Consider the following 72,089-nt stretch of genomic DNA (forward strand, 5'->3'; position numbering starts at 1 on the left):
ATTTAGCTCTTTGTTAAATATCAGGAGGGCAGTGCACCCTAGGTACGAAAAAACACTCATACCGTAATAGTACGAGATTTGTTCGGAAAGTAAGGAACGATGGGCCGCGAAATGGAGACCACAGTGAAAATGAAAACTGTTTTCTTTGCACATTTAGCTACACCTTCCAGGTAGTTCTCTACATCATCGCCGCTCCGACTTAGACATTTTTCGGAGCGTTATACCAAATTTCAAACACCATCGTCATAGAAGGCAGCCGCCTGTGCTTTCCGACAATTCTCTACGCTGGTCTACAGCGCGTAGCCTATGTCCAGGTATTGTCTTCGTATCCAGCGTTTCATGTGAACAGAGATGATACTCAGGACGATCCAATTAGGGCTGTGTTGTGGGTGATCGAACACTTCACATCGAAAAGGCTGCAGGAGCATCTTCACCGCCCCTGCACAGTGCGGCTGAGAATTGCCACGAAGAAGGAAGTGCGTGGCAGTTGTGTTAGGTGGGCTGTTTTCATTAAGGCGAAGCCTGTCAGCAGGCCGTCCTACTTGGCAGGAGACATTGTCGTTCTAGGCACCTTTACTCCCTAACAGTGCGCTCACAGCTGAAATGAGCGTCTTGATGCTATCGACTGGCATACTAGAGAAGCTGCCCAAAACGTCTGTGAAAAACCTCGTCGGATTTTCACAGTGGTTTTCATTTCGCGACCGATCGTTCCTCACTTTCCGAATAGCCATCGTACGTCCACAGTATTTCAGTATTCGGGCTATACATGATGGCAAATAAAGTTTTCAACGTATTCGACAAACCCAAACCTATCCGTCGGTTTGCCACAGGGTGCAACGTGATGCGTTACTCCAAATCAGTCGTTTACCGTCATCCACCGACCAGTGGGGTCGCTCGCTACATCACCCCAAGCGATACTCAGCACAGACTGCACAAGTGTGTGCGTGCGTCGTGAAGAGCTGGTGGACCAGTGTGTCTCATTCTTTGTCATTCCCTGCGCAGAGTCACTGTGCCACCTGGACTGCTGGTAGCACTTCTGAACTCTTGAGTGGTTCGTTCCGCTGGTTTCGTGCGATTTTTATGACAACCCTCTGCAATGTCCAGCAGTCCCTGTCTGTCAGAACATGAGTACTGCCTGATTCTGATTTACTTGTGGCTGTTCCTTGGCAATTCCACTTGACAGTCACATCACCAGGAGTCGTCTTGGACGGTTGTAGAAGGGTTTGAATGTTCCTGACGGATTTCTATTACTCATATCAATGACTAGTCAACGATCGGAGACACAGAACCGTCCTGATCAACCCATTCTGCTGTTTCTTCTTTTCCTACTGACAACACAATACTCCAGGTCTCCTTTTATGCTTGTGGCTCCACTTCTCGTGACGTCAGGTGCTCAATCCCGCATTACATAGAGGTCTCAGAATACTTCTGTTCATATAGCGTGTTTACTCGTTGTGCATGAATTTGAGATTGCCTCTCTTAGTTATCTCTTTGTCGTACGCTTTGCGATGGCCTCAGAGCAGCAGATATAGAAGTGTATGTCTACCGATAGTGAGAAAAGTGGCTTTTGAGTGAAAATGTTCTGCACCAAACCTTGGATATACTACCACGGATTTAAATTTTTTGCAATCACTCTGTACTCTGAACGACACCGTGCTTCCTCATGGACTTCACCGTTCCCCTCGTTCGTGAAACTTCTGGGTCTTGTCCCGCTGTCTGTGGGCGGTCACGCCTATCACAAAAATCTCTCTGCTTACGTCTTTGTGACGAGCACATCCCACAACAAGGTAGCAACATTCACGATTTGTGTCAAATAACTACTACGCAACTACCAAGTACAAGATACGCTTTATAAGTAATGCTGCACTTTTTTCTCGGCCAATGTCGCTAGAAAAAATGCTGCCCCTCTTCAGGAACCACACGTTTGTGTGGCCTGTCAACAGACACCCCTCCCTTGTGGTTGCACCTACGTTACGGCTACCTTTATCGCTGAGGCACGCAAGCCTCCCCACCAACGGCAAGGTCCATGGTTCACGTTGTTCATGGGGGGAGGGGGGGGGGGGGGAGCAATGTGCAACCCTCAGGAAGTTAAAGAAACTCCTTCAGTGTATCCGTCGTCACAAAAACGCAAACTAATTTCTCCTGCTCCATGACAACGCAAGGCCTTACACAAGTCTGTACACCCGTGACGATACGTCGTTGGACTGTTGTTCCTCATCCATCCGGATCTCGCAGCTTTCGACTCCCATCTGTTTGGCCCAATGAAGGATGCACTCCGAGGGATGCGGTACGTGGACGGCGGGGAGGTTACTGACCCAGCACGGCACTGGCTCCGAAGTCGGCCAGTGAAGTGCTACCATTCGTGCAAACGGGCCCTCCAAGTAAGTTGGAGTATGGCCGCCGCCGCCGCACTGAACGAAGATTATGTTGAAAAATAGTTTTGTAGCCGAAGGAGAGGGGAGTAATACGGTTTACTGCAATCCAGAGCCGGCCGAAGTGGCCGTGCGGTTAAAGGCGCTGCAGCCTGGAACCGCAAGACCGCTACGGTCGCAGGTTCGAATCCTGCCTCGGGCATGGATGTTTGTGATGTCCTTAGGTTAGTTAGGTTTAACTAGTTCTAAGTTCTAGGGGACTAATGACCTCAGCAGTTGAGTCCCATAGTGCTCAGAGCCATTTTGCAATCCAGAATAAAACCAGAATAAAAGCAGAAAAACGTGTTGCATTACTTATTGAAAGTCCCTCGTATTTTGGTATTTTGTGTTTCTCAATTCGTAGACCCAAAGCCATTCCCAATATTTACTTTTCGACAAATTCCACAACTCTTCTCGAAAGAGTGTAATGCACAGCCCACATTGCACGTTGTACACCTATTTCGTGTACGCTCTTTTAAACATGTGAACACGCTAATATGTGCTGTAGCCATCAGCGGGGTAAAAGTACAGCAATTTTCAACTACGTATAATGAAATGACACGCAGGGACATATCAGATTTGCCAGTGATTTGTACTGATTACAAATATTGAGAAATTAATATATCTATAATGTAAAATTCTTTGAAATTCTGAGGGTAACAGGGATACAATACAAGAAGTGAACAGCTATCTATGAGTTCGACAGAAACCATACTGGTCCTCTAAGAGTAGCAGTATTTGCGAGGGGAGTGAAAAAGGACTATAGCGTATCTCCCATTTTATTCCATCTGTATACTGAGCGAGGCCCAAAGGAAACTAGGGAGAAATTTGAAAATAGAATTAAAATTCAGGCAGATGAAATAAAAAAATTGAGATTTCCAGACGGTATTATATACATGGCAGAGATAGCAAAGTACTATCCATTCGGTTAGTTTGTTAGGAAAAGGTTATAAATAAGATAATACCAACAAAATTAAAACAAGGGTAACGGAATGTAGTCCAATTAAATCTAGTTTCATAAGGTGGAGAACGAAACACAAAAGCTAGTAGGTGTGTTTTACCATTTGCGTTTATTTATCGATCGTATTTTTTTTAGTTCACTGTTGCTATTTCAACGTCTTTTTGTCATTTGGAGATAGTGGATGGAGCTGTGGACGCTAGAAAATAGAGTCCTTAGTGGAGAAATAGGAACACTTCCGGCTTGTTCCTCTGTCCGAGTTCAGTAGAGGGGTGACGGCAGCGCTGGCAGCCAGAATCATTTGCGCCGTGTATGGGGATGATGCTATTCGACAGAGTGCGGTCAGAAAATGGTTTCCTCGTTTTGAGCAGAATCATTTGACATTAGTGACTGTCAACGTTCAGGTACCTTCGCAGTTTGATGGACATCGTTTAAACGCATTAATCCACAATGATCCACTTAAGTCTACTCGACAACTGGCAGATGTGAGGAACTACACTACTGGCCATTAAAATTGCAACACCACGAAGATGACGTGTCACAGACGCGAAATTTAACCGACAGGAAGAAGATACTGTGATATGCAAATGATTAGCTTTACAGAGCATTCACACAAGGTTGGCGCCGGTCGCGAAACCTACAACGTGCTCATATGAGGAAAGTTTCCAACCGATTTCTCATACACAAACAGCAGTTGACCGGCGTTGCCTGGTGAAACGTTTTTGTGATGCCTCGTGTAAGGAGGAGAAATGCGTACCATCACGTTTCCGACTTTGATAAAGGTCGGATTGTAGCCTATCGCGATTGCGGTTTATCGTATCGCGACATTGCTGCTCGTGTTGGTCGAGATCCAATGACTGTTAGCAGAATATGGAATTGGTGGTTTCAGGAGGGTACTACGGAACGCCGTGCTGGATCCCAACGGCCTCGCATCACTAGCAGTCGAGATGACAGTCATCTTATCCGCATGGCTGTAACTGATCGTGCAACCACGTCTCGATCCTTGAGTCAACAGATGGGGACGTTTGCAAGACAACAATCATCTGCACGAACAGTTCGACGATGTTTGCAGCAGCATGGACTATCAGCTCGGACACCATGGCTGCGGTTACCCTTGACGCGGCATCACAGACAGGAGCGCCTGCGATGGTGTACTGAACGACGAACCTGGGTGCACGAATGGCAAAACGTCATTTTTCGGATGAATCCAGGTTCTGTTTGCAGCATCATGATTGTCGCATTCGTGTTTGGCGACATCGCGGTGAACGCACATTGGAAGCCTGTATTCGTCATCGTCATACTGGCGTATCTCTCGGCGTGATGTTATGGGATGCCATTGGTTACGCATCTCTGTCACCTCTTGTTCGCATTGACGGCACTTTGAACAGTGGACGTTACATTTCAGATGTGTTACGACCCATGGCTCTAGCCTTCATTCAATCCCTACGAAGCCCTACATATCAGCAGGATAATGCACGACCGCAAGTTGCAGGTCCTGTACAGGCCTTTCTGGATACAGAAAATGTTCGATTGCTGCCCTGGCAAGCACATTCTCCTGATCTCCCACCAATTGAAAACGTCTGGCCGATCAACTGGCTCGTCACAATACGCCAGTGACTACTCTTGATGAACTGTGGTATCGTGTTGAAGCTGCATGGACAGCTGTACCTGTACACGCCATCCAAGCTCTGTTTGACTCAATGCCCAGGCGTATCAAGTCCGTTATTATGGCCAGAGGTGGTTGTTCTGGGTACTGATTTCTCAGGATCTATGCACCCAAATTGCGTGAAAATGTAATCACATGTCAGTTCTAGTATAATATATTTGTCCAATGAATACCCGTTTAACATCTGCATTTCTTCTTGGTGTAGCAATGTTAAAGGCCAGTAGTGTATGACCATTCCACCACCGTGCGCCGTTTGCATGCAATGGCGAAGGTTCAAAAATTGGGTGTACGTATATAGCCTGCTCTAAGCCAAAGTCACAAAACTCTGCAAGTGGCCATATATGCATGTCTGATGGCTCGTCATTAGCTGCCTCGAGGATAACACCTATCATTCCTATCCCATTCGTTACTGGTGACGAGAAGTGCTGTCTTTTTTACCAACATAATGAAAATACAAGAATGGTTAAACCCAAACAACTCCCCGTATAAAGACCGGCGCGCATCCACAAAAGATAGTAATATGCATCTGGTGCAACAGCGGCAGTGTAGTGCGTATCCAAAGCGATCTGTGAGGTGTAGCCATCACTGCTGACTTTTATTGCCAACAACAGACACGTCTTGCAAACGCAGCCGAAGAACAACAACCACGAAGACTGCGTGAAGTGATGCCACTCCACGATCATGCACGCCTACATTCTGCTACACTAACAACAAAACCATACAGGAGTTAGGTGGGAAGTTATTCCGCAGCCACCTTTCTCACCTGATCTTGCGCCCTCACATTTTCACATTTTCCTCTCTCTAACAAAAAACCTTAAAGGAACTTCCTTTCCGGATGAAAATGGACTCCGAACGTATCTCGACGAGTTATTCGGCTCAGAACCACGTGATTTCTACAGTCGCGAAATTTTAAATTTACCCCAGATTTCCGGATTGTTTTAAATAGTGAATGAGAAGACACACACATAAAAAAAAAAGTTTTCCATCACCTCGGTTCCGAGAGGTTCGGAACCTGTGCAGAAAATTGTAATAGAGATCAACATAAACATCATTTCCGCCCTTTTTATTGCTCTTGAAAACCACACATTGCATGTTGTAACACCATACAGCGAGACCTTCAAAGGTGGTGATCCAGATTACTGTACACACCGGTACCTCTAATACCCAGTAGCACGTCCTCTTGGAGTGATGCATGCCTTCCTTGAAGACGAATGCCTCGCCAATATGCTGCCGTTATGGTTGGACTATCGGTCGGAGGATGGCATTCACGTATCGTACCGTCGTCACGATGCCTTCCATGACTACCAGCTACGTACGTCGACCCCACATAATGCCACCTCAAAACAGCAGGGAACCTTCACCTTGTTGCACTCACTGGACAATGTGTTTAAAGCGTTCAGCCTGACCGGGTTGCCTCCAAACACGTCTCCGACGATTGATTGGTTGAAAGCATATGCGACATTAATCGATGAAGAGACGTGATGCCAATCCTGAGTGGTCCTTTTGGCATTTTGCCGAGCCCATTTGTCCACGTTGCATTGTGTCGTGGTTGCAAAGATGGACCTCGTCATGGACGTCGGGAGTGAGGTTGCGCATCATGCAGCCTATTGCGCACAGTTTGAGTCGTAACACGACGTCCTGTGGCCTTAACATGATGACCTTGCTGTCAGGGTTCCTCCGAGCCATAATCCGTAGGTACCGGTCATCCACTGTTGTAGTAGCCCTTGGGCGGCCTGAGTGAGGCATGTCATCGACAGTTCCTGTCTCTCTGTATCTCCTCCATATCCGTAGAACATCGGCTTGGTTCACTCCGAGACGCCTGGACACATCCCTTGTTGGGAGCCCTTCCTGGCAGAAAGTAACAATGCGGACGCGATCGAACCGCGGTATTCACAATCTAGACATGGTTCAACTACAGACAACACGAGCCGTGTACCTCCTTCCTGGTGGAATGACTGGAACTGATCGGGTGTTGGACCCCTCCGTCTAATAGGCGCTGCTCATGCATGGTTGTTTACACCTTTGGGCGGGTTTAGTGACATCCCTGAACAGTCAAAGGAACTGTCTCTGTGATACAATATCCACGGTCAACGTCTATCTTCAGGAGTTCTGGGAACCGGGCTGATTCAAAACTTTTTTTGATGTGTGTATTACTGATACCTAAAGTCTCTGTTATGTGTGTCGTTTGTGTTTATGAAACTTATGGAAAAACTACGAACTTTGCACCAACGTAGTAAAATAAACGCGTAAATCATTCACATAAATTATTTCGATGTACTGAATAATGTGAATCTATAAAGAAAATAATTATAATAATGATACGGATGGGCATCTACACACGAAAGGATGAAGAATCGTTTGACTTTTACGAAGTTCTTCAAGAAACAGTGGATAAATTCGATGAAATAACACGTGGCTGATGAACTACCTGTTAAAACAGCAAAGGGTTTCTTTTCATAGCTCAAAGTTTTAGCAGGAAAGACGTTTAGTTGCACGTCAAGCTCTGTGATATTTTGTCACTCACGTAAATGTTAAAATTACGGATACCTTCTACAGAGAGAAGAATATTCATAAATATAATTGTAGAGAGTGAAGAGTTGACAGTAAATCATACCAGGATAAACAGGGAATTAAAACTGAATGTGAGAAACAAGACTGTGTAGATTGTGCACTAGCAGATATTGTTCACGTTAATTAAATGTATTAAACTCATAAAGTAGATTTTCACACGAATTTAGAGATTACCAAATCAAAACATTTAAACAAATCAACCAGCCGCGGCACTGAACCTGGGAAGTAAAACACACAAAAAACGATAACGTACGAGATAATAGGAAGAACGTGAGTGTATCGCAGTGAGAAATGGATCTTCAAAGCTTGGTCACCAGAGACAGGAGCCACAACAGCAGAAAATTAAGAGCAAGAGACAAAGCCCCCTTCTTGACCCACGCATCAAGTGGCATCGTCACTTATAAAGGAAAAAATATTTCTATATAGAGCCTGGTCAGGAATGACCATCAATAAAGCAGGGATCGCTGCTCGTGCAGTGAATACCAAAAGATAGCTCAGAAGTCGTAACAACCTCAAACAGGCATTATGTTGAATAAACCATTATACAGATGTTCAATACGATGAAATATTTATAAGAAAAGTGATAATGTAAGAAAAACAAGAACTGAAAACGTGACCGGAAGCCGCAAAACGCCAGGTAGTGCTGAACTTACGCCATGTTAATGTTAAGAAATACTTCTTTACGCTTGATGGCTGATCTTTTATATGTGCTGGAAGCATAAAAAATATTGGATGAAAGCTAAATCGTTGTAAAAGATAGAGAACAGTAACAAAACTTGGTGTTATATTTGCTCGTCAATAAAGAGGATATGTTTTAAATGGCCACAAGTGAGAAACTATATTCGGGAAGTATCTATGAGAAATATTACTCATACATCACGTCATCAATTGAAAATGTCTATCCACTGCATCAACATTAACCGATGGAAAACTATGAATCAGAAAAACTAGTAAAGAGAGCAATGAAACAAGGTAGAAATATCTTAACTAAATTTTCAAAAGTATGAAGTAAGATAGAAATATATTAGTTAAATTTTCTATCTTTATAGGTTTTTATTTTTGTGTAGTATATAAGTTTAGGCGTTTTGGATTAAGCTATCATCATAATCACTGATCATCAGCGCTAAAATACTTTTATTGATATCAAATTGAGTTTAGATAGGAGGAGAAGTGAAATGGACTTGATAATACATCTACTCAAAAATTGAAAAAATTAAATTCATAAACAAAAGCGATTCTTCTTCTTCTTCTGCTTTTACGGCCTCATTGGACCACTTCAGTCAATCATTTCTGGTCCTCTTCTTTGGTATTTTCCCCTTCCGAGTGGCCCAGCATCTCTTCATTCTTTCCGATGCTTTTCGTCGTTCCTCATCTGTAAATACCCTTTTCATTGTATGTCGTTTGTCAATTTTTGGTTTGAATCTTATTTCTGTGTCCCTCAACTTCTTTAAATTTGGCGTTTTGTTCTGCAAATCATCCAGAGTTATTTCCAGTTCTTCCATATCCTCTCTTATTTCCTTAAGCCATCCTCCTTGTTGTTTCAAATTCCAGAGTTTCTCAATAATTTTCCTTGATAATCTGGTTTCTGGTGTCCTCAGAATGTGACCACAAAAAGAGATCCTTTTCTTTCGTATAGTATCGGTGATGGGCTCCAGTTCTCTGTATACCACTTCATTTGGAACTATCCGCCATTGCCCAGCTTTTTGATATTTCTTATTTATGCATATTCTAGCAATTCTTCTCTCTACTTTTAAAATTTTGTCAATTCTGTTTTTCTGGGTGACTTTAAAAAGAGTTTCACTTCCGTATGTAACCTCTGGTTGAACCACCGTCTTGTAATGTTTTAATTTTGTTTTAATTGATAGACATTTTTTATTGTACGTAGACCATGTTAGTTTTTGAGCTTTTATCATCTTATTAGTTCTTGCTCGCCAAGCAGGTTTCTCGTCCAATTTATGTGTTATAATTTCACCCAGGTATTTAAATTGTTTCACTATTTTAATTTCCCTATTGTTCACTGTGATGTGATCTATTACAAGTGGATCCGTTACCATTATTTCAGTCTTTTCAAATGATATCTGGAGTCCTAATTTTTGTGCTATATTTTGTAAGCTTGTTATTTGTTTCGTGGCTTCCTGAATATTATTAGCTATTAATGCTAGGTCATCAGCAAATCCCAAGCAATTTAGGTTTATTTTATCTTTCTTAGTTCCAATTTTAATATTCATAGGATTTTCCTTGTACCATTCTCTCATTACATATTCAAGAGCACAATTGAATAGCAATGGTGATAAACAATCTCCCTGTCTCAACCCTGTTTTAATCGTAAATGGTTCAGATATTTCTACTCTAAATTTTACTTTGGATTTGGTGTTTGTTAAGGTTAACTGTATCATTTTTATTAATTTAGGATGAATTCCAAAATTCCTTAATATTTTCATCATTGAAGATCTATGGATGCAATCATACGCCTTTTTGAAATCTACAAAGGTTATGATTAGTTGTTTTTGCCTTCTTTTGTAGACATCCATAACTAACTTCAAGGTGATTATCTGTTCTGGGCAGCTTATCCAGGATCTAAATCCTCCTTGATATTCTCCCAGTTCCAGTTCTAGTTGATCTTTACAGCGGTTGTATAGTATTCTCAACATGATCTTATACTTGCAGTCCAAAAGGGAAATTCCTCTATAGTTGTCTGGATTTGATTTTTCTCCTTTCTTATGTAATGGATGTATTATAGCAGTAGTCCAATTTTCTGGTAATTTCTCTTCATTCCAGATTTTTACTATGCATTGGTGTAATGCTATCTTTACTGGTTCTGCTGCATATTTCCAAAGTTCAGCAAACGTTTGATCTTCTCCACTTGCTTTGTAGTTTTTGAGTTCTTTCAAAGCTCTGTAGACCTCATTAATTGTAGGTGAATTTATATTTTCTGCTGGTGTTTTAATTGGGGTTTCTGTGTTTATCTGAAGAAGTTCTGGGGGATCTTCACAATTTAGTAACTTGTTGAATGTTTTTGCTAGAATATCTGTATTTTTACTATTGCTATGGGCTAGGCTATTATCTTTATCTTTTAACATTAATGTTGGAGGATTATTAGACCAAAACTTTAACAAAATTAAAATTCTTGCTATCATAAAAAAAACCATTTACATTTATGGATAAAAGTCACAACGAAACAGCTGATCACTCCATGAAGAAGTGCGTTGTGGGAGGTCATTTCCAAATAATGCCAGTCCTATAAGATTTATAAATGTTCTTATCATGAGTGCAGCCGCGCACGGCAGAGTCTCTTCAGCACAAAAACTCAGACTTGGCAGTGATACAGCCATAAGTACCTCGACGCCGTATTTGATGCAGTAAACATCAGGCCAGATCCATAATGAGACGGAGATACGCGTTCCAGGAGGAATGGCTGATATTCAGGGATATGACAGCAAAGATCTTTCGGAGAGAAAAAGTCCAGAAAACATTGGCTTTAAAATGAATACCTTAAGAGCTATGAGCATTTCTTCGTCTCCGACATCTACATCTACATCTACATCCATACTCCGCAAGCCACCTGACGATGTGTGGCGGACGGTACTTTGAGTACCTCTATCGGTTCTCCCTTCTATTCCAGTCTCGTATTGTTCGTGGAAAGAAGGATTGTCGGCATGCCTATGCGTGGGCTCTAATCTCTCTGATTTTATCCTCATGGTCTCTTCGCGAGACATACGTAGGAGGGAGCAAAATACTGCTTGACTCCTCGGTGAAGGTATGTTCTCGAAACTTCAACAAAAGCCCGTACCGAGCTACTGAGCGTCTCTCTTGCAGAGTCTTCCACTGGAGTTTATCTATCATGTCCACAACGCTTTCGCGATTACTAAATGATCCTGTAACGAAGCGCGCTGCTCTTCGTTGGATCTTTATCTCTTCTCTCAACCCTATCTGGTACGGATCCCACACTGGTGAGCAATATTGAAGCAGTGGGCGAACACGTGTACTGTAACCTACTTCCTTTGTTTTCGGGTTGCACCTCCTTAGGATTCTTCCAATGAATCTCAGTCTGGGATCTGCTTTACCGATGATCAACTTTGTATGATCATTCCATTTTAAATCACTCCTAATGCCTACTCCCATATAATTTATGGAATTAACTGCTTCCAGTTTCTGACCTGCTATATCGTAGCTAAATGATAAAGGATCTTCCTTTCTGTGTATTCGCAGAACATTACACTTGTCTACATTGAGATTCAATTGCCATTCCCTGCACCATGCGTCAATTCGTTGCAGCTCCTCCTGCATTTCAATACAATTTTCCACTGCGAAAGGAATCTCTTCTATTGCAAGCCCTTTACCTTCCATACTTTGAGAGGCGGTAGTCTGGACTAAAAAAAAAATTAAGTGAACTTATCCACGTTTACTATACGTTTTTGTTTCGAAAGATCGTTGCTGTCATACACCAGAATACTGGCCATTTCTCCAGAGACACGCAGTATAGGATAAATATTTTTAAATTCTGTAAATTGCGTTTCGTATCAAACTCACCGACCTGATCAAAACTATAAACAACTTCAATGCACAAAATGAAATAGTTTCTAGGGAATAGTCTGTAGAAGATTACTTCACCTGCAAGTACTGTTACTTTACTGTATTCTGTCAATTTACATTAGTATGATGTGACTGCATAATTACTGACAGTGCCTTATATGCAAACATGAAATCCTACTGCTAGAGCAGCATATCTCCGATTTGTTACGGCAACAGTGTAATTAATTTCTGTACAAACCCTATCAGATATACCTATATGGATAATCTAGCCTAAAACCTTCTAAATATCGGTTTTAAAGTAGGTAAGTTTAAGGGAAACCAGGGAGAGACGTAACGAATTTAGAACGGATTCAGGAAGACACCACAATGTAAAAAAAAAAAAGCAGACTTGGTGGGAAAAAGAAGTAATAAAAGCTAATAAGCTCCTCGAAAAGGATAACGAGGAAGCTATTTCAGCACCGGCTCCGAGTAATGTAGGGAAACGGCTCACATTGCAGTAGCCCTCCCAGGGCTGTTGTGAATGGCCGTCCTCATTCCATTACAAGGTTTTTGTTCACCAGTCAGAACACTTATCTACTCGTAGATAATTACCTCCATTTACTACTGGAAAATGAACATTTCGGAGACTCATCTCCAGACGTTAAAACCCACCTCAACTGCACTACTGATCTCTCTTCATTCGCTACTGTGTCACAATTACATGTTGTCTGTCAAATCACTGACGGTGGTGTTACGTGAGAAAAGGTAAACAGCACGAGCGTCTCTATTAACTTGTACTCCAGTAGTGTACCGGTAAGTACGGGTGCGTAATCGTCACTAATAAACACGACATTGAACAAGAGTCAGTGTAGTGCAGCAATATTAGGAGGAGCCCTTCAAACATTCTTGTAGGTATATTGTAACAAATAAGCCCTCGGTCACAAATATTAAGTTTCGACGCTACTATGAGCGTCATCTTCAGAATTAGACTAACTGTACTAAACATTAGGTATATAGTACATTAATAAAATTAAAGTTTGTACTGTCTCGAAGAGATGCAGTACTTACAAGTTACATATCAAAAAAGATCTCAGCCGGAAAGGTGACGTCATGAACACTTGTGCGATGGCGAGCCGCTAAGGGCTGCTCGTACTGTGGACAAGGGTTGCAACAAGACTGAGGTGCCCACTTTAGAAAGTGTGGGCCAGTAAACATGGTGTTGCTACGAGCGCCATCTAGTAGCCGCAGAAACAACTAGGCTACTGTACATTCAAAATTAGACACATGAAATTGTGATGCAGCTGATTCAGGCATAACGTAAGCATTAATAATAACAGGATGAAGTTACATATTTATTTAAATAGAGATACATTTTGTAAGGTAAAAACGTTAGTTATGACATACAAGAAAACAGCAAAGATGTGACAGGAAAACAACATTTCAGTAAACTGCATGAGGAAATCTGAATCAAAGATCAAGCAATGGCTTTATAGAGTCAAAAAAGTTTTTATTCGCAGCTGCAGCTGTTCGTTGAGAATGAGGCCATCAGGACGAGTGAGATGTTTGAAAATCTCCAATTCCTCTAAGACATCTAACCTACGCCCCTTCTTTTCGGTATGCATAATATTGTTATCGCCTATGGCTTTAGGCACGTGTCCAGTAATTAAGAGATGATCGGCAAAGGATGAATTTAGGGGACTGGTGCCGTTCTTTCTCCAAAGATGTTCTTTATATCTGACGGTGAAAGCACGTCCGGTTTGCCCTATATAATAGGAGGAGCAGGTATCACAGATGATCTTATAAACGCCACAGCTTTCTGTAGGGGAGCGAATGGATTTCAAATTATGAATAAAATTTCTCTTTAGATTATTATTAGTAGGGAAGGCAACATTGCAGTTGTATTTGTTGCGAAGCATGCGCTGAATCTGATAGGAAATGGGTCCTACGAAAGGAATAGAAAAACGTTTTTTTTGGGTTAATTTCAGTGCATGAGGTGTTGAGCTAGGTAGTTCTTGCAGTTTTCTTTTTTAGGATATCGTCCACTATGTTAGGCGTATATTCATTATTGACTGCTATGGTTTTAAGTAAATTAATCTCCTCATTAAACTTTTCTGTTGAAAGTGGTATGGAGGTGGCACGGTGGACGGCAGAGTGAAAAAAGGCCATGTTTTGCGACTGTGGATGAAAAGAGGAAGCAGGCTTGATTAGGTCAGTATACGTTTCTTTTCGAAAAATATTGAAAGTGATGTTATTGTCTTCTATTGTAAGCGTCAAGTCTAAATAATTTAATTGGCGGTTATCATTTTCGAGTTCAACAGTGAAAGAAATTTTGTCATGGAGGTCGTTAAAAAGTTTAAATATATGAGCAATTCTATCGGCGGGTCCGTTATAGATGACTAGAATATCATCAACGTAGGAAAGGATACCTAGTGAAGCGGCTGAGGCACGGTTAAATAGCATTTTTTCCAAGGAATTGATAAAGACGTCGGCGAGGATGCCGGCTAAAGGGTTGCCCATAGAGAGTCCATCAGACTGCTGGTAGGTCATTCACTTTGGGTAGTGACAAACATTCATTTATGCAAGGTGATGCGGCTGCACAACATTTGTGAGTCGACAGTATGTGCTGTATCGACGTAAGGATAGCTGGAGCACAGTATAAACATCATAGCTCTTCGTGTGTTCTGTTCTCCAGAGATAATTTCTAAGTATGCCGGAGGGCGGGGGGGGGGGGGGGGGGGGTCTAACCAGAATCGTTGCCCGCATCGGACACTGGTGTCACTACCTGCGCTATCGCAGTACGCAGCGTCTCAACGTCAGCGAGCTGTTTGTAGAATGACACTTTACTGGCATATCGATTATTGGGCGGTTGCATAGCTCATGGGATACTGGCATTTCTCGCAAAGGGTTCGGGTTCTACTCCCGATGGAGCGCACAGTATCAGTATAGGGTGATTCCGGTGCGAGATGGAAGGAAGATTAATTTCCGACACATCTTGTTGTGGTACACGCAGCGCCACACAGTAGATTGCTCCGCAGCCGCTATTCAATTTTAGGTGAGTCAAATTATCGTCACTAGTGGACAAAGCACTACACTGACAGACACGTGTCCGTTTGTGCGTTTCTGTGTCTGGTTAAGTGCGTTGTATAACATTACTTCACATTCACTTAAGGTCTACGCTTTAGAAAAATTATATCGTTTACTTATTATTGACAGCACAGAGCGAGGTGGCGCAGTGCTTAACACACTGGACTCGCATTCGGGAGGACGACGGTTCAAACCGGCCGTTCTGATTTAGGTTTTCCGTGATTATATTGTGAGGCTTACTGTCGCAAAGCAGGTTTTTTTTGTGAAATAGTTGAAATATGTACACGCAAACGGTGTACAAAATTCTCTTAATCATTTGACTACCAATGGTTTCTGGTTGACATCACCATTTTATAATTTTTTTAGTAACTCTGTCTTTCTCATGAAACCACCGATGCTCTTGCAAGACAGAGACATCTAGCGGTAAACTGAGCTACTTCTACGAATGTAATGCATAGTAGCTGTCGTAGTGCTCAAAGCAACAGCCGGCCAGAAGGTTGTTCTGTGTGATCGTAGCAGACTGTTACATGCGTTGGTTTTTTTTTTTCTTAATGTAACAATACTATTGAGTGCGTCATTGACAGTGAACGTAGCTGTATCTGAATTTACTGTAACGTGAACTTCAGTTTGTGAGTGGCTTCTAAATGAGCGGTATGTACTTTTGCTGTAAATTTATTAAATTTGAAGTCAATTTTTACTTGTTATTTAGGAATATAATTTGTTTTAGGCATTATGAGTTCGTGAAAGTTTCGAGATGTGGAATTGTGTCCAGCAGAAACACAGATTGTTTTCAAGTATATCTCATGAAATGATTGGTGGTTCAAAATTGTATGTCCCATCGTTGCAATGTGAAACCACAACTTTAAAACAATTGACTGTTTACTTCTTGTCAATTTTTTTCTTGTATTCGTTGCCTACTGCAATAATAAACGGTAATCTTGCGTAAAATCTTAATTTTTTTGAAAAATTTTATAATAAATTGTCCTTATATCGTTGGGACTCTAAGGGTTAACAAACAGGATTGAAAGTAAAAACGTCAGATTCCTAGAAAGGTGGAAGTGCATATGGGTAAGAATAGCGCAAGACATCAGCCGTACTCTTTTTCTAAGAGCCGTTCCGGCGTTGGCCGGTGACGGGTTAAAGAAAGCGTGGGAATTGTGAATTGGAATCGCCTGAAATGAGTGGCGAGCATCTGAAACCTGCTGCCACCTTGTGCGAGTCCAGAGAGAGGTGGCCCAGTGGGGGAGGAGTATTAGGAAATGAGTTTGCAAATCAAGCTCTGTAGGCAAAAATAGGTACTCGAATGCGTCACAGAGTAACTCTTCAACTGAAGGGCTCGTAGAGGCGCTCAAAGTGTAAACGTACTAAACGTGTCGTTTATGTTACCTCGGCGGGCCACGATTCATATCGTATCGAACCGCATACGCTGTGGTAGCTACGCGAACCGGTAGTGGAGATTGTTTATGCAATCCACAAGTGACAGATGGTCATGACTAGAGTTGCAAAACTACCATAAGCCACCGTAGACTGTACTAAGCAAGTGAAGACTGTGGTAGTTTTCCACGTAGCTTTAGTCAGTAAAGATGTAACCGCATTTCCTCTACGTTAGGTTGTTGAATACCTATCGGTGAGCACTTCATTTGGATCCCCTAGAAACCGGAAGCAGTGAACCGTTTACAGACTGAGTATGGATATACAAAGGGCCGCGGAACCTATGGAACATTTTCGTTATACATAGTTATCCTCCTGTCTGTTATTTAAAAATAGTATTTGTATCAGAATCGAAACTGTCATTGATTAATTTAGGTTTTATTGGAAAATTATTGATTTGTAACGTCAAATGGAGGGATGTTGTAGTAAAAAAAAAACATGATTGTCACACAGTGCTATAAAACGCCATTTCCTAAAAAAGGTAAGCATTTAAAAAGTTCAAAACAAAAATATATTGAAACATCGTTGCAATACTTCGTCGAGCTTGTATAAAACGTGTTTCTGTTTTTTCCAAACAACTTTTGCACCTATTAATTATAATAGGAAAATCTTGCCTTTGAACATGATGAAGAACGTTCTGTTGACTACAAAATTACAACAATAATTGTAAAGGTTTTTTGTGTTTGTGGATGTAAACTGTATTTGCATGAAACGTAATTGATTTGGCTACATAAAAGCGCAAAAGTTACGCGAGCAGCTACCATTTTTATTTAAAAAATACAATTTATATTTTTAAAGATATAAAATACACAGCTGACTAACACTGAAAGACGTGCGGTTCTAATTACGTGCAAAGAAAACCAAAAACAAAGAAAAGTCATCGGCTCCCAGTTGCTCTCTCACACAATCGTCTGTGTTTCTTTCCCTTTCAATGTTACCAACACTCCCGGTAATCCTACCATTTACTACGTCATTTACGTACTGTACCAAAACTACCGAACAGAGTAGTTTTGGCAGAGCGCAGCTCTTGCCGTGGCTTATGCATCAGTAGTGTGGGAACGCGGAAGAAATAGGCTCAGTTGTTCTTGAACAACGACAGAAAGTAGGGAGTCCCGTATACGAATTGGCACATAGACGATGCACTAAGGGTGGCAATATTTTCTTGTTGTTAATAACAGGATTAGCGCGACTCTGGTTCAAAATGGCTCTGAGCACTATGGGACTTAACTGCTGAGGCCATCAGTCCCCTAGAACTTAGAACTACTTAAACCTAACTAACCTAAGGACATCACACACATCCATGCCCGAGGCAGGATTCGAACCTGCGACCGTAGCGGTCACGCGGTTCCAGATTGTAGCGCCTAGAACCGCTCGGCCACCCCGGCCGGCGACTGTGGTTCCTTCAGTCACTGGGTAGAGAGGGTGTTTGCTCCCTCTGGCGGGAACAGTTATACCTCGTGGCCTCGGATGGTGGACGGTGGGCTTTGTTGTGAGCCGAGAGGAATGCCCTGTCGACTGCGCAGTGCAAAGCCCAGCAGTGGGGGCAGCGCCTTCTCCTATCGGTCGAGGCACACAATTGGCGTCTGGAATGTGTGGCGCCTGGTGTTGTGTGGGCAGCCGAGGATTTAACTTGTGACGTACTGGACAACCTACCTTACTGCGAGTACCGAAAGCAAATGTGTTTTGCGTGTGACTAGAGAGGCAGTACTTCGATCGTCTGTAAGCTGATATTCTGATAACTCTGGCCCCTCTTAGCTTCAGTGATTACACTTTTGGTTCCATAGAAACAGATGTAATTTGCTTTTGACGTACTGCTTAGGTTACATGCCACAGGTTGCATCGCATGTTTAGTGCACGAAACCTTTCAGAATCAGTTATTAGTCAAATCTCCACTGAAGCGCCAATGCAATTGGTATAGGCATGAGAATTCAAATACAGAGATATGTAAACAGGCAGAATACAGCGCTGCGGTCGGCAACGCCTGTATAAAACAACAAGTGTCTGGCGCAGTTGTTAGGTCGGTTACTGCTGCTACGATGGGGGAGGTCATCTGGATTTAAGAGAGTTTGACCGTGGTGTTATAATCAGAGCACGAGCGATGGGACACAGCATCTCCGAGGTAGCGATGAAGTGGGAATTTTCCCGTACGAACATTTCACGAGTGTACCATGAATATCAGGAATCCGGTAAAACATCAAATTTCCGACATCGCTGCGGTCGGAAAAAAGATCCTGCAAGAACGGGACCAACGACGACTGAAGAGAATCGTTCAACGTGACAGAAGTGCAACTCTTCCTCAAATTGCTGCATATTTCAATGCTGGGCCATCAACAAGTGTCAGCGTGCGAACCATTCAACGAAATTTCATCGATATGGGCTCTGGGAGCCGAAGGCCCACTCGTGTACCCTTGATTACTGCGCAGCACAAACGTTTACGCCTTGTCTGGGCCCGTCAACACCGACATTGGGCTGTTTATGACTGGAAACATGTTGCCTGGTCGGACGAGTCTCGTTTCAAATTGTATCGAGCCGATGAACAACCTCGTGAATCCATGGACTCTGCATGTCAGCAGGGGACAGTTCAAGCCGCGGGAGGAGCTTAAGTTAACGTGCACTAGAAGTAGGACAGATGCGTTATGCTATAGTGGGCTGCCACCTGCCGATCGTAAGTGTTCGCTGAACAGACGGGAATGAAGCTACTCCTGCTATTAGGTGAGGGTGTGCCGGCGGAAGAAAGAACCCCAACAAATTAAAAAGGTAAAGCCACCGAGAAGAGACATCATCAAAGATAAGAAATTACTCTGAAAATAGCCTTGTGATCGATATCGTTCTGTCAACAATTAATGAGGGCATTTTTTGTAATCAATACCCATTTCAAGGTCTTCAAGTGGATTCAGTGGCTTTCTTTAGGAACTTAATGACAAAAATCAAGATGCTGATCCATAAATTTTCCTCATTTTTTAATGAGAACCGAAAGATACTTTAATATTGCTTATTCAACAATGCATTTTGCGAAGTTTTTCTCTTTACTAATGTTCACGTACAAGTGCAGAGGTGCTTTGCGTTCAGGAACTTTGAAAGTCTTTGTCACTTTTCTATTCTGTTCGCTGGTGTGAAAAAATAATAGAAATGAGCAACCATTTTCTCCACCATTTTGTCTCTATTCTTCGCCTTGACTGGTATAAGTCAGTCAAATGAAAATGAGAGAAATGGAGAAAAAAATTATCGAAAGTGTTTATTATTTCAAAAGTAATCGTCATAAGTGTTAAAAAATTTATCTCACTGCGACACAAGAGGGTCAGTGCCTTGATATAACAACGTTTGCAGCTGTCTGCAGGACCAAGTTAGTGTCCAGGCGTACACCTCTTCGTCTGAAGCAAATCGGCGGCCGTGAATGTCTTTCCTCAAGCCTCCAAAAATATGGAAATCGCGTGGGGAGAGATCGGGACTATAAGCAGGAAGTGCCTACGTGGAGACTTCGCGAAAACTGAAGCTCTCCATCAAGTCCTAACACGCAGACATGGTTGGCCGTTGATTTACTACGGACGAAGAGGTGCACCCCTGTGTTCAATCATCGTTCGGTAGGCAACCGCAAACGTTTTTCCATGAAGGCATCGACCGTCTTGTCTCAGAGTGGGATAAATGTATTAACAGTTACGGCGATTACTTTTGTGATAACAAACAGTTTACTCCCTTTTTTCCTTCTGTTTCGCTTTCATTCAACTGTCCCTTATAAATGTGAGAAGGTAGTGCTATTGTGTTCAGCTTAAGGCAATACATGAGATACTTAGTTGAAATATATACAAGAGTGTTGATAATTTAAATAAAGCCTTTGTTCATTAATATTCGTCTGCAATTTAATACATAATTTACATTATTCTGAAAGAGAAGTAAGCAAGAATGGAATACTACAGTGTATGATGCATTTAAGTTTCTATCTGGCAGGTTTACTACTTGAGACGTTATACGCTCTCTTATGTTACGCCACGAGTTCGAATCTGCAACTTTGTGATAATTTTCCGATAGCAAAATCAATTTATGTTTACTATAAAGTTAAAGTGCTTTATGTCGCACATAGAACAAGGAAATATATTACTATTTAGTGTGGTTCGTAATTGAGTTAGACATTATGTAAGCGTATTGTCATATCGCTGGTTTAGTTGTGGAGTATCTTTGCGGGCAGCCGCCTCTGGAGAGAGTCGAGCGCGGGACACGGAACTGTTGCGTTGTGTTGTGTGTAGCTCTGCATGTGAGAGGCATTGTTAGCATGGAAGTTGAAGTGTTGCTGCAAGTGTTATTACAGTAAAGTGATAAAATATGAGGATTGTTTTTTAAGTAAGGGCCGTTCGCGCGTATAGTCCCGTAGTTCGCGGGGACGCCGCAACAAGCTACCGCGCCACTTGCCGGCATCCTTCACGTTCACACTGATGCAAGTTGCAGCTCTGTAGCTGACGTGTACGCATCGCTGTGCTACTTTATAATGTTTACGATTATTGAATCGCCCGCCGCGTGTGAGATACGGTCAGTGATACGTTTCTCGACCCGAGAAGCCAATCAGCTGCAGAAATTAATCGTCAGTTAACAGAAGTTTATGGCTTGAAAGCAATGAGTGAAGGTAAAGTGCGTCAATGGGTTAGAGAGTTTAAAAATGGCCGTCAAAACGTCCATGACGAAGAACGCTCAGGCCGGCCCTCTGTGATCACTGATGATTTTGTGGCTGCAGTCGAAACAAAGATTCGTGAGGACAGAAGATTCACAATTTCCACTCTTTCTTTGGAATTTCCACAAGTTTCAAGATCGGTTTTGTTATAAATTGTGTCTGAAAACGTAAACTTTAAGAAACTGTGTTCTCGGTGGGTACCCAGACTCCTCATAGAGGACCACAAAGGGAAGAGATTTGCCACTTCATTGGACCTTTTGATTCGATACGAGGAAGAAGGGGATGACAAAAATGGTTCAAATGGCTCTGAGCACTATGGGACTCAACTGCTGAGGTCATTAGTCCCCTAGAACTTAGAACTAGTTAAACCTAACTAACCTAAGCACATCACACACATCCATGCCCGAGGCAGGATTCGAACCTGCGACCGTAGCGGTCTCGCGGTTCCAGACTGCAGCGCCAGAACCACGCGGCCACTTCGGCCGGCAGGGGATGACATGCTGAGTCAAATTGTCACTGGAGATGAAACATGGGTATCCCATATCACTCCCGAAATCAAGCGACAATCGATGGAATGGCGACACACAACCTCACCCGTCAAGGTCAAAGCCAAACAGACGCTGTCAAAGCGCAAGATTATGGCAGCTGTCTTCTGCGACCGGCGCGGTGTTTTGCTAGTGGACTTTATGCCACGAGGAACGACAATCAACTCAGATGTCTACTGCGCAACTCTAAAGAAGCTCCGCAGAGCAATTCAAAACAAAAGGAGTTTTGCTCCTGCACGATAACGCTAGGCCTGACACCTCTCAGAAGACTCGGGATTTGATTGATTCTTTTGGCTGGGGAGTTTTGGAGCATGTACCATACAGCCCCGACCTTGCACCTAGCGATTTTCACCTTTTCCGGTACCTGAAACACCACCTTGGCGGGCAACGCTTCAATGACGACGATGAAGTGAAAGCGACCGTGAACTCTTGGCTGTCGGAGCAGGCGGCCGAATTCTTTGAAGAGGGAATTAAAAACTTAGTTGTACGGTATGACAAGTGCTTAAATAAACAAGGCAACTATGTAGAAAAATAGGTAAAAGTGTGAAGAATCAGAAAGTAAAAGCTTTTTTTTCCAAAAGTATTTGTATCTTTTTTTAAAAAGTATAAACGGCCCTTACTTAAAAACAACCCTCTTAAGTAAATGATTCAGAGGAAAGTGCGTGAAGAAGTAATTTAAAAATGAGCAGTGCTGCTGATAACGTATTTGTGTATCCTCTCGTTGCGTGTCGAACCGTACAGTATCAATCATCCGCGCCGTGTTCGGTCTCCAGGAATGAACTAAAGTGAATCAGTAATACTATTTTTTACAAAAGAGTGCAGTCAAGTGCCAGTGTCCTGTAGCGAGCGTGAGAACGTGCGTTCGATCATCGCGTTCCGCATCATCAACAATCATCCGCGACGTTACGCGCACGCTCGTACAAGTGAGCACTAAGAAACTGAAAAATTAACTTTACGAACAGTGTTATATAATTACTAGTGTCAGGGAGGACTATTACCAGAGATCTGCATGTGTGACGAGCGTAAGAACTTTTGTGTGACCATTCGGCTTCCGCATCATCAACAATCATCCGCGCCGTGTTCGGTACGCGTACGCTCGTCCAAGTCGACTGATAATCATCAAGACTGTCAGTTGGGATAAACATTTACGACTTACAGTGTAAACAGTGCAACCTGTGATTTCCATATCGTCTCAGAATATGGATGTTCATACCAGACGTAGGACAGTTTTGTGCTTAACGTTGAGTGGCTCCCCTTATTCGCTTGCATATTTCGATACATAATTTCAGGCAAGCCAGCAGCAGTGTGGAGCAGAACAGTACGACCGCAGCGGGATTACGAGGTACGTGGTGTGGACAGGGCGCACGGTCCAGAAAAGCAGAAACGACAAACCCCCATTTGCATTCCCGGGCGTGTTACAATTATATAGGCCTATTCTGAAAAAAACGTAAAAAAGATCTGTCTCTTTGATCTATGTATAGTTTCGGTCAGATGTCACTAGTTTCGTGGTCTCTTAGATGCAGTCTCTGTTTCCTTCAGGCTCTATTTTTAGTCGGTGTAGAGCTAAAAATTAATCGTAAACTCAACAGCGTGAGTGGTTGCGATGGGAAAGGGAGACCCCTCGGTCCGTTTTGGGTCCTGACGATCGTGTTTCAGAAAAACAAACACGACACGCGGAGCAACTGGTCTGGAGCACGGCCCACCGTCTCTGCTTCCACTCGAACAGTGACGTTTACTCGCTCCGAGTGCCAATCCCGGAAAGAGAGTGTGAAGCCACAGCAGCACTTTGTTCCCACCTCCAGGCTGTTCGCACCCGGCTGGGTACTGCAGTCGCCAAGACGCTAGACTTAAATGGATTTCATGTCTCGGCTAGTCGTACCAGATGGCTTCCATAGTCACAAAAACGCGATTCCTTCATCCAGACTTATCGCTCGATTTGCGGTGGCCGCCACGCCGACGCCTATGCACACTACGTCTTCAATTGTTTCCCTTCAAGGTTAACAAAAACATGAGGTACATTTCGGAATTGGAATAAGTTGCCAAGATAATAATATTTTCGCTTTCCTATGATCGAAAAGGTGACGATGCGTTAGTTGAGAAAAGTCAACCCCTAAAGTTACAAATCAAATCTGTTTGCAAATGTTCTGGGAGTATTAAGTGTTCATAATAAAGGAGTAGCAAATATAAGAGACTGTGTGGGGCAGCGGATGGAATAATTGTGAATGTTCCTATTATTTATTTAATGCAGTTGTTTGCCATTCTCAACACTGGCGCTCTAACTACAATATTGGCAACCAGAAAGTGATTAGCAAAACATGAAGCCTGTAATTAGAATTCCTAGTGCCCACTTCATCTGAGAAATACATTTATAGCTACAGCTTATAGCTCTGAGGAATTAGGAGATTGTCTGGGATTCATAATCAAGAAACCATTCTCTCTAAAATGTTTTATTTATTTATTTATTTATGCATTTATTTTACCTGGCAAGATTAGGGCCTTCAGGCCCTCTCTTACACCTAACCAGGCATACTCAGATTCAACAAATTTCAGTGTCTACAGAAAATTAGGACATATAACATGTTATACAGTATTAATGTTAAAGAAAAAAATAGAGATTATAAAAGTAGTACAATGATAATTATAACAATCAAAAAATAATTATAACAATCAAGAATAATAAAAATAATAATAATGATAATAATAATAATAATAATGACTATGTATATGAAAGTAAACATATTTTTCTTTTATGAGTGTCAGTCCTATTGCTAGTTGGGAATTTTCTCGTTATATTCTTGCAGCTTGTGAGTTATTCTCATCAAGCAGAGACATAAGACGATGGAATGGGGTGAAAGAGATATAGAAGAGGTAGATAGGTTAGAGGAAGAGAAATAGAATGGTAAAATTCGAAGCTATGATGGAGAGGAGAAAGAAAAAGATGAGGGGGGGGGGCACAACAATGGTGGCTATACCGTCCCTAATATGTAAGTCTTAAGTTCCCTCTTGAATGTTGAGTGGTTTTGGATAAGACGCAGATCACAGGGGAGCGCGTTCCATAGTCGTATGGCTGAGATGGAGAATGACACGGAGAAAGATTTTGTGTTATGTAAAGGTACAGCCAAGATGCTAGACGTATCCGATCTGGTATTGCGGTTGTGGAATGATGATAGGTGTTTAATGTGAGAAGATAAGTATTGGGGGCACCAGTGGCTAAGAAATCGATGAAGTAAGCACATCGTGTGGAGATCGCGTGCCTTATGTGGGCGTATCCAACCTAGCTGGGAGTATGAAGGACTGATATGATCATACAACCGTATGTTGCATACGTATCTAACACAAGCATTCATCACTAGCTCGAGGCATCTCGAATTTTCATTATTTGTGCCATGTTGAACTACATCACAGTAGTAAAGATTAGGCAAGACTAGTGTTTGGACTAATTTTTGTTTAACATGGGTTGGAAATATTTTTCTAAATTTTTGAATTGCATGTAGGGAGGAGAGCGATTTCCGGCAAGCTGTGACTGTTTGTTCTTCCCAGTTTAGGTGTTCATCCAAGATTATTCCAAGGTCATTTTACTGTTTTTTGGTATGGTAGTTGGGTACCATTGAGGAGTATTTGAGGGACTGTTTCGCGAAAGTACCGACTGATTAACTTTGGATGAGATATAAGTATGACCTGGGATTTCTTGGGGTTTAGTTTCAGACCTAGGTTCTGTGCCCATCGAGAAACAGAGCAAAGATCTGCGTTCATACTCGCTACTGCGTCAGCAATGTTCTTGGGGCTTGCACTTATGTACAGTTGGATGTCGTCGGCATATAGATGGTAGTTGCTGGAGTGAATCACTGAAGAAATATCATTAATGTACAGTGAGAAGAGTAATGGACCAAGGACGGAGCCTTGGGGAACTCCAGAGCGCACGTTTTTCCATGATGACTTTTCCGACCCACAAATGACTTGTTGACTTCTGTTTTTGAGGTAGCTGTCGAACCAGTGTATTGCGCTGTTTGAGAAATTCAGCTGCTTCATTTTAATTAGTAATATATCAAAGTCAACTGTATCAAAAGCCTTGCTAAAGTCAAGCAGTGTTAGGATGGTAGCTTCACGTCTGTCCATAGCATGTTTAATGTCATCAGTTAGTTTGATTAATGCAGTTGCTGTACTATGGTGCTTTCGAAAGCCTGACTGATATTTGTCGTGGATGTTATGAGTTTTGAGGTAATCCGTCAGCTGTTCACGGACGATGTGTTCTAGGGCTTTAGATATTGCAGGAAGTATGCTGATCGGCCTGTAGTCACCTGGCGACTTAGGGTTGTCAGTCTTGGGTATAGGTTGAATTAAGCTTTGCTTCCACTCAGTAGGATATGTACTACTGACAAGAGACAGGTTGAAGATGTCTGTGATAACTGGAGTAATAGTGTTTACGACGTTCTTAATCATGCCAATGCTCACTCCATCATTTCCTCCTGCCTCGGAAGAGATTCTCATAATTGCCCTGTGTACTGTGCCGGTAGTGACATGTTTTAGGAAAAACTTGTCTCTCGAGAGATTGATATCATGGGGCTGGTAATTTGTCGCTGCGTGGCAGTTTACGGCTGTTGAGAAGAAATCGTTTAATTCTTCTGCAGACGCTTGATAAACAGCGTCAGATCTTCGCTTCCCTATACCGAAACTGCGCAGCTTTTTCCACAGTGCAGCAGGTTTTGATATGCCGCATACGACAGAGCGGGCATGTCTGATTTTGGCATTCCTCACGCTTTGCTTGGTTCTATTTCGGAGTTTCCTATAAGCTTCGTACGCCTCGGGAGTTGGGTTACGCTTGAAGGCCCTATGTGCAGCATCACGTTCATTCATTAACTGGCGTAATGCAGTGGTGAGCCACGGAGCGGGAGCTCTCTTTACCTTGACAGTGCGTTGAGGAGCATGTTTATCATACAGTGCAATAATTTTGCGACATAATTCCCGAATTTTTCCGTCTAAAGTCGGTTCATTGCTTATATCATGCCAAGGGATGTCTGAGCAATCCTTTTGAAGAGCGTCATGGTTAACATTTTTTAGGTTTCTGTAGGTTACCAGGTGAGATTTTTCTTTGGTAGTATGTACTGAGTAATTTAAGAAAATCACGTCATGAGCAGAGAGTCCTGGAGCGGATGTCTGATTGGCGCGAATTATTTTATCTGGTCGCTTTGTTGCTATTATATCTATGAGTGTATGGCTGTGTGGCGTGTGATGAGTTGGGTCCAGCGGTGTTAAACTCATATCATTGGAGTGGAACAGTCTCCTAAGTTTTTCTGCAGAGGGAGATTTTAACTGTAAGTCGATGTTTGTGTCACCCATAATGATTATGTGTTCATACAGTGTCACGAGCGAGGACAGGGCAGACTGAAAGGAGGACATAGCACCGACGTTTGGAGGTTTATAGATTACTCCAATTAGCAGTTTCTGATTTGATGTATTTATTTCGAAAAACAAGAACTCTGCTTCTCCTTCGCCCTTTGCATCCGATGTGCATAGTATAGTAGGTCTCAGATCAGAGCGAATATAGGCACCCACACCACCCCCGCGTCGTGTTTCACGATCTGCCCTTAGGAGAGAGTAACCAGTGATTCGGATAGCGTCGGAAGAAATGTTTGGTTTCAACCAAGTTTTAGAGACGAGGATAATATGGAACAGCGATTGGCAGAACAGGTCACAGAACTCGTCGAAGTGAGCCGTTAGCGACTGAGCGTTCGCGTGGGCCACAAAGAGCCCGCCACCGGAACCGGTCCGTCCCATTGTGGCCGCCTGTAGGACCGAGCGCGCTCCGTCTACCTGCTGGCCGGAAGAGGGACAAAAGCTGGATTTCGCGGAGGAAGACATATTTACAGGTGTGTCCAAGGTCGTGACTGACTCAAGCGTCTGTGGGCTAAAGGTGAAAGACAAGCTGGAGGTATCGGAGAAGGGAGCGAAAAGAAAGATGGAAAGTGGCAGTAGTGGTTACGAAAAAGATAATAGTAGTAGTAGTGGTAGTGACGAGGATGAAAATAACAGATATAGAAAGGCGGTTTTAAGGAGATTCCTGTTAATGGAGAATGTTAATTCCCGTTTGACTGACAATATGAATATAAATGAGCACTTATGATAGGCAACTAAAGAAGCAATATTTATGTGAAACAATTGACTGATTTTAAATAGAGTACTTATGGTACATATAGAAATAACGAAGCAATATTTACGTAAAAAAATGAAAAGAAAGAATAAAAATTAACTTATATTAGACAGAGTAAAATATGAGACTTTGTGTCTCGCGAGATTTCGCTCAGTCTTTCAGTTCGGACATGTTCGTCACCGTTTTACTCCCTCCTTCCGTCTTGACTACGATCCTGCCATCCTGGGTCCATACATTTTGAAGGCCGAACTGTGTGATCGCAGTGTTCAAAACTTTTAGTCTTTCGCGCGTCAGATCTTCCCTCAGGGTAAACCCACTCTTGGCGAGTTTTCTTTTCTGAGCAAACACTTCAGCTCTTTTCCGGTATGACACAAATTTAATTATTATGGGCCTGGGTTTCATCGCACCTGGTATCCTGCGCCCGACACGGTGGCTTCTGTCAATATCGGCCACGTCGATCTGCACACCAAGTTTTTCACGCACGAGGCTAATGGCCAGGTCGTCGGTGTTTTCACGAGCGTTTTCAGCTATCCCGAACAAGCGCAAGCTGTTCCTTTGCTGATACTGCTCAATTTCATAGGTGGCCGCAGACAGTTTAGCTTCTAGGTCGGCGGCTTTTTTCTCTTGTGCGGCCAAGGACTTTTTAAGAGACTGGATTTCGGTGCTGTTTCGCCCAACAGACTCTTGCAGTTTGTCCATGACCGCGGCCGTCACAGAGTCCGTGATGTTCACTATATTCTGAAAGTCACAGCCCAAAAAGAATCCACACAATCCAACTACCAGAGCAGTTCAGAGTCTAATGCGCTGATGCAACTATAACCGTTCAAATTAAATGTTTAAGTGAATGCTCGCCATAATTTGATGATAATGTTCATCAAACGCCACGCTAATAATGGTAGAGTGTCTGTGCTGCGGCGGCACGTGAAAATACGACATATGCAAACTAAAGATAGATCATTAACGTCATCCCAGAATTAACACTTCACTCGAAAACGATTTCATGGTTACGCATATCCCGAGTAACTTACTACTGCATCCGAGGCTGTTTATATCAATGATACCGACACGACGCGAGTCCCGGCACAGGTGGTGCGCTAATCAGCGTCTGGAGAGAACTGGGGCCCTCTTCGTCTCACGCAGCGTTCTTACATATAAAGCCGCGGTGTGGACGGCTAAGCGAAAGCCTGATCAAATCTGCTCTCCCGACTAGCCGCTGGGCTAGTAATGCACCACTTTAAGTTATCGAATAAATCATTCCTTCCTTTGCTGATGGCTGATGAAGCTCTCAATTTAAATGTGCAATCAGCACACAGGTAAGTAATCATAATAAAAGTCTGACGTGGCTAAGTCAAATATTTTGGGCGAGATAATTAATTTAATTACACTACACACAGTAGACGAGCTCTGAACTTGCCCTTTGGAGATACGCTATCGCTATAGTTTTATAGTTATTCAGTTGAAACTTCTCGCATCTTTATGATTATAGCGGATCTCCCTTCTACTTAAATTTAAACACCCTAGCTTCATTTATTCGCCTACTTAATCTATCTTGCTTCCTTAATTTTTAAGATAAAAACCAGAAAATCATGAATTTCAACTAAAATTTTAATTTGTGAGATCCAGAATACTGTTTCTACTAAATTATTATGCAAAAGGAATCTAAATATAAATTTTTAAGTTTCTAGTTCTTTTCTGTTGTGCCAATGATTTTTACAGAAAAACGTCCAAATTTCAAAAATGGTTTAAGTTATTGAACTGATATTCAACACATATTGATTTAGTATTACTCCTGACATGCTAGAAACGTTTCAGGTTATTTACTTGATTTTTAAAGTATTGCGCAACATTTATGATCTCAGAGCTAGTTACAGGGGACTGGCTGGCACACAATGGAAAGACTGATGTGAATTTTATAAGGCGTGAGTAGACTGCTTCCCTACATCTGGAAAAAGTAAAACACATATTTTGAAAAATGAAGCACCTCCAGGATCGTTGCTTGATCCACAATCTTTTACTATGTACATGACCGATTTCGAAACACTTAAAGCTCGATCATTTGGTGTAAACTACAATAATAAGAATATTCTCTTACACGCGAATGGGATGGGATCCTCAAGTCTAAAATACCAGATAAGGAACTATGCGGCTACAATTTCTAAATTGAAACAAATTGAAAGAGCGAACAGGACTTTACTTACAAAGAAAGCAGCTAAATCATCTGAGATCATCCACACCCCAGAGTTGTGGAAACAAAGTTTCCTTGTCAGAAGGGTAAAAGAGACTCAAAAAATCTGAAAAAACTGACATCACGATCGGACACCAAAAGTTACCAAAATAATGAAACATTTAAAATGGAATAAAAATTGGGTGAGGGGGCAGAAATCATATATTGCGTGGAATTAGTTGCAAAAATTCTTAACAACCGTTCCCCCGTGCTCCGTGACCAGGAACACGAATAAGAAAACTGTGTAATGGTAAATACTAACTGTGGGTACTGAAGCCGCACGCGACCCAAACACAGGTGCGGCACAGAACAGAAATGAGATTTGTGAGCTGTCTGAAGGGAAAGTTGGAAGTGACAGCAGAAAGGAGGCGGATCCATCACAGCATTGAGAGGGAGGAGGACCTGTACATATGAAAAAAATTAATACGGCAACGAAAAATATTACGTTATATGGACACTTTAATCTACCTGGACAATGTCATAATTAACTAAAATATTTTTGTGCGTAAGAGTAGATACATTGGCTCGACGGGCATGAATATTTGGCACGAGATTTAAAAAACATAAAGATCTGGCCAATTCCAGGTCAGTTCTCACAATGCAGTTCATTGACAACCAGCATCAGCTGCAACAGCTTAGCGATAAATTTACTGTCTTACACGTCGCAGGAAATGGTTCAGACACTCAATGTTCTAGAAGAAATTGAAATATTGAGAGATTTTCATTCCCATCCTCTCAATTATAAACGAACAGACCTATATCACAAAAACATTTTATATAATTGGAAGGAGAAACAGCATTGGTCGTATTCTTTTTTTGTTTTTTTTTTTTTTTGTTTGTTTGATTATCCGCAAAAATCACATAGTTTATGTGATCGCTCTAAGCTTGTTGATACCAATGCCTACCAATTTTAATTGTATATTACAGCACTGAGGATGGTCACTAAGTGATCGAAAAATCGATTTTTGCGGATAATAAAACAAAAAAAAATACGACCAATGCTCTTTCTCCTTCCAATTGTATCCATTATCAAATCGTGGTGCACAGAACACTCCGTGGAGTCGCCAATCAATAAAAATATTTTAGTTAATTATGACAGTGTCCAGGCAGATAAAAATGTTGGTACACCGTAATATCTTTTGTTCTTTCCTTTATTTTATTTATTTGTGTATTTTTATTACACAGGTCGCGCTCCCTCTCAATTTTATGATGGTTCCATCTCCTTTCTGCTGTTACTTCTCGCTTTTCCTCTTTAAACAGTTCACCAGTCTCATGTCTATTTCGTGCTACGCCTGCGGTTGGGTCGTGTACGGTTTCGGTACTCAAGGCTAGAAAATGTGTGTGAATTCCTAAGAGACCGAACTGCTGAGGTCTGCTACTTAAGCTAACTTACGCTAGGAACAACACACACCCACCCATGCCCGAGGGAGGACTCGAACCTCCAGCGGGAGGGTCCGCGCAATCCGTGACATGGCGCCTCAAACCGCGCGGCCACTCCGCGGGCCATGGTTGGTTTTTACTATCACATAGTTCTCCTGTTCGTGTTCCTGGTCGCGCGGCACGGTTTCTTTTAAAAACATAATGTATAAGGCTGTAGTCGAACATTGTTTAAGTGGAGTAATATTTATTTGAAGAACCAAATTAAACTGTAGTAAGAAAGTAGGCAAAATTCATACTTCTGCTTTTCCAATTCTACGCTGTGTCATTGCCTGGATAATCTGGCGACCATTAGTACATATTTTAAACCACTAAATAAAATTGGAACTGAGTTGTTCAATATAATATTATTCATACTGCGTTTCTATCTAACCTCTGGGTAAGATCGTAGGAAAAGAAATGAATAGCCTGATTTACTTATACATTAGACACAACACTCGATCAAATCCTGGAAAAAGGGCAATTCTATTGATTAGCTTTTCCTATTAATAGGACTATCCTTCCATAGCGTACTTTATTTGGAAACTAAATAAATTTAGTAAGAGGGTTATACGTGGCAACATAGAAACAAGGTTTCCTGTTATTTAGGTAAAAGCATACTAAATTACAATAGTAGTGCTAGGGTTACTGTAGTGCTGGAAGGCCGCTATCAAGTGTGTGGTCCGCCCCCACTCTTCGTGACGCCTCGCACCGCCTTACAATGTAAGACAAGAACCTGCGAGAACTACGATTCCAAACGGGGCTTCGATTGCAATAGCACCCCGCTAGCGTCTGTAGTGAATTCGTCATAGAATGCGAGTAGTTACGTATGGAAAAATGTAACCACGTTCCTCTGGCCAAAAGACCATACTTTTTTTTTAATTTACTAGCTATAGCTCGTTACAGAGTAATAGCGAAGCTATGATTTATTAATTTTGTTGCTCCAGTTACCCGTGTTTCTGTGGAAATACTTTTACAACAATAAAAATTCCTGTAACATGCTATAAATGAAGCGTACAAGACAAAACGCACAGTAATGCAACAATCCACAGACTAAACACGCAGCGTTCAACTTTTGCGTCAGTGCGCAGTACAGAACGCAGCAAATGCAAAATGTCAACCACCATGATCGTGACACAGGATATGGTGACTGTCAACGACAGCTAACACTGCAGGGAAATCAAGCACCAGACAGAACCGAGGGGTAGTGAACAGAAGTTTGAAGGCGAAGAGTAAGGAGGCACCACTGTTTGCAACAGCAATAACCGTGAATGAACAAAACAAGATTATTTCCAAACATGACGCACAGGGCCTGCTGTCGACATTTCCACTGCTGTTCAGATGTTTTCAGGGCAATACCGACGCAGAGTTTAGTGAGGTCAGAAACCAAAAGAAGTGAAATTACTGTGTATCAAGCCACGGAATACCACGGGTCACTTATACACTACTGGCCATTAAAATTGCTACACCACGAAGATGACGTGCTACAGACGCGAAATTTAACCGACACGAAGAAGATGCTGTGATATGCAAATGATTAGCTTTTCAGACCATTCACACAAGGTTGGCGCCAGTGGTGACACATACAGCGTGCTGATATGAGGAAAGTTTCCAACCGATTTCTCATACACAAACAGCAGTTGACCGGCGTTGCCTGGTGAAACGTTGTTGTGATGCCTCGTGTAAGGAGGAGAAATGCGTACCACCACGTTTCCAACTTTGATTAAAGTCGGATTGTAGCCTATCGCGACTGCGGTTTATCGTATCGCGACATTGCTGCTCGCGTTGGTCGAGATCCAATTACTGTTAGCAGAATATGGAATCGGTGGGTTCAGGAGGGTAATACGGAACGCCGTGCTGGATCCCAACGGCCTCGCATCACTAGCAGTCGAGATGACAGGCATCTTATCCGGATCGTGCAGCCACGTCTCGATCCCTGAGTCAACAGATTGGGACGTTTGCAAGACAACAACCATCTGCACCAACAGTTCGACGACGTTTGCAGCAGCGTGGACTATCAGGTCGGAGACCATGGCTGCGGTTACCCTTGACGCTGCATCATAGACTGGAGCGCCTGCGAGTATATACTCAGTGACGAACCTGGGTGCACGAATGACAGAACGTTATTTTGTCGGATGAATCGAAGTTCTATTTACAGCATAATGATGGTCGCAACCGTGTTTGGCGATATCGTGGTGAACGCACAATGGAAGCGTGTATTCATCATCGTCATACTGGCGTATCACCCGGCGTGAGGTTATGGGGTGCCATTGGTTACACGTCTCGGTCACCTCTTGTTCGCATTGACGGCACTTTGAACAGTTGACGTTACATTTCTGATGTGTTACGGCCCGCGGCTCTACCCTTCATTCGATCCCTGCGAAACCCTACATTTCATGAGGATAATGCACGACCGCATGTTGCAGGTCCTGTACGGGCCTTTCGGGATACAGAAAATGTTCGACTGCTGCCCTGGCCAGCATATTCTCCAGATCTCTCTCCAATTGAAAACGTCTGGTCAATGGTGGCCGAGCAACTGGCTCGTCACAATACGCCAGTCACTATTCTTGATGAACTGTTGTGTCGTGTTGAAGCTGCAGGGGCAGCTGTACCTGTACACGCTATGCAGGCTCTGTTTGACTCAATGCCCAGGCGTATCAAGGCCGTTATTACGGCCAGAGGTGGTTGTTCTGGGTACTGATTTCTCAGGATCTATGCACCCAAATTGCGCGAAAATGTAATCACATGTCTTTCTAGTATAATATATTTGTCGAATGAATACCCGTTTATCATCTGCATTTCTTCTTGGTGTAGCAATTTTAATGGCCAGTAGTGTATCAAAATACTGTGAAGGTATCCCGGAGTAACCCTAGAAATTTTGCGGGTGGAGTTCGGGTTCATCCCTTGTTTTTAACAAAAATGCACGTGTTAAGAAACGCTGACAAGTCTTCGCAAGAGTAGGTCAATAATTAAAGTTATTTGGGTATACTATTTTGTGTCTTACGCTTCACTGGAGGCATAGGTGCAACGCGTGGAAGTTGCTGCACCACTCATGCAATCTGTCACCATCAGAACATCCCAACAAACTTTTACAGATTAAAGAAGCATGAAGACACGCAGGATAAACCAGCACACACCACACGAGTCCACTTATCTATAAGTACAGCTGTCTGTAGCTTCTCTCCACCATTTATCCGCCTGCCTGCCCGCCAAATATCGCAAGCGCCTTTGGGCCCCCTTTGCAGTGCGCAAGGAAGCGCATCAGGCACCAAGTAGGGCGTTTTCCTCCCAGAAAGTGAAGGCGTTATTTCCCATGTGGCTGCAGGAAACGTAACAGCTCATTCTCTCCTCACGGCCCTAACGCTAGCCGCACAAGCAGGGACACGAGACGTGGCTCTGAGGGCCACGGGTGTTGCGCTCTATACTACAGTTTTACATCCACACGTGTTTCATGCACGCTCTGCATGTAAACCACATCTTCACTATAAGAACCTCCGTAGAGTCACAGGCACTGAAACTAGATAGCTTATTAACTTCAACTACTTCATCTTGCATTAAGCAGGGACAGCTCACTTTGAGGTAATGCCGTGTATTCGCAAAGAATGCTTTTAACTGAGAATGCTGCGATCGAAATGATCTGGGGTCTCGTTTCATAGTCTTCGTGAAGACAGTGGTCAGCGCGTCTCATACTACTAGTTCTTCCATCCCTGCATGTCGCGTCCCCATGGGATTTGTTGATAATGAAATCGGCTCGTTCAAACAGACCTGCAACATTCACTTGGTGAGCACTACGCTTATACTGAAAAGTAATTTGCACTGGTATATCATTATCTTGACCATCGTACAGAAAGGTATGCAGTATTTTGAATTTTCTACCCTTACAATACAAATGAGAAAGTTTGTGTAGTTCCCAGTTTCTCTAATCTACATTGGAAGCTTACCTTTTTATTCCTTACAAGAATACTTTTGTCCAGTTTATAGCTGCACGATATTATTCATATCTTTATATTACGTATTACAAGAAAAATAAATACCAAATATTGATAGGATTCACTTTAAGAAGGTTACTTAATCTAAGGTGTTATTGAAACGAACAGCAGCTCACATATCAATGTGAGTTCTAAATTCATTCAGAAAACATACGCCTTGCTTAACCGTACACAAGCGTCGACAACAAATTCCGAAATTCAGATGGAGTAATCTGGCTCTCCAGTTAATTCACAGTCAGCGAATTCCTGTGAAACTTCGGTGTATTTACATTAAAAGCATGCTGAGAACTTTATTATGGCAGTTCGTTGAAGAGATACGAACTGATCCGTATGGTGTTACGTCTGTAAAACAACAACTTGAATAGATTTCATTGGATAGTATGTCTAACCGAGCAGATTGCATGAAAGTAGTCTACGTAGGCTATTCGGAAGGAAAGGACCGATCGGGCGCGAAATGGAAACCACAGTGATAATCCTATGAAGCTTTGCACATATGCGTTGGGCAGTGTCCCTATTAAGCCCGTCGATCGTGCCGCGTCGCTTTTTTCACTTCAGAGCGCACAGTGAGCACTTAAAGTAGCCTAAATAAGTTTTGTCTCTCACTAAGTATGATGGCCTGATGAGACGTTGCATGATGTCATGTAGCCCATATAACATACCCGTCACGCATTTCCTTCTTCAGTCCGCAGCTCGTGGTCGTGCGGTAGCGTTCTTGCTTCCCACGCTCGGGTTCCCGGGTTCGATTCCCGGCGGGGCCAGGGATTTTCTCTGCCTCGTGATGACTGGGTGTTGTGTGCTGTCCTTAGGTTAGTTAGGTTTAAGTAGTTCTAAGTTCTAGGGGGACTGATGACCATAGCTGTTAACTCCCATAGTGCTCAGAGGCATTTGAACCATTTGAACCGTCTTCATGACAATTTTCGCCCGCAATCGGCAAATATTGCTCTTGCAGCGTTATCGATGGGAAGTGTTTGAGCACCCACAATACGGATCGTAGTTGGCTCCCCTTGAGTTTCAGCTCTGCTCACATGAAAGGCTCTCTGTGAAGGCTACATTTTGGCACAGACAACGAGCTGCATACCGGCAAACAGAACTGGTTGAAAGCACAGGCTGCTTTTCCATGACGAGGGTATTGGGGGATGTTGGTACAACGCTACCAAAAATGCGTAAGCCGGGGCGCCGACCATTAGAGAAATAGCTGGAAGCTGTAGCTAACTGTTGCAAATAAAATATTTTTAGTTTTCACACAGGTTTCCATTTCGCGGCCGATTGGACCTTACTTGGCGAATAGCCCTCGTATTAGTTAAAGTTAGTCAGAGTAGTGAAGAGTTTTCTTGTAACAACTATATGTTAACCTAATTTCATCACGTGTGCTTCAAGTTTATCATATGTATTCGGGGCGCATTAAATAAAATGCGTGACAATCCCCCCGCCCCGACACGTTCTCGAAATTACTGCTCAGAAATAGCGTAATAGTGTAGACTGATTATTGTTTTTCAACTCTTTCCTGAGGAATTGCTGTTTGTAAATCTTGGTATATGTTCAGTTGCTAGTAATAGCTGTAATAATAAGAAAACAAGATACGCAGAGTGCTCCAGCAAACTATTGGGTACGCAAGATCAGTTTCGTAGATCGTTTTCTTCACGCAGGGTGTTTCGCAATATCTGTTACAGACCTCTGAGAGCTGTACAGGGACACAGTAGATAAAATGTTGGTAAGAAACCCATGTCCGTACATGTACCGCTTGGATATAAAACAAGTTTGAAGATGAGATCACTTTCGCTCCGCGGTACGCACACAAAATGAGAAAATGTCGTAAATCACTGCTGTAATTACATCTACCTCTACGTGACTTACTCTTCTATGCACAACAAAGTGCCTCGCATAGGGTTCAATGAACGACCAATTATGACGTCATATACAATTTTCGTCCGAATACGAAATGCGCTGCCAGAAACTGGTATATCCACAACAATGAGGGTTGACGGTGGTGCTCCACGGACGCACCGCACCATCGACTCTGAGTAGGAAGTCCTTCGCCGCGTAGAAGAGAATCCAAAGGCGAGTGCCCGAAACATCGCCCATGCCGTGGTCTTCTGCAGAGCGCACGGTTCACAGTTCACTGTCTCCGCTGCGCACTTGGTGTAATGCGGGAGCTCTGGAAGTGATCCCATCTTCAGACTTGTATCACACCCAAACAGCACGTTTCCGAACTCGGCATGGATATATCCTAGGCCGGTGATGACGAAAGTGTGATAGTACACAGAACGGTGGCAATTTATCTCAATACTTCGTGATAGCTAGATCTATCTATCGACATGTTGAAACAAAAATACCTCTTTAATGAAAATGTGCGATGTTCTGACAGTGTTGGAGAACCTTTGAAACAGGTGAATACGGATGTACCTTTTTTTTGTGGTTTGCGTTAGAACCTTCTGGAATAAGAAGTGTGTATTTTTCTAAATGGGAAAGTCAAACAGGCATTATAGTATAGAACCCTTTTAGTTTCTCGATGTTTACGTGGCAATGGATGTACAGTAGCCCTGTGCCAGCAGCGATGATCTTGCGTTTTCCGTCCTTTACTGGAGACAATTATACAGTTCTCCCCCTTCTTTTGAAGACGTAAAAATCGCTAAAAAGTTTAAAACTCCTTTAAACTCTCGGTAGATAAAAATCTGTTGTTGAAACATTTGTTTCAAATTCTTCATCCCTTCCATACGTACTTAGGGTTAACCGCTTAAGAGCTGCGGCTGGCTGATTTACTGCAAAACTGAACGAGCTCAACAGATGTATAGCCATATAGAAACAACATCATGATCACGCATAAAAACATTAATTTGGTGAAAACAGGTAGAAACGTGAATAGTTAGGAAAAATGTCAACGAAGAGCTGAAAGAATCTTTCTGTGTAGAAAGCAACATTACACAAGATGTCTGAAACAAGGTAGATATTAGAAGACTTTCTTTATGCTTGCCCTGGATATTGGTGTGCGAAAAGGACCGAAAATCTGAAACCGAAAGTCCCACTGCATTAGAGCTAACGTGAGAACATGGAAAAACCAGACAAATTCAAAGACTCTGGACTGTGGTGCTGCAGAAGAAGGTTAAAAATTAAGACAGCAGCATAAAGAGACAGAAGAGGCAACGAAAGAAAAATACAGGAAACGTTTACCAAATTAAGGTAAAGCTATATGTCAAGTCCAATGGCAGTCCTTTGTCCGGCAACAGGAAAAAGAAGTGAGGGTAGCCACAGAAAATAATTTATAAAGGAAGGCACTGACTGTGTAGGATGTGGTATTATGGAGAGAGGGAAACCTATTACAAGACGAAAACAATTCTGCACCGGTGACAAACCAAAGACTGTGGCTTGTTGCGATTTCCCTTCACGAGTTAGTTTTTAACACATTCCGGTACGGCGTAAAGAATAAAACGTAAAACTGATGTTGCCGGATCTAGGGCCGCGATAAAGGGCAATGCTTAGTGTACAAATGGGGAATAAAAATAAAACAAACACAACCGAGAATCACATTCAGAAAATATGCGGGGGTACCCCTAAGGCTAACATCCCTACTTCTAACTGGGGGCGTGTACTTCAAAAGGAAATACACGACCACAGTGAGTCAGGGTGTTAAGAGAAAAGCAGCCAAGGCTTATGAGCTCCGAGAAATCTGTATCAGCGGCGCACGAACAGCATCCAGATTCTGGTCGAGACTTGTATTGAAACGCGCTGAACGTTTAGACTTCATGAACCAAAATGGAACCTCTGATATCAGAATTCTCTGTCCCAACATCCGGTGTACTAAAGACGTAGGAATCCACAAAGCGGAACCCTTCGTTGGCGGACCAGTTACAAGTAAAGGCGAAAACTGTTTCCTACGATGTATCGCACAACTCCGCGCGACAGTCGGTGTTTATATAAGCCTTCGAATCGTCATCCGGGTTAAAAGAAATTAATGTGACAGAACCGGCATGTATGACGAGAGACAGAACACTTGGATTGTGTCCTGAGGACCGGTAGATATTCCACAAAGGCCCTCGAACGTGTCACAAAATCCAACAGCCGGAAAAATTATAACTTTACCCAAGAAATTCTAGGTACGACATTTCTGTCGTAAATCCCTATTGTGACGGGCAGAATTGGTCGTATACTCGATAAGCGCAGCATAAACACAGACAGACCATGAACATGACGAACTGCCTGAGACAGGCGGGAGCCGTCACCGCCGTCAGAGATATGTCGAATGCAAAGTAGGGCCGAGTGTCGTAGTGCCTGGAAAGCGAAAGATCACGAAATCGACCCCCAGTGGGAGCAAGGAATTTCCAGCCAGGTCGTAACCCACCCTTCCCCCCTCACGGATGTGAAGATTCACCAGGGACGACAGGAACCACATGATTTCGAATTTTACGCTAAACTGTGCATCCTCTTTTCGCCGGTGGGGTCACCGGGGTAGGTTCGGGATACGCAAATCGCCAATTAAAAGACTTACATCAGGTCCTTAAACCACGCAGTGTACCACCCGTTGAGTGATACGAAACGCCGAAAAACATCCTCTGTAAAAATGGATTACCGTACCAGTTTGTTCCGAGTATCCTTTCAGATTTACATATGCGATAACAGCTTCAATAAGTGGCTAAGTGGATGCTGGGTTTCTGTACTGGAGAGAGCGACGACCGCAGAATAACAAGAGGGAAGGCACACTTTAGATTATCACGAAAAGCCGCTCTGACAGTATCCCCACAATGACGTATAACCTTCACCTTACTTTGGCCCAGTACGAACGACGGAGGATAATTCTTTCAGAATGTCAGCTACTCAAACTGGCGAAAGTCATGTGATGAGTCAAACAATTGTCGGCCAAGAGCCCAAGACTTCAGGATGCGTGTTAAACTGGCCACGAAAGCGTCCAGGGAAACATTCAATATAAAATTTCTAGCACAGCCGGTAAATTAAATGAGCGTAGGTAGACTCTCAATGGACGTGGAATATTTGTCATCGCCCTCAAAGAAACAGGTAAGGGGAAGGAAGGACTTTTGATTCCGATGTCTCGTGCATTTTTACAGGCTCGGGAGAGGATACTGAAAGCTACTTTCTCGTAGATTAAAACTGCGTGCCGCATCGAGACTCCAAACTGGGTCCTTTGCCTTTAGGTATCGAGTCGCCGTCCGTCCTACATTTTCAATTTTCCAGGAAGTTTCTATTCGGCGCTCACTTTGCTGCTGAGCGAAAATTCGTTCTGGATGTTCAAAGGGTTTGTTATCAACAAGAAAGGTAACAGGTTGACACTCTCTTCCACCTGCGAAATACTACACTTATGAATATCAATATGTAATGTTCTTTCAACACATCATTACATATTTTCAGTAATAATTAATGTCAAACATACGTGAAAAACATCTCTGCGCTACTGTAAGGTAATTAATATACTATTTTTCGTGTTATATAGTTTTAAACACTTTTCCACCACATGTATGAAACGAATTCCTAGCGGCATGCTATGCAAAAGTCCGTCGTAAGCTGTGTACGCAGAGAGTAACTCCTGTGCAACTGATAAGATCCTGCTTGTCGTATTCATGTATATCCAGATCAGCTTTCCCAACATTATGAGTAAATAATACTTTCGTAGATCATTTAAATTAATGATGTCTGTTTAGCATTTCATTAAAGTCATTTCCACCCCATTTTATTCATCAGGACACTACTCTATGTATTACTTTTATCCAGTAACATTAGTAGAAACCTCATGTAGGCAAGCAATAACTACTGATAAACTTAAAGACAAAGTATTCAGCGGTCACATATTGAACATCGAGGCAGGAACAGACGATTTTCAGTTAAACCGTCCGTCAATGTTTGACACAGCTAAACAGAGGGAAGTGCTGTGCCACGTTACACGTGGCGCTGGATTTGACCTCAAGACCTGACTTATAAAAAATTCTAAATGGAAGAATAAAGTAAACTCTATGCACTACTCGTTCACAACATGCAAGGGAATCGCACTGACAGAGAGTAGGAAAACACATTGACCACCTCGTAATTTTCCGGCTGAGATCTCACAAATGGTATCGTTACGAATCTCGAATTACTAGAAAGTCATCATCAGATGATATATTACAAAGGTAACGAAAAAGGAGGATGTACAGTACTAGAGAAGTAAACTAGAAATCGAACTTATAAACACAACTAGTCGTAACTGAATATGTTACACAGTAATTTATCAGCTCAAGAGCCCCGGACTGACGCTAACAATCTCAACATCTCTGCGCTCTGGTTATTCGAAATGAAGGCTACGGTTAACTAAGTATAATGTGTAGTTGGTAAGTCTTAAATCACAAATAAAAGAATAAAAATATTCATGATATAACGCTAATAGTGAGATAGGCTTCCCAAAATGAAAACCAGTAAACAAAATTACTTTAATACTGGAGTAAATAAGATAGAGGTGTACTGGAAGCCGGATAGATGACGCATGCCTGCAGCGAGTAGCAAACTCGCAGCTGGTGGTCGCAAGTGTGCGCTAAACGGCCGATCTCAAGATATGAATAGACAAGAGTCAGCTGACAGAAAAAGTAGTCCAACAAATGAGAAGGGCAAAAAGCGGAGGGACTTCGTGATAGATCGTAAAATACCTCCAAAAAGAAGCTTTTTTTACGGGAACCGATATGTACATTTCACAACTGTTTCTCTGCCTCTCTTTCTCTCTCTTTCTCAGTATGTGTGTTTGTGTGTGTGTGTGTGTGTGTGTGTGTGTGTGTGTGTGTGTGTGCGGGTGAGTGAGCACTTAATTTAGTTTCCTAGTATCCTTGTCTTCTCTCGCCACCCCCTTTTTTTCCTTTTTAAATATCTCATCTGACGAAGACATGGTAGTGAGTCGCCACTGGTATGATAAAATCTATGCGACACGAACCTGAAATATGCGAGTATAATGAAAAGGAGTAGAAACCACACCGGCTGTGACAAGTAAAGTGCACGTTAGAGGACTGCAGTTTGGGAAGTAGCTACGCGGGAACACACAAGTCAGGCGGCCGGATGCTGGACTCGACTCACCTGTGGAGGGTGTGTGGAGCGGGCAGAGACGAGTTGCGTGTTGCGCGCGTGGCAGGCGCTACCTGTTGTGGCTGGGGCGCGCGCGCCGCTATATACCCGGCAGCCCCGCGCCGCCTCCGCCGCCGCCGCTGCCGCCGCCGCCAGGGCGCACGCCCCCGCCGCAGCCGCCGCCACCGCCGCCGTCTGCGCTGGTCCGCCGCTGCGTAAATCAAAAGCTCCGGCCGGCCGCCGGGTGTCGGCTTCTGGTAATGCCGCGCAAATGACACCCGTAATGAGCGAGTGTGCTGCCCGGGCGTCAATTAGCGACGCGACGCCGCCACTGCCGCTGACGCCCACGGCTTATCCGTATAAACTCTCCCTTTTGAATCTGACGTATTTACACTGTTTATTTAGTTCTCCATAAGGACAGAAGCTGAATTAATTAATTAAAATTTGTATCACGTTCGAGACTTGAACCTGGGTCTACTGCTTTAATCCTTACCGAAGATAAATTGAGATTCATATGTTTCCAGGAAATGTTATTTCATCAAGTCAATAGATCACCTATGTCTGCCGCGCGGGATTAATCGAGCAGTCTAAGGCGCTGCAGTCATGGACTGTGCGGCTGGTCCCGGCGGAGGTTCGAGTTCTCCCTCGGGCATGGGTGTGTGTGTGTTTGTCCTTAATCCTAAGGACAAGGTTAAGTAATGTCTAAGCTTAGGGACTGATGACCTTAGCAGTTAAGCCCCATAAGATTTCACACACATTTGAACATTTTTTTGAACACCTATGTCTGAGGTACTGGCAGGATTTCCCTATTACGTACAAAGCTGGGATGCTATTGTAATGTCGGAGAGTCTCGGCAACAGTGACGATTAAAGAAATGCAAAATGGACTGAAGATGTGAATTGAAGTTTGTATAGGGGACGGCACTGAACTACTGTGGTATCCATAATTCTACGGTGAGTTGCGGTTAGCACATCTGCCTAGTAAGCAGGACGCCTGGGTTCAACTCCCTGCAATGGCACAAATTTTATTTCGTTACTTCAGCTTCTATCCTTATCGAAGAGAAAGTTGTCTCGTATGTCTCCAGGAAAATTTTATTACGTCATATCAATAGACCACCTAAGACTAAAGTATTGGCAGGATTCCCCCATTGCGTACAAACCTGGGGCGCTATTCCAATGTCAGAGAGCCTCAGCAATACTGAAGGTTTAGGAAAAGGAAAATGGGCTGAATAGGTAAACTGAAGTTTGTGTTGGCGAGGGCATTTATTGGATTAAGGTAGTCAGTGCAACTATGGTAGCCACAACTCTAGGTGATGTAATGGTTAGCACATCGGCCTCGTAACCAAAAGACCTGGATTCAAGTCCCAGGTGTGTCAAAAATTTTAATTCGTAGCTTCAGTTTTTTTCCCTACCGAAGATAAAGTTGAGACTCATATGTCTCCAGGAAAATGTTTATTTAGTTGTTTGGAGATCAAACTTTTAAGCGAGACAGCTTACAGCTGATCACGTATGACACACAAATAAAGCATTCACTTATTGTTCATGACGTGTCTAAAATATGGTAATTACACTTGACCACCAACTGTTGTAAGTGATAACACGATGTATGTGTAAAGGGTAGAGTTGTAAAATTACCGTAGTCTACCATAAGTAACTGTAGACTATGTTAGTTTTCCTAGTAGCTTCGCTCAGTTATGGTTGCACCCACATTACGTGTGCATTAAGTGTGCTGCATACCTATCAGAGTTACTTAATAACTATCGCATTTTTTACGTATGCGATCAGCGACTTTCTAAATTTCCCTAAAAATGGAACTGGTGAATATTATAGAAACCGACTGAGAACGTATAAAGTGCCGGAACCCCACGGACCATCTTTTTTCTGCGTAGTTATCCTGTCTGTTACTTAAGATTAAACAATACTTATAGCAACATTGAAATTGTAAATATTTGATTCAGATTTTATTCGAAAATTTTTGATTCCTAATGTGAAAGAGACCAATATTACAGTACAGATTTATTATACACAGCTATGGAAAGCAATTTCCTCAACAAAAAGGCAACAGACGAAAAACTGCGAAATAAAAGTACATTAACCATCGTTTCCATACTTCATCGTGATTACATAAAATATATTTCTATTGTTCATGGCCGGCCGGAGTGGCCGAGCGGTTCTAGGCGCTACAGTCTGGAACCGCGTGACCGCTGCGGTCGCAGGTTCGAATCCTGCCTCAGGCATGGATGTGTGTGATGTCCTTAGGTTAGTTAGGTTTAAGTACTTCTACGTTCTAGGGGACTAAAGACCTAAGAAGTTAAGTCCCATAGTACTCAGAGCCATTTTTTTGTTATTCATAAACAACTTCTGCGTTTCTCAATACTAACAGGAAACTCTTGCTTTTTATCATGATGAAGAATGTTCCATTGAGTATTGAGTAACCCGTGGATTCCGGAAACAGCGATCGTGTGAGAGACAACTCGCTTTATTTGTTCACGAGACCCAGAAAGCATTAGATATAGGCTCTCAGGTAGATTCCATTTTCCTTGACTTCCAGAAGGAGTTCGATAGAGTTCCGCACTGTCGCCTGCTAAACAAAGTAAGAGCCTACGGAATATCAGACCAGCTGTGTGGCTGGATTGAAGAGTTTTTAACAAACAGAACACAACATGTTGTTCTCAATGGAGTGACGTCTACAGACGTTAAAGTAACCTCTGGCGTGCCACAGGGGAGTGTTATGGGACCACTGCTTTTCACAATATATATAAATGACCTAGTAGATAGTGTCGGAAGTTCCATGCGGCTTTACGCGGATGATGCTGTAGTGTACAGAGAAGTTGCAGCATTAGAAAATTACAGCGAAATGCAGGAAGATCTGCAGCAGATAGGCACCTGGTGCAGGGAGTGGCAACTGTCCCCTAACAAAGACAAATGTAATGTATTGCGAATACATAGAAAGAAAGTTCCTTTATTGTATGATTATATGATAGCGGAACAAACACTGGTAGCATTTACTTCTGTAAAATATCTGGAAGTATGCGTGCGGAACGATTTGAATTGGAATGATCATATAAAATTAATTGTTGGAAAGGCGGGTTGTAGGGAAGCAGCCTACTCACGCCGTATAAAATTCACATCAGTCTTTCCATTGTATGCCAGCCAGTCCGTTGTAACTAGCCCTGACGTCATAAATGTTTCGCAATACTTTAAAAATCAAGTAAATAACCCGAAACGTTTCTAGCATGTCAGGAGTAATAATAAATCAATATGTGTTGAATATCAGTTCAGTAACTTTAAACATTTTCGAAATCTGGACGTTTTTCTGTAAAAATCATTGGCGCAGCAGAAAAGAGCTAGAAACTTAAAAATTTATATTTAGATTCCTTTTGCATAATAATTTAGTAGAAACAGTATTCTGGATCTCACAAATTAAAATTTTAGTTGAAATTCATGATTTTCTGGTTTCTGTCTTAGAAATTAAGGAAGCAAGATAGATTAAGTAGGCGAATAAATAAAGCTAGGATGTTTAAATGTAAGTAGAAGGGAGATCCGCTATAATCATAAAAATGTGAGAAGTTTCAACAGAATAACTATAAAACTACAGCTATAGCGTATCTCCAAAGAGCAAGTTCAGAGCTCGTCTACTGCGTGTAGTGTAATTAAATTAACTATCTCGCCCAAAATATTCGACTTAGCCACGTCAGACTTTTATTATGATTACTTACTTGTGTGCTGATTGCACGATTAAATTGAAAGCTTCATCGGTCATCAGCAAAGGAAGCAATGATTTATTCGATAACTTAAAGTGGTGCATTACTAGCCCAGCAGCTAGTCTTGGGAGCAGATTTGATCAGGCGTTCCCTTAGCCATCCACACCGCGGCTTTATATGTAACAACGCTGCGCGAGGAAGGAAGGCCCCAGTTCTCTCCAGACGCTGATTAGCGCACCACCTGTGCCGGGAGTCGCGTCGCGTCGGTATCGGTGATATAAACAGCCTTGGATGCAGTAATAAGTTACTCGGGATACGTGTAACCATGAAATCGTTTTCGAGTGAAGTGTTAATTTTGGGATGACGTTAATGATCTATCTTTAGTTTGCGTATGTCGTATTTTCACGTGCCGCCACAGGACAGACATTCTACCATTATTTAGCGCTGCGTTTGATGAACATTACCATCAAATTATGGCGAGCATTCACTTAAATATTTAATTTGAACAGTTATGGTTGCATCAGCGCATTAGACTCTGAACTGCTCTGGTAGTTGGATTGTGTGGATCCTTTTTGGTCTGTGACTTTCAGAATATAGTGAACATTTTAGAGAGAATGGTTTTTGATTATGAATCCCAGACAATCTCCTAATTCCTCAGAGCTATAAGCTGTAGCTATAAATGTATTTCTCAGATGAAGTGGGCACTAGGAATTCTAATTACAGACATCACGTTTTGCTAATCACTTTCTGGTTGCCAATATTGTAGTTAGAGAGCCAGTGTTGAGAATGGCAAACAGCATAAATACAAAACATTTATTCTATTATTCCACCCGCCGCCCCACAGGGTTCCAGGTTGAGATTCATTGGGAGAGTCCTTAGAAAATGTAGTCCATCAACATAGGTGTCTTACAAAACACTCATTCGACCTATACTTGAGTATCGCTCATCAGTGTAGGATCCGTACCAGGTCAGGTTGACAGAGGAGATAGAGAAGATCCAACGAAGAGCGGCGCGGTGCGTCACAGGGTTATTTGGTAACCGTGATAGTGTTACGGAGATGTTTAGCAAACTCAAGTGGCAGACTCTGCAAGAGAGGCGCTCTGCATCGCGGTGTTGCTTGCTGTCCAGGTTTCGAGAAGGTGCGTTTCTGGGTGAGGTATCGAATATATTGCTTCCCTCTACTTATGCCTCCCAAGGAGATCACGACTGTAAAATTAGGCAGATTCGAGCGCGCACGGAGGCTTTCCGGCAGTCGTTCTTCCCGGTAACCATACGCAACTGGAACAGGAAAGGGAGGTAGTGACAGTGGCACGTAAAGTGCCCTCCGCCACACACCGTTGGGTGGCTTGCGGAGCATAAATGTAGATGTAGAGTAAAAAATAGCAACAACAGTATATATAAAATCAGTACTTGCATCAAAAGTAATTGCACTGGCTACATAAAGTGCAGAAGTTACGTGACAGTTAAATTTATTACTTGTAAAATGCAGTTTTCTGTATATTCTGTGTGGATATAATTTATACAGTGAACTAACACCAAATAATGTGCAGTTCTAATTATGAGCAAAAGAGATAATCAAACAGACAGAGAAACAAAGATAAGCTGTCAGCTCCAATTTTCTCTCTTAAACACTTATTTATGTTTCTTTCCCTACCAGTTCTACCAATACTACCCGCATGCCTACTTTCTGCCTAGTGTCAGTCAGCTGCCCCTGACACTGTCGTTTTATGCAGCCTGCAGTGTTATACCTGGCATTCATAATCCACGCGCGAGATTTTTATGTTCTCTCGCTGGCTACACACAAACTATTAATTCGACAAAAAAAAAAAGAAAAAAAAAAGAAAAAAAACAGGTTCGTTTCGTAGGAATTTTGATGTAGTTAAATTGTGTAGTGGAATACGTTTTTGCTGGATGCCATAGTTTTCAAGGTATTCAAGAAAAACGTACAAAAGTAAAATTAAAACGTTGATCTACCCTATACTCATCCCTCACCAGTCAGGATTTCTAGCATGTTTTTCGTGGGACACTCCTACCACCGTACAAAAATTTCCGGCTACACCAACTATTTCCGATATTCGACCTATTTTGTTCTCCATTGATTGAGCTACTACGCCACCAGAATAGGCTGCTACTTCCTTAACATTAACAATTTAAACGGACCCGAGAGGGTAATGAACGAAAAACAACTTGTTTAAACGTTGCACTAACACTAATTACGTTGACAATTCAATCCAAACTTAATCCTTGCTAGCACAGTAGTTTCGTAGTCCAAAAACCGAGACAAATGCAAAGATGTAATTATCTATTTTATGTCCGCCTGTTTAACTGGGTGGTTATGTACTTGCCTCCCATGCAGCGGGCCCGGGTTCGATTCCTGGCCGGAATGGAGATTTTCTCCGCTCGTGGACTGGGCGTTGTGTTGTCCTCATCACCGGCGATGTGAAAGACAAGGGAACCTTCCACTCTGCACGCTGGAAGAAGGATTACAACCCAGACTTGGCATTTGTGTCCAAAGATCAGCTAGATCAACCACTTAACTGTACTCGTACCGTTCTGTCTAACTTCCCAAACTGCCAACATCGTCCTGTTATGATAGAAATTGGTTTAAAAATTCCCCTTGTAAACTCAATGCCCCTACCCAGATGGAATTTGCAACGATCTAACTGGGATGGATTCTCAAAAGACCTTGACACCACAACGAACTTACAGGCTACAGCAAACGATGAATTCGTCAGACTAGTTATCAAAGCTGCTAAGTCAAACATTCATAGGGGTTACAGAAAGGAATATGTTCCTGGCTGGAACCAAGAAAGTGAGGCTTTATATCAAGAATACCAGAGTTCTAGAAATCAAACAGTGGGATCACAGCTACTCCACTCTTTATACAAGAACAGACGAGGGAAATGGGAAGCAACACTCAATGAAATGAACTTTGCCAAGTCAAGTAAGAAAGCATGGAGAGTCTTCAATGGGCTAACTGGCAAGCAACACCTCAAAAAGCTGTATCCTAAATTGAGTCCCGACCTCATTGCCAACAGGATCGCAGACCTCACAAGGGCAAAGAGAGACAAGAAACATACCAGACCAGTAAAATTTAAACTCTCTAACCTCAAGCGCAGTGCCCCAAGAAACGAGCCGCTTTCCAGGCCCTTCTCCATAGCGGAAGTGGAAAGTGCTCTCAAGCAACTGAAAGTCGGTAAGGCTGCTGGCCCTGACAACATCTATAATGGATTTATTAAGAACATGGCCCCACACTGCATACGCTGACTCACTTCGCTCTTTACTTACATACTCAAAGAGAACAAACTTCCCCGACAAGTTAAACTGTCGAACGTTAAAGCCACTCTCAAACCTGGCAAGCCTGACGACAGCCCTGAAAGCTACCATCCTATAGCAGTGCTCAGTTGTACATTCAGACTTTTGGAACGAGTCCTCCTAACCAGAATAGCACCGTTCATCGAGGCTGCTACCCCTCCTGAACAAACTGGCTTCAGACAAGGACAAGTTCTTGCCCTAACTACCCATATTGAAGCAGGTTTTCAAAGCCATCTGAAATCAGCAGCTGTCTTCATCGAACTGACAGCCGCGTATGACACTTCTGGCGACAGGGACTGATCTACAAGCTACTGCAAGTTGTACCAAGTCGAGAAATTGTGGATCTAATATCCAGCATGCTTAGTGAAAGGCAATTTGAAGTGTTTCTAGGCAGCTCTAAAAGCCACAAACGGAAACTAAATAATGGACTACCTCAGGGATCTGTTTTAGCCCATCACTATTAAATTTATACATTAATTATTTACCAACCACAATATCAACTAAATTCATTTATGCTGATGAAATCGCACTGGTAGCACAGAGCAGTAATTTCGAAGATGTTGAACGAATTCTTACGGAGGGTCTGGAGAAGATGTCAACTTTCTTTAAGACCTGGAAATTGATCCCAAGCACATCAAAAACTGATGTCTCTTGTTTCCATCTAGCGAATGGTGCTGCGAACTACAAACCAAGAGCTCTGCGCCATGGACAAACGTTGAGGTACAATCCTTTCCCAAAATATATCGGAATCACTGTAGATAGAACCCTGAGCTACAAAGAGCACATCACCAAGCTGTCTCATAAAGTTGCTGCAAGGTACAAAATACTACATAAGCTCAGTGGTACAACCTGAGGAACCTCTGCTGACTGTCTGCGTTTAACTGGCATCAGTCTAGTGTACTCTGCTTCTGAGTACTGTTCACCTGTCTGGTTGGAAAGTGTAGATGTGAAGAAGGTAGACACAAAACTTAACGACACAATGCGCTGTATTACTGGTTCCATCAAATCAACCCCCTGCCACTGGTTACCTATACTGATTCACATCCCTCCACCTCACTTAAGGCGGAAACAAGCTCTACTGAGGGAGGCCAAGAAAATTTCTGCATCACCCTCTCTACCACTGCACCAGGAATTCTGTCATCCGCCACAGCAACGATTCCGATCAAGAAGACCAGCAAGTGTTACTACAGGACAACTCATCGCGGATGGTTTTGATCTAAATGAAAGTGGAAGCATGAAGGGACAACAAAAACATTGGGAACAAGAGCCCATCACCTTGATCCCACAAAGAAGCCAGAACGTTTTGACCTACCAAGGAACCTCTGGTGCCACCTCAACAGGTTAAGCACTGGACATGGTCGTTGTAGCTACTTCAGGTACAAATGGGGCTGGATCAGTTCACCAATGTGTGATTGTAATCAAGAAGAGCAGACAACTTAACATTTAGTCCAACGCTGTGCACTTCATTCATACCCTGGAATTCCCGACGACTTGCTCACTCTCACACCCAGCTTAATTAATTGGTTGAAAAACACGGACTTCAAGATTTAATCTTGTCTTATATCATATGTATATTGTATAAAATCACCATACGATTAAATAAAAACCGGCGAGCAAGTCGCCCAACGTGGCATCGACTGAAATAAGACTTGCACTCGGCGGCCGAACTTCCCCGGATAGGGTCTCCCGGCCAGGAATGCCGCACGCTCATTTCATTTCTTTATGATGTCAAAGTTCACAAAATTATTAGGCAACATTTACACAAACGTCAATTTTACAATTTGTAAGTTCTCGTCTAGGCTGGTGGAGTACCAAGTCTAGTTAATGAAGAAGAAAAAACTCGAATGTGTGAAACAGTTCGTGCAGTCGCAAATATTTACACAGTGATACGATCAACAAACGTGAACAACATTCCAGAAATCCTGACCAGTGGGGTCTTTGTGTTGGAGAGGAGGTGCAGTTGAACTTCGTACTTTTTTTTTAAATAACTCTAAACTATGCACCCAGCAATCCTAGTACTAAATTTACTACATTAAATTTCCTACAAAAAGGTCATGACCGTGTTTTGGGTAGGATAAATAATTCGAGCGTGGTTTATGAAGGCCAGCAATAACGTTGCGGGTTGCATAAAACGACAACCGTAGGGGCAAGTGACTCACTAAATATAAACTTAGTTTACTGGATCCCTACAGCAATTGAAGGGCTTATTTCAATAGTGGTTCAAGTCCATTACCTCCACTTTTTTGCCTATAATGCTTCTGAAATTAATGATCCAAACAAAATCTAGGAAGAAGCGATATGCTTGAATATTTCTAGTATCTCAACTGCAGATTTTTCAGCGATCATTTAACTTTAGGACTCTGTATCTCAAAATGAACAAAAATGGACTTGTACGACTATTGAAATAAGCCCTTCAATTATTCTCAACTATGCCTTCCACAACGACTCTTTTGAAATCCGCGCCAGTCCCCAGAAGTTTATCCAAGAGGGGCAGGATTCTAAAACTGCCATTTTACACGAAACTTATGTAGTTAGTTGCAGAACGTATCGTACACCAAAGACTCACGTTGACAGCAGTTACACAAGACGATCTGTACATCAGATGATTGTTACCGACTCAGTGATCTTTTGAAGGTAATTATGTTTCTATCTAAATGGTAAACATATTTCCGTAGCATAAACAAAGTACATTTCTTTACCTTTAAGTAGCGATCCGCCCTGGCTTCGCATGGGTAAACACTGCGTATCTACCGCCTGTAGATTTGTCTGGCTTAGCAGTGTTAAATTATATACACAAACTTTCCTCGTCATTCAGTCTGCCTATTAGTGAAATATAAAAATCTCTACAGTATTTCCTGAGATTAGCCTTCTAACATAGACATAAAAACGCGGCGATGGACTTTGATTTAGAATAAACTGCTCGAAAGAATTAGGGGAAATGTCTTTGGGCATCTGCCATACACTGCCGAGCAATAATTGAGCACTGGGTATGTTAATGGGTTATAGATTCATCTTTCACAAAGTAAGTAAACAACAAAACATCATTATCCTCGATCGTTTACATAAAAAGAATTGACATGTCCCACAGGTGTCGAAAACAAAGCAGATACAATCATTCATCCCTTCATCCTGGGTCCTTTTTATTGCACTCTGAGAGCTTCAGTAAAGTGTATGCCCTCCGTGAGTGTTTATCACTGTCTGAAGCCTACGTGGTGTACGCCGTATCCACAGGTCCCATGAGAGTTCTTGGAACAGGACGACAAGGAACACGTCTGCTAAGGATGTCCCACATATTACACGATGGTGTTTAGGTTGGGACTCAGCGCCGGCCATTCCATTATTTAAATGTCCAGGTTTCCCAAGACCATCCCGACGCCCTTTAAATGGGTCCTGGCTTTAGAAAGAATTCAAGGTTGCCACCGTATGAAGCAGCAACCACATGGACCTGCAGGATTTGTCCGACCATAGACAACGACAAGATCTGTATGGCTGTCAACACTGAAGCTTCCTCACATCACAGAACCTTGGAAATCTATGGATTTATGAGCAACCTTTGGTAGGTTCCGCTCATCATGGGTCTCTGCACATTAACGTGACCATCACCTTGTAGATGTAGATGTAGGATGGCTAGACTCGTATGCGAAGAACTCGTTTCGCCAGTGTCGAAGTTTCCAGTTGACATGGGGACAGCAGAACTGAAGGCGACTTGCAGGATCTTTTCTTGTCAAGCGGGGTACTCAAACAGCATCTCTGGCTCGTAAGGTTCTTTCTCGTAACTTGTTCAATGCAGTCTGATCGGACACATGGGCTACATGGCTCTTTAGAGATCGTCTTGCAATGCTCTGGCAGCGTCCGTAAGACGCCACTTCGCAGAGGCGGCCATACATTGGTCTTCACGTTGGGTTGTAATACGTCGGTGACCTTGTCCCACTCGCAATATGTACTGAGCTGTCTACCTGACGCATGTCCACAACCTATGGATGACACAGTGGGAGACATTGGCATCTGCAGGAAGATGTCGCAAAGTCCATCCCTTTTGGATAAAACAGACCGCCCTTGCAATTTCCGTTGCAATGAGATGTCCCATTGCCTGTGTATGGTTAAGTACAACGTCCACAAATAACAACTGCTATCTGCGTATCTGACTAGAAAACACTGAGACACCGATACTCATTTCCTTCTGAGAAGCCGCCTGACACTGTTATACATAGCACAGCTAACAGTTGGCGAATTATTTTAATTGTTGCCTACAATGAAATCAAAGCTCTCAGGCAATGCAATAAGACCACAAGTACCGCTTGTATCAAAGTATATTTAACATACCGGACGTTGATACGTGTTCTCCTAACCTTTTTTGAACAATGTATGTGTTGAAGAACAAGATATGTATAGATGCCAATAATAGTTACATGTGGCTCAATTATCTGGTTCAAGTCTTTTAACTGGACGCCTCTTCGACACCCTTCGTGCCCTAAATTACCCCAGTTATCCAGCCGGGAAAAGAGGGCCTACAGTTTACGTGGAATCCGAACAGCGTGTCGTTCGTGGTGAATCTCCACATCAAGTTAAAAGACAGACTGAAAAACCTGTTGTCCGACTGGAATTCGTTGTCGCTACCTTTCAGTCCTAGGCACAAACTTCACCGCTAGACCACCAGGTCAGACGTCTCCCCGCTCCGCTGATACGCTGCGGCTGGGCGGCTGTTACTTCACTGCTTTTCCCAAGATATACCATCTTTTCTGCTACTGATCATCTTATATTTCCCGACACTGCCAAGAGACGTCACTAAAAACCTCAGTCAAATATGGGACAAATAAATATACTCCGCTACACACTGATTGTTTCATAGCAGTAATAAATTATACACCAAAACCTTCCTCGTGAATCAGTTGATCTAGTAGTAAAAATCTTACCTAAATCTATACAGTAGATCCTGAGATTAATGCAAACACATAGGAAGAAATCGCCGCAGGAGACTCACAATATATATAGAATATATACTGCATAGAACAGAAGAAGAAGACGCTGTTCAGCTGTGAATCGTCAGTTGCTCCTGTTAATTTTATTAATAATTTTTCTTGCTGATGGCACAAGTTTCGGCTATGAAACCGTTTTCAAACATATCCACATGTACAACCAATTATAATGGTTGCACTTTGGTCAGAGTCCAAAGAACGTATCAATTTCCATACGTAATTGTATAATCGCAGGAAAATTTGACCAGCCTACTGCTTTTACACAATTACATGTACAAACTGACGAGTCATTAAACTCTGACCCAAATATGGCCATTCTGGTGGGTCATAGCAACACTTTGTGAGAAAAATAAAACCTGTGCACGTAGCGTATGACGTCACAATATGGCGTCGTACGCAGGCAACATAGGAACATTCGCATTGCACGCTATTTATCGTAACTGAGCTCGTTCATGACTGTAATTACTACGTGACTTGTTTTTGTTTACTTTCTGTGCACTAGATCGGACGATCTGTGTGTGTTTGATTAACCTATCATCTTCTTTTTACTTTCAAAATGCCATTTCCACTTAAGAATTACGAAGGAGGCCCAAAAATTTTTGCGTTTAAATTTTTGGCGGATGGAGCAGTGAGGGAAAATGGTTATCAAGAATTCACGGGAATAACTTTAATCCTTGTACAGATTCTAGGGTGAATTCAAAAAATTGTTCAAATGGCTGTGAGCACTATGGGACTTAAATTCTGAGGTCATCAGTCCCATAGAACTTAGAACTAATTAAACCTAACTAACCTAAGGACATCATACACATTCATTCCCGAGGCAGGATTCGAACCTGCGACCGTAGCGGTCTCGCGGTTACAGACTGAAGCGCCTAAAACCGCTCGGCCACTGCGGCCGGCTCGAGGGTGAATTCTTGTTTTGTGTAAGTCCTTAAAAAGAGATTAGTTTTAACGAGGGAGACACAGTTTATCGTGGTTCTAACTGTACTGCCATTCTCATGCTTCTTCTAGAATGGTAGCTTCCTTCCCTTCACACGGCACTACATTTCCTAATTAGCATTTGATGATAATAATACAGATCCGCTTGGTTGTAGTATCCATTTCTGTTTTCTGCTGCAAAAACTTTCAGCAAGCTTCCTGCTGAGAAACAAGAATTTTTGCAAGGATCTAACCAGTAAACGAAAACTAAATTAAGAGTAGCTACCATATTAGTTTATTTCCCATACATTAGGCTACCTGTAACAATCTGATGTTCATGATCCATGTCAGTAATTCAATGCATAGCACTATGAGCGAAAAATGCTTCTGTTCTTATAATAGACAAATAGTCTGCCTATTTTTCTTTAAAGATAGCGATACTGTTCCACGAAAGGGAAAAATGCATGAGTAGATGAATATAGCAGATGGAGGCACAGGAACCTTTTTCTTATTTTCAGGTATTTATAGGTCGACAGCAAAATAAAAAATAAAGAAAAATATCTGTGAACAAATGTGTAAAAAGTTGCTAGTGTATCTTATCAGTTCTTTCTGCAAGCTGTCTTAATTCCCGGACTGAATTGCAGCTACATGTAAGTGCCCTACGCTTTCTTCAAAAGTACACACTTAAAATGTTCGAAAATTACTACGCGCATGTATTTCGCTATAAATAACATGCAGCACATAAGATGTAATGTTTTAGCTTTCTCCACTTTGTCAGTTTTTGTGTATGAATTAAGACACACGTCGAAATAATAGTTGTAAAACAGTTGTAAAAGAGCCTCCCAGATATTTCATGAAACACAGTATCATTTAAAATAGTTCATGGTTAAAATAAGGTACACAAACATGTTTAATAGCTGCATAATTCCACTAGTTGTTGTAATTACATTACTTCTTTTACGACAGCATCTGTGGAAGATATCTGTATGTGTCAACTGTAGAGTTTGTGAGTTTGAGTGTGCATGTGTGCGTGTGTGCGTGTGCGTGTGTGTGTGTGTGATATTCAGACTCAGAACGATGATGTTCTTTGGTAAACACAAATCTGGGATGAGATGACAGAACAATTATAAACTGCCCCTCCAAAAATCAAGTTTGATGCCAGGTGCAGTTCCATTGTTATTCTCAGACTGTTTTTCCCACTTCTCAAAACAAGAGAGGTGATGTGAAGGATCAAAAGAAAATATGCTGAGGCTTGAAAACAAACAGCAAGCAGTACCACAGCAGTACAGTCTGTCTAATTAGAAATACTACTGTCATGCTTTCAGCTTCAGTTCAGTAGCAATGAAACACATTTTATTGCAAAATATTTTCTGCTATACAGGTGGTACAGACTGATAAATAAACCATTGATTTGCAGTTGTAATGTTGCCTGTCTACATACCGTTCAGAATACAGGCTTTTATTTTGTATTGCTTTATGCAAGAGAGTAAGGAGTCAAAAAATAAAATGTAAAAATAAAAATACTTCCACACCTGGTGCTTTACTTCAGGTTTATTTTCTTAGTGTATTACATTCTTTGTGTCATAATATTTAACAGCTTTGAGTGACACTTTTCAATGTAAAGAAAGTTACATTATTTCTTTTATTTTACCTTGTAGTTCTGAATACCTAGTTATAAATGACTATGCTATAAATTACATTTTGACGTTGTGTAAGTAAAATACCCAAAAATTGAGTCTTTAGCTTCCATGTTTACTGAAAAAAGCTGCTGATAGATGACAAACTAATGCAATGAAGATAAACCTCACAGTTTTTGCCATGTATTTAATATTACCCTTTTCCATGAACTAGCTTTTCAGGGTCACTAGATATTTCCTCCCCATGCTTCATTTTTATTTCTTTCATGATTTATTTGGCATGTCTCTTCCATTTCATTATTTGCACTTTTATTTTGAATTCATGCCCGACAATGCAGGTACCTCTGTTAAAGGTCTCTCTCCGACTGATCTCTGAAAACCGACTTTATGTACAACCTACGGTGTTGTTTATGAGGTTCCTTGAAATCGATACAGCCTGTATTGATGTTTTATTCTCTATTTGTCTCATAAAATCTGAAGGAAAAATTACATGCCTGTGTGCCTAGTCATTCCCAAGAAAAGCATCTTCAGTTTTTCCATTGTCATATATTTCAACAATGACTGCACTCTATCAGGAATCAAATAACACCGCCAACAATCACAATATACATTTAACTTATAAAAAGCAGTTCCTTTCAAGACCTGTAAGCTTCTCTTGATGTGTAGGATACGTTTATACTTCGGCTGAATTTTTGGTCGGTGCAGTCCAACTGAGATGCTAAATTTCGTTAACCCTTCCATACCGTATTGCAGTTTCACACAATAACCACTCGAGATTTTTCTAATTTTTTTGATGAAATGGTGCACAATAGTTTATTTTTATAAGTAATAGCTGGCATAATTTATTTAACATCAGTTTAATGTCGTTTGTGAGGAACACAGAAGCGTTTTTCATCTGTCCATTATCTAATAAACGTTTTCTGAATTTACCTAGCAGTTTCAGTTTTTGTGGTCTACAGTGTGTTTAAACATGGTGCGAACGTAAGGATTAGGCTATGCTATAGGTCAATCTGTTACCACCTCCTTCATTTGACATTCACATTCATTGGCTTCTCCAACTCTCTACCGAAATTATCACATTTCAGTCTCAGTGTGAGACACAAAGTTACAACAAAGTACGAATGTCAGTCAACAGATGGCGCAGGGTGTCCAATATTATAGTGCTTAAATGTCACTTTCTAGTTGCTACTTTTGACCTAATTCTGAATTAAATCGCAGCCAGATGCTGTAAAGGTGTTTTTGTGAAAACTGTATCTCCTCAGTCATTGATTTGTAACAAATACGTGATTCCTTCTCGACCCTTAGTGTGAGAGATATTTCAGTAATGATGAACGCTTTTAATGAACATTATTTGCTCATGTAATCAAACAGTACATCATAACTAAAATTAGAACAATATAAATCTACTCATTATTTCCCTTATTTTTCACTATGTGAGCATTAAGAAATACAAAACGTTGTCTTTTCCTAACTATTCGATCTAGAGCAGTGAAATTTTTATTGATGAGCCGTAATTTGAAACAAGGCAACATTTGAAGATACTAAGTGAAGTACAGTCAACTAACAGACAAAAGCGAATTCCAGGAAATTTATAAAGTAGATTCCTTGTACCTTTCTGGCAACAACGGATATACTCACCTTGAAAACTAGAGATTGAGAATACCGCTTCAGTTGTAAATTTCTTTTATTATCACGATCGGTTTCGGGCTCTCATAAGCCCATCCTCAGGTGTCGCAACTGTCCTGTGGCCCCCGAGCACCGCCGTGGACGTGTACTAGGCGCGACGTTCTACCTATGAACGCAGAACAGGGAGTCTTCAATATGTCGGACATTTGAATGGGGAAGCTATATGATCCGTGAAAACAATCACTGCGTCATTTGCAATTATTATTGTGTTTTCCCGTCTTCCCTCTACAGCATTTGAAACGAAGTTTTTCACCAGAAGCATTTCTCTTATATTTACAAAGCATCTTCTGTGTTCACTGGTGCCTCTTCCTCTTGTTTACAAGTCTTAAAATCCGCTGCTTTTTCCTTCGCTGTTAGCGGAGGTTGAAGTAGATAAGAACACGGCTGCACATTTGTCTTTCTCAACTTTTAGAAACTCCTATTTCTTTTGTGGGACTTGTAAATTTTTGCATTGTACTTCACTTTTGTGAACTTCACAGAAACTCTTTTCATAGGAATCGAACTGTAGTTTGCCGGCCGGGGTGGCCGAGCGGTTCTAGGCGCTACAGTCTGTAACCGCGAGACCGCTACGGTCGCAGGTTCGAATCCTGCCTCGAGCATGGATGTGGTTAATGTTCTTAGGTTAGTTAGGTTTAAGTTGTTCTAATTTCTAGGGGACTGATGACCTCAGAAGTTAAGTCCCATAGTCCTCAGAGCCAATCGAACTAAAGTTTCACTTGTTCCACGCTCAGCAATTGTGCAAAGATGAGCCGGCCGCTGTGGACGAGCGGTTCTAGGCGCTTCAGTCCGGAACCGCGCGACTGCTACGGTCGCAGGTTCGAATCCTGCCTCGGGCATGGATGTGTGTGGTGTCCTTAGGTTAGTCAGGTTTAAGTAGTTTTAAGTTCTTGGCGACTGATGACCTCAGATGTTAAGTCCCATAGTGCTCAGAGCCATTTGAACCATTTTTTGCAAAGATGTTTTTTTTCCGAAACCAACCACCGATAACAACGAAGGACTGTGAAACATGTAAACGGGAGGAAAAAACATCAGTGGTCACGGAAGATTGTTTATAAACATGTGCGAAACACTTCTGGTGAAAGATTCTTTTAAACTGCAGTAAACTTAACATAGGAAAAAACAATATATATAAATTTGTAAATAAAAGCAAATTGCAATAAGCTTAATACGGAGAATATACAATAATAACTGATACACAACATCGACTGCAGAAGATGGCTATGCAAATAAATTATAACATTTTGTTTCTAAACCATTTAGTATTCAGCAATAAGTCACAAAAAATGAATATGTCATTTCAAATCCGTTCCATAAGGCATCAGAGAATTAGATCGATTTCTACACGAATTTTTTACTTCCGGGTCCCTTTACCAAACGGACTGCGTTGTCACCGGCTTGGACTAGTCGCATTGACGTCACTGAGCAGTGCACGCGCTGTCTTTCTTTTACGAGATGCTGGCTGTACACGCGTATAAATTTGAAAACGACTTCACAGCCGAAACTGTACGGCAATGGAAACAAAATAAAATGTAAGTTTTACTTTATGTTATCATCGAGACTATTACTGAAGTTTCACCACGCCTCACAGTTAAATGGCAGAGCTGAAGGCACACATCCCTTCCGTGTACACATATTGAGATTGGAAACATTCTAATGCAGGCTCTTCGGACTAAGTCACATTGTTCTGTTGCATGGTTTTCAACAGCTGGGCTGTAAGAAATGCTGTCGTACAATTTTTCGTGTCAACTTTGGATAAAATTCTAAGCTTTCGACAATATCCTCCACAATCTGCGTCAGGAAAGCAATTGATGTCGAAGACATCAGGTAAATGATATGTTGTGGCGAAACAATACCACAGGGAGAGCTGTTTGGAAAATAATCAATTAACATTTGCAACCGAATGGAAACAAGGGTCCCTCGTTCAGTACTCCCCCTGACGTCGCACAACAGACAACGCGCGCCTGTCCACACTAATATCGTGACTGCAGAACGTGCAAGGGGCCCATTTAAACTCCGCTGTGTTAAGGCAGAACACACAGTTTCTAATTGTCAGCCCACATGGTGTCTTCTGAAGATGTGCTGGCGCAGGAGACGCTCAGGCCGTTCGTTCTAGTTTCCTGATGTGTGGCTGTCAAGTGAGTCGACTAAGTTTCTCTATGCTACGAAATAACCAGGGATGCCAACGGATTTTTACCAACGAATCACCTAGCAGACAAAACCACAAACTGCTAACAATATGACGTTATAACGAGACGCCTACAATGTCACAAATAATACTGTTTGTAAGACGTGTATATTTCTATTGTCTATTGTCAAACCACAATTTATGAAAGATGTTTATATTTTATTAATAGGATTAAGTACGAATAATTAATATTTGTCGTGTTGGAAATAATTGTGGTAGCTAGGAACGTCTGCACCAAAGTATTGTTGGCAAGAGAGACCGCAAATTGATATAATTTTAAAAAGGGCGGGAGAGATCGCGTATGGATACATTTTAAGAAAAGAGCGGGAAACACCGCGCATTGATACATTTTGTAATGGTAGCAGGGATTGTCTGCACCAGAAAGCATTGTTGGCAGGGGAGACCGCACTTAGCGTTCGTAGGAAGTCAGTAGTAAGCGAGATGTGAACCGAGTTGGTAGCAGGTCTGAAGCGAGAGGTTGAGAGGAGCGGTGTGCCTGCCAGCCACAAGCTATGATTTACAAGAGATTATAAACGGATGTACAGAGACATCAGCTAACTATTATCATAAGAGGAACTAATATTACTGAATTATTTTTTTGAGAAACTCAAGACTACCGAAGGTATGTTTGCGCAATGCTAGTTGTAAAATTATTGTAAAAAGTAAGTCCCATTTGAAAGTTTGTAAAATCATTTCATTACCAACAGCAAATATTTGAAGCGTTTTCAGAATATAATTAATTTTTGTCATCAATGTTGCATTACTGATTATAATCCATCCCAAAAACCATCAACATAAAACTTTGCAAACATTTTATTGTTGTCAAGAAAAAGTGTAACTATGAATTACGTAACTTCAGTCAAAGTAATTAAATAATAACGTCAGCTTTGGTAAAAAATACAGCCACTTATTATGACAGCCCACCAGCAGTTAATAGAGTATAGTAAACCAGAGTAACTATGTTCATATCGCAGTTCGATGTAGCAGTCAGATGGCGATCCAGTAACAGTAAAAAAAAAAGGTAAGGAACAGTTTTGCGTTATTGCAGACAACGACTCAGTGCCAGGACGATGACACATTCTATGTTTCGTCGAAATAATCAGAAAATCACTTTTAATAAGCAGCAATTAAATTTGTATGCGAAGATTGAGAAAGAGAATAAATTTCAAAGGGAAGATTTCATTCGTTATTATTAAGCAAGAGATAGAAATCTTAAGGGAAGGTTACATAGGTTATTGTAAAAGGGATGGTTATCAATAACAAAAGAGGTATAGAGGAGACGGGAAGGTTTCAAGTTCAAGTCCGTAACAATTAGAATGTACATAACATGCATTGCAGAACTCGCATAGCAAAATAAACTTCCTATTTACACTCCACTCTACATAGTTCGCTGAGACGTGGCTCATTAAGGTAGTGAATTACATGTAGGGAGTGCAGCTAGGATGTCAGAGGTGCGTCCTTCCGCCCACAACCGCCCCCTCCAGCGGCTCTTATACGGACGCACACGCTCGACATGACTCTCCAAACTGTGCTGCAGGACCGCTATAAATGATTCATTCGCCTTAGAAGCTCTATATTTTCCAAAATATAACATGTGCAGATATATTGATGCATTTGTGTGGTCGACAATAGTATGGTAAAAACTGAAATTGTTCCAATCTTTGCTTCACATACCTTATTTTTGTCCTCCAGGGTACTGTATTTGCTACGTAAAATTTAAGCTTCATGAAATTGTATTTAGAGGTCTCTCGTGCCCTTTTTTAATTTCAGGCGAATGAATAACTGAATATGGCTACTGCTGTGAGAGCTGCTTCTGCGAACTGGCACCTTGGGAAGCCATTATCTCTGTTGTCAACAGCAAGCTTACCTCGTGCATTTGACATGCTCAGAAGTGTCCAGTTCCGTCACTTAGAGGAACACAAGGCACCCCAAGCAATTATAAACGGACCTGTGAAACTGCCGTTTCAATATCGAAGGGTGGAAGGATTTCAACACGGCGAATAAATTCATGAGTTAGAAAACTATCTGAACTAGACTATATGAGTAATATCTGAACTTAAAGAAAAAGACAAATAGACAGATAAATGTTGAAATAATGAAACAAAATATATTCAAAAGAGATCTGAGCATGATATTTGATATTACTGCGAAAAAACTATAAAATAGATTATAAATGAAGACGACAAGTAATTTCTTCAAAAGCAAAGAGAACACGTCTTTTCTCACAGTATGGCAGGAGCTAATCTGAAAACAGCAGCAAAAGAAACTAAGAAGAAAGAGCGAGAGAAAAAAGACAGACTAAAGCGAGATGGGTATAAACAACAAACTCCTTGAAAGGAGCTGCGATCATCCTTTCTTCTACTTCGTCATCATGTTCATCACCTACTGTAGATGATGACAAGGAAGAATATGGACCATCCAAATCGTTAAGTACACCTTCAACATCATCTGCTGAAGATGTTCCCTCCATACCAGCAAATGTACAGACAAACATATCCGACTCACTTAAAGTTGTTACTGCTTTCTTCCAGATCGTGGAGCAGTATTTGTAGATGGAGCCATTGCACAGGCGCTAGGTCATAATGTTTCTGATTTAACTATCTCTAGAACTTCGATCAGAAAGTCGAGAAGGAAAACGAGACAAGCACTTGCAGAAGAGGAAGAAAAAGGTAACAACTTGGATGTACCTCTTCTTTCACATTTCGATGGCAAAATGCTTCCGGATATCAGTGATCGAAAGAAAAGGGTTGACCGAATTCCTGTCCTTGTTATCGGAAATGGAAAAGAAAAGCTTCCCGGAGTTACAAAAATAGAACGAGAAACTGGTGCATCTCAGGCTCAGGCTTGCAAAAATTTAATTAAACAGTGGAATCTGATGTCAAAAGTCGAACGACTTGTGTTCGATATTACAGCTAGTAACAAGCGGCTTCACAAAGCAGCATCTACAAAGATCCAAGAAACTTTCAGTTCAGAGTTGGTGGGGACTGCTTGGTGTCATTATGTTCTACGAATTTAACAACCAAAAAATCATTATATAGAATTCTTAGAATTATCCTTATTATGTTGTATCTTGGAATCCTGCATACTCGGTTCGCTAGACAAACAATCAAACAACTCGTATTAATGAGTTTTATTACAACAAGACAAGTACATTGCTTAACTTTGATAGATGTGTCGCAAGCGAAGGGCGATATACAAAATAATCGGTTTTCTTCAGAATAGACAGACACAAGTCTGTGCTATGTAGAGATTTGCTAATGAAGAGGCTACGACGCTTCGGATAATGAAGTGGCTAACGTTGAAGCCGCTATCGAAGTTGGCTGCCACAAGTCGGGCGCGGCGCTTATGTCCTCTTCACATAGGGGCCGCTGTTGTCGCGTTGTCGTCCTGGAGCGAAGTCGGTGTGCGACTGGCTGACGTCTTCTCACAGCCTTCTCTTCTCTGTCGTTCCCGACTGGCGTGCCGGAGCTGACTTTACGCCGTAACATATTGGTCCTTAGTGGTGGAAGCGACTCGTTTCGACCTACTGGTCCAACGCATCATGCTCGCTGGATGGCGAAAGGCTTTTGTGCACTGAAAATATTTTCTCTTCAAATATCGGTTTAAATTAGCACAACAAGAAGTCCAAAACATAACTGACTTGGCCTTATTCGTCAGTCTTGTTGAATAGAGTACGTATTAGTATCAGACGTCCTTACAATGATGTCAGACTTATTGCTCTCTTCAAGAATTATCCCAACAAGACGGTAGCTAATAAAGCATATGTGATTCTTTGCAGGTATCTTTGGTTTCTCTTTGAGCACTTGGTTGTCCTAGTCTTCTCTGATGAAAGAACAGAAACAGAAACCATGGAAAACGGAGTAAAACCGGCAGCGCCCACGAATATATGGCACTCCACGTTGACTCAGGATAACGAATCAACTGGCAGAGCTGGAAGAACTGCAATTAGAGAATCTTGTCAGAACAGAATACTTGTTTTTTCAATACATTAGCTCAAGAAGGAAGAATGAAATCAGAATCTGTCCTACAGTTACCTTCTACAGAATTGCCAAATTATCCGGTAATCAAAGAACTTCGTCATCGATGCTCTCAGACGATAGCAGTAAATGACACAACAGAACTCGCTATCAGTGTGATCCAAAAGTACAATGAAACACTGACGAAAGACCAGGAGCAGAAACAATTTCTTCTTAACATTATATCCAAACGTCGAAGAGAACTTCAGAAGCAGCTCTTATGGCAGAATCTGCAAATTCCTCAAGGATGATTTTTTTTTCCTTGCACCATTAGACTTGTATGCCCTTGAGCAACCTCTGAAAGTAAATATTTTTTATAAAATTAGTGTGTGATATTTTTATACGTAAATGCACAACATAAGCCTTGTGAATATATGAAATTTTAAACTTCAGTTTTTCAGACTGCACTACTGATGCATGAATAGAACCGTAAACTCACCTATTTTGCGTTTTGCGCTCTACGCATGTTCTATGAGTGGCCCTCTAGTCACACTGCACACGAACAAGCGTTAGCGAAGTTTGACCATACATTATGTACCAACATCGTGTCAATAGTCAACACAGCAGCATTGATGCGTTGTCTGAGCTGTTTGAGTGTTCTTGGCACTGTATGGCAAAGGGGGGGGGGGGGGGGGGTCAGGGCGGTACGTAAACAGGGCCCTTAATGCACCCCATAAGGGAAACGTCACAAGGCATTACGTGAGGCACCCTGGAGGGAAAAGGGACGAAACCATATCATCTTCACCACTGAGCCCAATCCAGCTAAGCGGGTGTCTGTCCTGTCGTTTAGATAACGACCAACATCGATGCTCCAATGAGGTTGTGCCCCACCTTGTCGAACGATGAGATTCTCGGAATCAGCATTCCGTTGTGGGTAAAACCACACGCAAGAGTTCCCCGTCACATTCTTCTCACAGAAGATAAATGGCTTTTACAGCTACGTCTGTGACACTGCCCAGAAAACATTCATCTTCGTCGAAACTCGTTCATGCGCCACAGCTTCATGAGGATTTTCAGTACCCCACACTCTCACATTGTAGCGATTAACTACTGCAGATACATGAAAGGTCGCTTCATAGCTGAATGTCAGCTTGGAGGTGAAATGTGCATACTCAAGTGCTTCCTGCATTGTGATGGTCCCGTGGGGTAGCCGCGCGGCTGAGCCACCTTGTCACGGTTCGCGCGGCTGTCCCTGTCGGAGCTTCGAGTCCTCCCTCGGGCATAGATGTGTGTGTTGTCCTTAGTGTAAGTTACTTTAAGTTAGATTAAGTTGTGTGTAATTCTAGGGATCGATGGCATCAGCAGTTTGGTCTCACAGGAACTTACCACAAATTTCCATTGTGACACAAAGTTGAAGGCTCCAGCCATAATCTTTCAGTTTTAAGGACGTTACAATTTGAAATGTAGCTGCCGTCGCAAAATCTTTTACACAGTTTGTTGCAGTATTCCAATTTCGTGACTTCCACTGATCGTTGATATATTTGGACTGCGTACGAAACTCTCCCTCACCCTCTCTTCGGTTGCATGTGGCACACTTGGTCGTCTGTTACTTTTCTGTTGCAGAGACAACCACTGTCCCTGTATTGTCGATACCAACCCAAAATACTCTGTTTGCATGGTCGTTCTTTTCCATAATTCCTTCTGAAGACACACTGCACTGTTGTAATAAACATCTCATATACTCCAACACACAAAAACAATTTTCTTTCTTCGTCGCCATTTTGTCAAAATAGTGCACTCATAACGCAAACTGGTGGGCACAAGGGGCCCACTCGGTGGGTTTACGTTTCTGTTCACTCATCAAGCCGGCCGGGTGGGCGCGACCGCTACGGTCGCAGGTTCGAATCCTGCCTTTGGCATGGATGTCTGTGATGTCCTTAAGTTAGTTAGGTTTAAGTAGTTCTAGGTTCTAGGGGACTGATGACCTCAGAAGCTAAGTCCCTTAGTGCTCAGAGCCACTTGAACCATTTTTTCACTCATCAATAATATTTGTACGCGTAAAACACGGAACTTTAAAATCGAATAAATCATTTACAGTAGCCGTGTACTATAGTCACCCCGAAACGCCTCATACGATGTGTTGTTGGGGTGAGCCAAACACTCACGAACTGCTTCGATTGCATTTTGTAATACTAAAATTATTAAAGAAATATAGTTACGAAAAGAATGTCGGTATTGTGTGTGGATCAAGTAGGTAAAAGGACGAGGGCTAGTAGAAATCCTTGGGTAACAGAAGAAATATTGAATTTAATTGATAAAAGGAGAAAATATAAAAATGCAGTAAATGAAGCAGGCAGAAAGGAATACAAACGTCTCAAAAATGAGATCGACAGGAAGTGCAAAATGGCTAAGCAGGGATGGCTAGAGGATAAATGTAAGGATGTAGAGACTTATCTCGCTAGGGGTAAGATAGATACTGCCTACAGGAATATTAAAGAGACCTTTGGAGAAAAGAGAACCACTTGTATGAATATTAAGAGCTCAGATGGAAACCCAGTTCTAAGCAAAGAAGGGAAAGCAGAAAGGTGGAAAGAGTATATAGAGGGTCTATACAAGGGCGATGTACTTGAGGACAATATTATGGAAATGGAAGAGGATGTAGATGAAGATGAAATGGGAGATACGATACTGCGTGAAGAGTTTGACAGAGCACTGAAAGACCTGAGTCGAAACAAGGCACCGGAAGTAGACAACATTCCATTAGAACTACTGACGGCCTTGGGAGAGCCAGTCCTGACAAAACTCTACCACCTGGTGAGCAAGATGTATGAGACAGGCGAAATACCCTCAGACGTCAAGAAGAATATAATAATTCCAATCCCAAAGAAACCAGATGTTGACAGATGTGAAAACTACCGAACTATCAGTTTAATAAGCCACGGCTGGAAAATACTAACGCGAATTCTTTACAGACGAATGGAAAAACTAGTAGAAACCAACCTAGGCGAAGATCAGTTTGGATTCCGTAGAAATATTGGAATACGTGAGGCAATACTGACCCTACGACTTATCTTAGAAGCTAGATTAAGGAAAGGCAAACCTACGTTTCTAGCATTTGTAGACTTAGATAAAGCTTTTGACAATGTTGACGGGAATACTCTCTTTCAAATACTGAAGGTGGCAGGGGTAAAATATAGGGAGCGAAAGGCTATTTACAATTTGTATAGAAACCAAATGGCAGTTATAAGAGTAGAGGGGCATGAAATGGAAGCAGCGGTTGGGAAGGGAGTGAGACAGGGTTGTAGCCTCTCCCCGATGTTATTCAATCTGTATATTGAGCAATCAGTGAAGGAAACAAAAGAAAAATTCGGAGTAAGTATTAAAATCCATGGACAAGAAATAAAAACTTTGAGGTTCGCCGATGACATTGTAATTCTGTCAGAGACAACAAAGGACTTGGAAGAGCAGTTGAATGGAATGGGTAGTGTCTTGAAAGGAGGATATAAGATGAACATCAACAAAAGCAAAACGAGGATAATGGAATGTAGTCGAATTAAGTCGGGTGATGTTGAGGGTATTAGATTAGGAAATGCGACACTTAAAGTAGTAAAGGAGCTTTGCTATTTGGGGAGCAAAATTACTGACGATAGTCGAAGTAGAGAGGATATAAAATGTAAACTGGCAATGGGAAGGAAAGTGTTTCTGAAGAAGAGAAATTTGTTAACTTCGAGTATAGATTTAAGTGTCAGGAACACGTTTCTGAAAGTATTTGTATGGAGTGTAGCCATGTATGGAAGCGAAACATGGACGATAAATGGTTTAGACAAGAAGAGAATAGAAACTTTCGAAATGTGGTGCTACAGAAGAATGATGAAGATTAGATGGGTAGATCACGTAACTAATGAGGAGGTGTTGAAGAGGATTGGGGAGAAGAGAAGTCTGTGGCACAACTTGATTAGAAGAAGGGATCGGTTGGTAAGACATGTTCTGAGGCATCAAGGGATCACCAATTTAGTATTGGAGGGCAGCGTGGAGGGTAAAAATCGTAGAGGGAGACCAAGAAATGAATACACCAAGCAGATTCAGAAGGATGTAGGTTGCAGTAGGTACTGGGAGATGAAGAAGCTTGCACAGAATAGAGAAGCATGGAGAGCTGCATCAAACCAGTCTCAGGACTGAAGACCACAACAACAACAACAACATTGTGTGTTATTATATATTACAAAATTAAGTGTACAACGTGCGTGCTGCTAAAACTCAGAAACGAGTCCCACTACGATCAAGGGAGTTACGTGGTGTAGTAGCGCTGTAACCTCTATCCAGGAAGAAGGTTCCCGCTTTCACCTGAAGGGCGTGCTTTTGAAGATTTAAGGGCTTGGACGTTTCGTCCTCTAGAAATTTCTAGAACATTGCAGAACATTTTGGAGTATTCGAGAACATTCCAGAACATTGGAGAGTATTCGAGAGTGTTCCACAACATTACACAATGTTCCACAATGATCCCGGATGTTCTGTAATGTTCGGGAACAGTCTGGAATATTCAGGAAGATTCCTTAATGTTTGGGAACATCCCAGAACATCCAATATCATTGTGGAACATTCCATAACACTCTAGAATGTTGTGGAATGTTCTGGAACGTTGTGTACCATTCCATTCTGGAATTCGCCCCTGGTGAAGCTACCCATTAATAGGGGAACATAAAGCAAGACCCGTCTTGGATTCGAACGTCACTTTTTTATGAGTGACGAAGGGAAAAACAAAAAAAGTAGTGCAATGAGTGAGTAAAAACAAACAGTGAAGTGTGAGTAGTCAATGTAAAACAGTGACTGAATGAAAATCGAAAATAAAGTGTGGAAAGTGTGTAAAGTGGACTTAGTGTATTTATTAATAAAAAGTTGTTTTGATTCACATTTTAGTCAATGCCCAAACGTAAAAGAGCAGATCTTGACAGTTCTGAAGCAAAACTGCGAAACAAAAAGAACAGTGGAAAAACGAAACAGACGAAGAGCACCAAGCACGTTTAGTTTCCTAACGAAAGAAAATGAGAACCTTGAGCAGCAGAGAAACCAAAGAAAAACGAAATGAACGGATTGAGCAATCAAGAGTCGCGACACAATCTTACAATAAAACACTGTATACTCAAGCCAGACATGAAAATGTCACTCTACGAGAAGCATGGAAGAGGACAAGTAATCAATATAACCTAAAAAATAAAGCATTACACTACGACCCGACGAAAGAATATAACAAACACAGACACGTCGTAATCGGAAAAATGGATGAACAGCTGCCTATTTTGCAACGCGAAAAAATTCAGGAGAGAAACACCAGGATACTGTTGCATGAATCGAAAAATCCGATTACCACCTCCGGAAGCACCTCCGTAGGAATTTTCACATTTTGTTCTTGAAAATATAAAAACGTCCATACAGTCTCATACCAACTCCCTGAGCGAAGCTGAGCACCTCGACTGGTTGCCAATAAAATCTAAATTATATATCAAAGAAATATTAATAAACGCAAGTTTGTCTGGACCTCACTCCACCTCTGACGTCACACATAATCTGAAATTTACTTTATCTCTTATAAAGTGAGGTGTGGGAGTGAATGTAATGGCTAACAGAGCCAGAAATGTTACAGTGTATAAACACCGAGTGAGATGGCGCTGTGGTTTTGACACTGTAATCGCATTCAGGTGGTTACCACTTCCAGTCACCGTACGGCCATCCACATTTAGGTTTTCCGTGGTTTCCCTACACTGCTTAAGGCAAGTGTAGGATGATTCCCTTGATAAGGACACGACCAATTTCCATCCCTGTACTTCCCTACTCCTAGATTGTGCTTTGTCGATTCCTTAGCTCGACGGTTCCCAACCTTTCTTGTGATGTAGCAATACCCCTGCAATCACAGATTATACCAAAGCCAACGATGATATGTGACCAATAAAGTAATGATTCACTCCCTGTTGGAAAATATGGTTTATATTCTTATTTAGTCTCCCGGTAACAAGCGACTTCTTCCATACGAAGCAGAGCACGTACCACTATCTCGTTAAAGGTATCGGGGCACTTCTAAGTTTGAAGTAATCACCGTGGCTGAGTTCTGGTAATGTGAAGCGTGTATCCGAACCCTTCTCTCGCAAAACAACGTTCTTAGTGTACTGCCCTTGTAATTCAGGGGTACTGCTTCGCATCTCAAATCGGTACACAGTTTTAACGTAGTACTAATATTTATCAAGGTCCATGTTTTCAAGTTGCTTTACTACTACTACGGACTACCATCTTATTGCTTTACGAAGGCCTTAGGGCTCCACAGAGACCTCTTAGCTAGCACCCTCAGGCACTGCCGCAAAGCAGAATTAGGCTTCACAGTTGAGGCTGAGATTACTGTCGCCCATGCAGCACCACGTGGAGGTGCGGCTGCGTGGAGTTCTTGTGTCTGCACATTGGGATTATCTTCTATTTACTTACAGCAAATACACTTATTTTTTCAAGAAAAATACGTTAATTTGAAATTAGGAAATTATAAATTTATCGCATATTTCAGGAAAATAACAAAAGAAAGCAGGAAACAGTAGACACACACTGAAGAACCAAGGAAACTGGTACACCTGTCTAACCTCGTGTAGGGCCTCCGCGATCACGCAGAAGTGCCGCAGCACGACGTGGAATGGACTCGCCTAATGTCTGAAGTAGTGCTGGAGGGAACTGATTCCATGAATCCTGCAGGGCTGTCCATAAATCCGTAACAGTAGGAGGGGGTGGAGATCTCTTTTGAACAGCACATTGCAAGGCATCCCATATATGATCAATAATGTTTATGTCTGGGGAGTCTGGTGGCCAGCGGAAGTGTTTAAAGTCAGAAGAGTGTTCCTGTAGAAATTCTGGATGTGTGGGGTGTCGCATTGCCCTGCTGGAATTGCTCAAGTCCGTCGGAATGCACAACGGACATGACTGGATGCAGGTGATCAGACAAGATGCTTACGTACGTGTCGCCTGTGAGAGTCGTATCTAGAAGTATCAGGGGTCCCATATCGCTTCAGCTACACATGCCCCCCACCATTACAGA

This window comes from Schistocerca serialis, chromosome 7 (assembly GCF_023864345.2).
Source record: "Schistocerca serialis cubense isolate TAMUIC-IGC-003099 chromosome 7, iqSchSeri2.2, whole genome shotgun sequence".
Lineage (NCBI taxonomy): Eukaryota > Metazoa > Arthropoda > Insecta > Orthoptera > Acrididae > Schistocerca > Schistocerca serialis.